Below are 72,089 nucleotides of genomic sequence, written 5' to 3'. Positions count from 1 at the left end.
CACTCTTATTATATGGCTTGAGACATCCTAGGAATATGAGTTGGTTCTCAGTACCTTATTTATATTCTTTTTAAATATAATACTATCATCACTTCTTTGATTGTGGAATGCAAAGATGCTTTCTTTCATGGTATAATTCCAATAAATCAAAGTTGTGACTTATATAATTATTACTGATCATTTTTAAAATCCTCCTCTAGGATAAACACTTTGGATAACCCCCCACAAGGTATAGAAGAGTTATGATTTAGAAATTGGCTTCTTGAGGACTGGGTTTGTGGCTCAGTGGCAGAGTACTTGCCTCACACATGTGAGGCACTGGGTTCGATCCTCAGCACCACATAAAAATGAGTAAACAAAATAAAGATATTGCATTCATCTATAGCTAAAAATATTTTTTTAAAAAATTGGCTTCTTGAATTAAACACTTTGGAAAAGAGTTTGAGTTCACCTGCTTATAGTATGTGTAATCTTAAGAAAGGGTTTTAAACTCTCTTAGCTGAAATTACTTCACCTCTCCAGGAGGGATTGAAAATGTTCACTAAGTAGTGTGGTTGAAGAAGAAAATTCAGTAAGATAAGGATTATCATTTTTCTGCTACAGTTCCTGGGGCATACAGAAAGCATTTTATAAATGTGAGATTTCACAGTTTACTTCATGATAAATGTGTCATCGATATCCCTCTTAACCTGTGGCAGCCCTCAATCCCAGACTTGTGATTACTATCAACACAGTAAGTAGGTCTCTTACCTCTTTTGGCCTCCACAGAGAATCTTTAGTTATGAAGATCCTGTGGCTCCTTCCTTCAGACAAAGATGCCTCCATGATGGATTCTTCCAAGAAGAGGAAAAACACAGGGACTACACAGATGAGTGGAGAGAACATAGGCACCTGCCACTGAAATCGCATGCAAGGAGTGTGTGATTGTGTGTGCCCGTGTGCCCACCTGGTGAGTGGTATGCATTATGTCAAAATTGATGTTAACTGTCAAAACATATTTGATGACCTACATTTCAATGATTCAAGATTGTTCTATACAAACCATCTAAAATCTTAAAGACATATGTAAGTCTTGAAAATGATAACATTTTTATGATTAAAAAAACAATCATCAGAATATTTTATTAAAGACAAAAACATCACAAAGAACCAATTTTTTATGGGAAGTGACTATAAGAACCTTCTTTCAAATAGGAATGTGTGGGCTGGAGAGGAAGTAAGGAGAAGAAGACAGTCTAGGCCAAGAGAGCAGAGTGTGCAGCTGCCCATCAGCTGGTGGGCTGGGTGGGAGGGATTGGAGGCTGTTGTGATGGAGAGCAGGAGTGAGGGGCAGTGGGGAGGGGTGCTAGGTCTAATGTACCTTTACCCTGGTAATTTCATGTTCATTTGTGGCCCTGAAGTTGTGACAGCTTTTTCTCACCATTTGCCTTCCCAAGGACTGCATGACTGCCACAGTGCAGGTGTTGTACAGATACAAATGTTGGATGCACAGTAAACACAAGACCAAACTCTCAACCTTGTCACAAAGGACTTTCCCAAACTTCACATTTCTGAGCATAAATTCAAAAACAAGAGTATGAAAATTAAATAGGGTGCATTCCTATTTTTTTAAGTATTGGGGATATGGTTCAATGGGAGGGCAGCATGTTGCTAGCATGTTCAAAGCCCCGGGCTCAATCCCCAGCATTACCACAAAATAAAACAAAACAATATGATAAACAACATGATAAACAATTCATAGCAGTTCTGGGAATCAAAGTCAGTTTTCCATAATGATGTTTGTAAATATAACCGTTCACAAAAATAGGTGAGTGGAGATAAATTATAACCATAATCACCATACAGAAGGCTATTAGAGAAAATTTAACAGTAATTACTGCTGCTAATAGAACCAGAAAATGTGGATAAACCAAGAAAACAAAGACAATTTCCAATAAAAAAGGATCATTTTCAAACCAGCCAAAAGGAGATGTTACTTGAAAGCCCTAGAGTGTTTGTATTAAATTCTTGCAAATGCCAAGGAAGTCTGCTCCAACATCATTTGATACTTTCCTGAATATTTTAAGGGACTGGTCATATAAGAAAGGCAATTGGACTGAGTGTTGAATATCATAAATGATTATATCTTTCACAGGAGAATGGATGTATTGGAGAGCAGCGTGTTAAGCAAAATAAGCCTGACTCAGAAACCCAAGGGTCATATGTTTTCTCTCATGTGTGGAAGCCAGAGAGAAAAATGGGAAAAGATCTCATGAAAACAGAAGTGAGAACAGTCAGGTAAATGAAGCAGACAAGGAAGGAGGAAGAGGAGCGGAAAAGGCAGAAATGGAACTGATCAAATTATGTTCTGTGCGTGTGTGGAGATGTCGCAACAAGTCCTCCTGTTATGTAGAATTTTTCTGCACCAAAAAAATTTTTAAGAAGAAAAAAATGTATTTTTCATCACATTATTGACACATGCCATTGGGGACACTAAAGTGAGATGATTCCTAAAAAAAAAAAAATAAATAAACAAAAAACTATTGACCTAATAAGAGCTTTCAGTAAGTCAAGTTTTCATTAAAAGTAAACAGGGTATAAAATAAAAAAAATAAAATGAATTTTGGAACAAAATCAACACTATTTCAGGTGTAACCGACCTTTGGAGTGTACTTATTGAATAAACAATTGCATGTAGGAAATGTAACAAGAGCCGACCACTTATAGGAACCAGTGGGGGAAAGCTGGAGACTCTCCAGTAAGTAACTGTTATTGGAGAGAGGCTCTAGACTCCAAAGGGTGAGAAAAGGAGACAGAACAGGGCTGGGAAATCCAGGTCTCAGTGGGCTCTGAGTTTCATCAAAGAACAGGGATTCCCCTTCACAGACTGAAGACATGGGACCTTCCCAGTACCCATATTCTAGAGGCAAAGGCCAGTACCCATGTTCTTTCCTCTTCCTCTTCTGGCTCCACCAGCCTCTTGAGGACACGCTGACTCTCTCTGATGGCCCCTACAGAAGCTTTCTCTTCTCCAGAATCTGTTCCCAGGAAGTCGGCTTGGGTTTCATGGAGGCTGGATCAGAGAAATACAGGTGAGTTCCACAGGGGCATGTTTACAGTTCCTTGCATCTCAAGGGTCAAATACTCAGAGGAGCTCATTAAATAAATTGTTTGCTATTCTGTCCATTCTATGGGTAATCCATCTTCCTTGAGAGAGAAAGCATATAGCATTATGGAAATTCACAGTCCATTTTGTGTCTATGTTGGTAGGCCTTGATGAATTTAGTTCCTCAAGGAGAAATACTTTTTTTCTTTGACTTGATTTAAAAGTCGTAATGTGTCCCCTGAGGAAAGATTAATTTCAGCAAGGATCACGTCCTAGGAGCATCTCTCTGTGATGTGTCTCCATGAAGACTCTTCACAGATTTCATGATCTCTTGGGGTCCACAGTGTTATGGAGGAAAGGAGCCATTTATTTTAAAGTTTTATGCTTATTTTTCAAGTTCATTTGTAAAAATTGTCAAATAAAATTGTGTGTATTACAACATGTTTCAGAAGCACATATACAAAGCAGAATGCCTAGATCTAACCAATTATCATCTTTGTTGTGAGAACACTTACATCCAGTCTTTCACAAATACAACATATCATCACTAACTACAATCACCAGACTGTAATTATGTTTCTCTGATGACTTCCACCTAATTAATTGCAATCTTCTCTCCTTTAATAAACATTTCCCAACACCACCCTCAACCACCCCAGATGTTTAACCACCAATCTGATCTTTGTTTTTGTGAGATCAACATTTTTAGATTCCACATACATGTGAAATCCTGTATTATTGATTTTCTGTGCCTGACTCATTTCACTTAATCTCACATCCTCCAGGTTCATCTGGGTTGTGCAAAATGACAGGATTTCCTTTTTCATTCCTGGATAGTATTCCGTGTGTGTGTGTGTGTGTGTGTGTATGTGTGTGTGTGTGTGTGTGTGCATCACATTTTTGTTATCGATCCATTGATATGTGCTCAGATTGTCAACAAATATTGGCTCCTGTGAATAGTGTGTCAGTAAACAAGGGGGTGCAGGGGTCTTCCACATGCAGATGTCATTTCCTTTGGATACACACCTAGTCCTGGGATTGCAGGATATTGTGGAGTTCTATTTTTACTTTTTGAATGTGCCTCCATATGGGTTTCCATACCAGCCTCACTGACATTCTCAGGGCTGCACTAACACACACCCCCAGGAGCAGTTTTCGGGGGCTCCCTTTCCTCCATGTCCTTGCCAACACTCCCCTTTATCCATTTTTATAACAGCCATTGTGACTGGAGGGACATGAGAGCTCAAGGTAGTCTTGATGATCATTTCCCTAATATTTACTGATGTTGAGCAACCCTTTTTGGACCATGTGCATCTGTAGATCTTGTAAGAAATGTCTATGCAGGGTTTTTCCCAGTTTTTAATCAGATGATCTGTTTTCTTACTGTTGAGTTGTTAAACTTCCTCGAGTATTTGGTGTATTAACCTTCATTGGATGTACAATTTGCCAATATTTTATTCTATTCTGTAGTTTTCTCTTCACTGTTTGGAGTGTTTCCTTCATAGATTACAAATATTTTAGCTCCATGTAATCCACTTCTGCTCTTGCTACCAATGCTTTTGGCGTCATACCCCAAAATCTCTGCACCAATGAAAACCATAACATGGTTAAAAAACGATAAATTTGCTACACATATTTTACCAAAATAAGACAAATGGAGAGGTAAGTTTGAGATTCCACTGGAGTCTGGAGCTTGGGAGAGAAGTCTGTGGTGGAGACAGAAATTGAAGAGAGTAGGGCACCAACATTTGGGATAAACTAAGTTCAGTTGAGAACCAGCAAGGCAGAACAATTCCAAGGGCAACAGATTAACGGTATTACTTTCCAAGATATGGCCATAATTTAAAAAGCAATATCTTAGGGAAGACAAAATAATCATGTTTAATTTTGTAACAATGAAGTCGAGGACCTTGAAGAACCCCCCAAAGGTGATATGACCTTGGAGGTCAAATATATTGATTGGGTCTTTATTGGTCTGCATTGATGGGAGAAAATAATTGATTAATTGTACATAGAATAATAAAGTTCCTACTTAGAAAGATGGGAGTTAGAAAGACAAGAAGTTGAAACCTACCCATAAACTTGTTCTTCTCATCTATAGGACCCATAAAGCTCCCTGACTTTGTGGATCTTGAGGAAAGCCCAAAACTCTCCATGGATTCTGAGCCCACCCAACACAACAGCAAGCACCATTTCAATTCAATAACCATGTGTAATTATTTTGTAGCGATTACCTCTCAAAAATCTTTTCCTGAGCTTTTAACACCACCTCTTCTTGGAATGGTTTTGAAATGTCAAAATTAAGATAACCAAGTAGACGAATATTATAGGATTCTACTCCAATGAGTACATGGAATACTCAAATTCATGGAGATAGAAGTGGAATAGGAGTTACCAGAGGTGGGGAAAATGAAAGAAGGGTTGCCTTTAATACATGTAGAGTTTTAGTTGAGATGATGAAAAAGTTTGGTAAATTGATGGTTATAAAATGGAGTGACTGTGCTTAAGGCCATAGAACTTACTCAAAAAATATTGGTGGATAGCCAGGCACGCTGGTGCACACCTACTCAGGAGGCTGAGGTAGGAGAATTACTTGAAGCCTAGAGTTTCAAAGCAGCTTGGGCAACATAGTGAGAGACCATTTCAATAAAAATGGTTAAAATTGATCTTTGCATGGTTCAATAAGCAAACTGAGATGATGGTTTGATATCCCAGTGGAGCCTGGAGCTTTGGATAGCAGTTTGTGCTGAAGACAGAGACAAATGGAGGACACAGAGACATAGGGCAAAGTCCATGGGTGACGAAGCTACTTATGTTAACTGGAAGGTACAGCTATGAGAGCAAAAGAAATATCAGGGAGGATGTTAGAGCATCAGGTTGATCCTGGAACACTTGATTAGAGGTGCTTACAGAGCACTTCTTAAAAGTCAAATGTACGGATTTGGTCTTCATGGGTCTCCACTAGTGGTAGTAAACATTTATTAATTGTTTACAGAGAAAGAGAATTTTCCTGGTGGAGAGTTGGGTGTTGGAAAGGCAGGAGTATCCCAGCCTAAATCCTACCCTGCTGTTCTCATTCTCAGGACCCCCTCATACTCTCTGATTTACATGACTCCCAAAGAAAGTCCCCAAAGACCACATTAGTCTCCATTCACATCAACACTGGGGTGAGCGCCACTTAAATTATTATTGTGTAATTATTCAGTTAGTGATGGCCTCTTACAAATACCCTCCTGGGCTTTCCATCCCATCCCTTTGGTTAGTGCTTCATATATTGAGAGGTTTCTGTCTACTTGATAATCCCCTTTCCCTGTGCTCACTCTCTCCTCACCTAACTCACAGGAAGTCTTCATTTCTGACACAGTAGTTTGCCCTGAGGTCTACAGGGACCATGTGTATCCCTACCATGATGAAGGGCATTTCTAGTCTTCTGACTCTGGAATGTGCAGTGGCAAAGTCACGAGTGATGACTTCATGTCACTCCAGCAGGACTCTCAGAGGCAAGCCTAGGGGAGTCCCTGTGACACTAACACAGCCCCCAGGGATAAAATCCTGTCTGTGAAGTTAAACTCTGTGAAGGGAAGAGCACAGTCAGAGCAGCAGCTTAATGGGCCCTGGGAGATGGTTTTGGAGACAGATAAAGAACTCTCTTTAAGTCTCCAGGAGAAGGAGCTTACTGACTGCAAGCGGTTGAGCAGACCCGAGAAAGGAGAAAAACAACTGGAGAACCAAATGTGCCTCCAACAGCTGTCTTTAGAGAGAAGCAAGATGCAGAAAGCTTCCCTTTCTACCCTGTGGGAGCAGAACTGTGTAAAGACCAGGAAGCTGTTAGAACAGTTAATTGAATGAGGTGCTCTGAGGATTTTGTAAGGTCCTGAAAAGTTTAAGTCAGCTTCCAGAGTCCCAGGGCTCAGCGTCTTTGAACCTAACAATAGAAGCTGAATGGAAGGTCTCCCTGCGTCTTCTGGGAAAACCCTTGTGGAAGAGCCAGGGCAGCAGGGGCTTCCATGGGGCCATCTGAAAGAGCACCACACCCAACAGGACTGGGATTAGGGGACCAGCATAAGTCATCAGTGCAGGACAACTTTAACTAGACTCAAGCTCTAGGGACACAGAGAACAATGGATCTCAACTCATTGTCACCAGAGGAGCAGGGTCAGAATCACCTGGGAGCTTGTTAGAGTGCATATTCTTGGTCTCCACCCCAATCTATGCAATCAGAAATTCCAGGGTCAGGAAGCTCTTTGTGTCTAGTAAGCCCTCCAGGTAAATCTTATTTCTCCAGAGTGAAAGTTCAGAACAACTACTGTAGGATTTGCTAAAATGGATGGTGAGCTGGGCACAGTGGTGCATGCTTGTAATCCCAGTCTCTCGGAAGCTGAGGCAAGAGGCAAGTTCAAAGTCAGCCTCAGCAAGGCCTGAGCTACTTAGTGAAACTCTGCCTCAAAATAAAAATAGAAAGGGCTGTGGATGTGGCTCAGTGGTTAAGCATCCCTTCATTAAATCCCCATTACCAAAAAAAAGTGGGGTGATGAAGGACCCACACAGTTTTGAGAACGGCAAGGGTCCAAATTCAAATAACAACCTATGCTGGCAAGGATGTGGGGGAAAAGGGAGTACTTGCTCACTGTTGGTAGAACTGGAAATTAGTACAGACATTCCTCAAAAAGTTAAAACAATAGATCTACCATATGATCCAGTTATGCAGTTCCTTGGTATTTATCTAGAGGAAATGAAGTCAGCATATTTCAGAGTTACGTTCATGTTCATGTTTATTGTAGTACAATTGACAATAGCCAAGTTATGGGATCAGCCATCTAGGATCTGTCAATACATGAATGGATAAAGAAAATGGGATACACACACACACACACACCACATACACACACAAACACACACACACACACACACACACACACACACACACACAATGAGATCTTATTTAGCCATAAATAAAATTTGAATTGTCATTTACAGGAAAATTTGATGGAAATAGAGACCAGAATTTTGAGTAAAATAAGTCAGTCTCAGAAAAGTATTGTATGTTTTCTTTAATCCATGAAAGCTAGGAGGAAAATAACATAAATAAATAAATGGAATTTTTTAAATTAAAAGAGATAATGGAGAGGGTAGAGGAAGGAGGGGAGAGGGGAGAGGGTGGGGGAACAAAAGTGATCAACTTATGTTTTTCTGTATGCACAAACATGCCACCACAAAACCCACCATTTTGGATTATTGATATTCACCAATAAAAATTTTAACTCTAAAAACAAAATAGATGGCTAGCCGATGTTTGCTGACCCTTATACCAAAATGTCTAAGTAAAAAGTATTCTTTATTTTTAAATAAGAAATAAAAATCATATATACTTACGGTGGAAACAAACTGCTGAGAAAATGTGAAGTGTCCTCCCCACAGAAAATAACTGTGTGAGGTAATGCTTATATTAGGTTTCTAGATTCCACCATTTCAAAATATAAAATACTTCTAACCATTATGCCATACGTGATAGACACATACAATTTTATCTGACAATTTGAAAAATTTAAAAATTGAGAAGAATATTAACAGAAAAAAACTTTTTTTTTTTCCATTCATAACATTATAAACACCAAATGATCCTTTGAGTCCCTAAATAGATAGAGCACAGACAGACTGTTCCTGGGATTAGTTCCTTATAGAAAACTAACCTTGCTTAAAGAAAACCTGGTGACTGTAAAATCAAACCAAAGTTAAAACAGTTTCTCTTCAAAGGAAATAAATTCATTTTACCTTATGTTACCTCGATAGACACAAAATTGGCTGAAAAATTGCCACTCTGCCTTCTTGGTTTACAAAGGTACCACAAGGGAGCTGAATTTTTTGGAGGATGGGAAGACAATGCAATGATTAATGAGGAGCTCTGAGAATTTAAACTTTGAGACTTCGGAAACTATAAACGTGCCCAGTTGCTCCTCAAGTGTAATTCTGTGATCTCAGCCTCGGTGCAAACCTCTGTGGGCTTCCTGGGGACAGATCATGAAAGAGAGAAAGCCTCAGTGATGGTCATTGGAGAGAACCATTGTGTCCCACTGAGGCTGATGAGTCAGAAGGAGAACAGGAGAGAACCTAGGTACTGGGCTTTGCCTCTAGCACAATGATACTCATCTATATTATTCACTCTATTCTTTTCTTTGAAGGATCATTTACTTTCTATTTCCATTGTTATTACTATACAGCTTAAAGTTCAAAAAATTACATTTTCACTGTTGTCAAGTTGACAGTTCAGTGGTATTAATTACTTCCACATTGTTCTGCAATTATCACCGCCATCCATCTCCAGAAATTTTTCATGTTCCCAAGCTGAATATTTGTATCCCTCTTAACCACTCCCATATCTCCCTCCCCAATGCTCAGATACCATTATGCCACCCTGAAACAAGACGAAAAATTAAAGGCATTAAACTACACAAATTAGGTTACTAAGGAAACAAGATTGATCAGACTACGTGTTTAATTTTGCTGCATTTTTCAACATACGCTACAGTTAGATGCCACAGATCCTGTGATCACACCAAGCTACTGCACAGCCTCCTCAGGGAGCATTTTAAGTCTTTATTCCATAAGCTGTAGATGAAGGGGTTCAGGATGGGTGTGATCACTGTGTATATCACTGAGGCCACTGCACCCTTTCTGGGAGAACATGACACAGCTGAGCCAAGGTACACTCCAAGGGAAGTTCCATAAAATACACAGACAACAGTCAGGTGAGACCCACAGGTGGAGAAGGCTTTGTACTTCCCACTGGAGGATGAGATCCTCAGAATAGAGAAAATAATTTTATAATAAGAGAAAAAGATCCCTGAGATGGGAATAAAACCAAATATGGCAAAAACAAAGCATTTGACCATGGTACTAGAGGAAGTTTCAGGACAGGTAAGATTAAGGACTTGAGAAGGGTCACAGAAGAAATTGGAAATTTATACATCCTTGAAGTAGGAAAAGTTTAAGACACTCAAGTTTTGCAGCTGGGAGTCAAAAAGGCTAATTAAAAGAGATAGCAAAACTAGGAAGCCACAGAGGCGAGAGTTCATAATGACTGAGTAGTTCAAAGGGTGGCAGATGGCCACAAAGCGGTCATAGGCCATAACAGTCAGAAGCAGATCATCCATGCATCCAAAAATGATAAAAACAGACATCTGTGTCAGGCAACCCACATAGGAGATGGTTCTGTTGTGAGTTAGGAGGTTCACAAGCATCTTTGGGACTGTGGTGGAGATGCTACAGATGTCAGCCAAGGACAGGTTGGAGAGGAAGAAGTACATGGGGGTGTGGAGGTGGGAATCAGAGCTGACGGCCAGGATGATGAGCAGGGTCCCCAGGATGGTGACCAGGTACATGGAAAGGAACAGTACAAAGAGGATGGGCTGCAGGTCTGGGTCCTCTGAGAGGCTCAGGAGTTGGAATTCCGAGACACGTGTTAGATTTTGTGGCTCTATATTGCTAGGACACCTTTTGAAAAATAAGAAAGGATGGAAAGGATAGGAGAAATGAAATACATAAATGGGCACCTACATTCTATATACTTCAAATTCAAGTGTTCATATCTAAAGTAGTTACATTTGAGGTCCACAGACCATCAGCACTACTTCTTGGTTGTGAAAAATACAATATTTGTAGACTTTTTTATTATTGATTTCTGTGTTATTTACCTATTTCAATCCACACCAACTTTCAAAATATTCAACTGGCCTTGTTAGAAAATGAGAAGCACTAAAGAGAACATTCTAGGATCACAATAAAATATAGCCAACTCCCTTAAGAAAAATTAGTAAATAGCCTCTTTATCATAAAAAATTATTCTCAAAAAGGATATGAAGAAGCAGTGCAAACTGAGTGTGATGGTGCATGCCTGTAATCCCAGCAGCTCAGGAGGCTGAGGCAGGAGAATTGTGAGTTCAAACCCAGCCTCAGCAATTTAGTGAGATCCTAAGAAACTCAGAGAGACTGTCTCAAAAAAAAATAGGATGTGGCTCAGTAATTGAGTGTCCCTAAGTTGAATTACCGGTACTTTCCCCCAAAAAAGAAAATACAAACAGTATAGTATGCCTCATTTTGTCTGAAGTCCTTAATGCAAAATCCTTTGACTTACAAGATTTAAAATACTGTGCAAGAACTGTATTATCTGATAAATAAACTGAGGTCAGTGGTTCACAATCAGAAAACATTGTGGGCTCCTTATCTTTTATGAGTTTCATTATTCTTTGACCATCTCACTTCTGTCCTTCATGGATTTAACTTTGTCCTTTAAAAATCATGTAATATAAAACAAATACCCTTGTATTTGCTGGGCTTAAATTTTGATAAATCAACTTGATTTAATGTATATCATTAATGGTGTCACTGACAACAAATTTGACATTAGAACACAAATCACCTCTCAATTATTTTTTTTTAAAAAGTAATTGATAATAAATGTCTTCAAAGAGTTTAATCAGGGCTGGGGCTATAGCTTAATGGTAAAGCCATTGCCTCACACATGTGAGGCACTGGGTTGGATCCTCAGCATCACATAAAAATAAAGAAGAAAGAAAGAAATATAGATAGATATTGTGTCCTTCTACAATTTAAAAAAATAAAGTTTAACTTTGTACAGGTTTGTCTGTAAAAATTTCAAACAGTATCAGTAAAAAAAAATAATAATAAAGGTATATAAAGTAGCCCTCCGCCCTTTTTCTTTTTCTTGATTCTTTACTCCATCCAGCTTGCTAGTGTTGCTTCATTATTTTTCTGATTGTAATCTTTCACATGCGTAGAGTAGGAACCAAGGAAAGATCCAAAGCTCACAATTGTGTCCCCACCTTCTTAATTCTACTTAATAGACTTTCACATCAATCTCTCCTGATGCATGAATTGCAATCCCCTTCCTTCAGCTACATGAAGAAAACTTGGGTTCATTACATTGTCAGATCTAAGATTTAAATGGGAAAATGCAAAAGATAAGAGAACAGGAAGGAAAGAAATCACAACAGGCTGAATCATCATCTGCAAAATGGGGGTAATAATTACCTACCTCCTATGGTTGTTGTAAGAGAGTTTTTAAAAATAATATCCTAAATAAAGTAACTAGTGACTCTTAGTATTGGTAATTAATATATTCACCTATGTATATTCCAATAATTTGATCTCAGGTTTATCAGCATCTGCAGTTGAAGATATTGCTGGTATTTTCTTATATCAAAAATACTTAGAATACTTCTTGGCACTTAAAATATGATCCATGAATGTTAACTATTCTTATTGTCAATAATATTCACCACATATATTAAAATATAAATATCTGATGATCTTGGCATCAGAACTAACATTTCATAGAAACCTTAATTCCTGCCTATGGTATTTTTGTTATTGGTGTCTCTGCAGGATTCAATTCTCCTGCATACCTGTGCCCCAGACACAGCTACTCTCATGAATTTGGTGAGCATAATTTCCTTTCAGTGGTCCATGTCATTGTTGATTTATGTATCCTTTATAAATTTTCCTAAGAATCTTTGGAACTCACCTAAAGGTCATCTATGTAGTTTGTGACAAAATGCCTAGTGTTTCCAAGATGTGCTACTTTACACCAACAAGTGGTTGTAAGCCTATGTGAATTACATACATCTTCTTGAATGTCTTCATCTGATGTACTGAAGGATGGACATCATTTAATTTTATATCTATTATTATGAGAATTCTTTCAAAATTCTTGGGCCTCTCTCCATTTCACACAAGTGAAAATTTCTCTATAGTATGTTGATAGGGTTATTGTTTGACTTCCACAATCATGCATGTTCCATATTATTACTATGAGTCACCTACATTTGTGTTCCAATAAGAAAATAGGTTATTAAACTTGCATCTTCTTAGTATTAAAATATACCATCAAAATGGCCCTGCAGTCTGTATAGTAATATTATCTCCTTGATATCTCCCAATGAAATTTTATCTTGTATAGGAATAACATTTTCTGTTTTCTCCAGTAGAAGATGGTACCCTGAGATGGAAGTCAGGAAATCAACACTCTTAGTCTCTTACCACTGTCCTGCTGCTGTCTGCAGAATGTGTGTAAATCTCTCCCCTTCTCTGTACTCATACTGCTTAAATGGAAATAGGGAGAACAACACCCTTCTCTGCAACAGGTGTGGAACCTAACGGATGCCTGGAATTCAAAAAACACTTGGTCCTTGTGTTTCTATTAATAAATTAAGAATCCCACCATTATAGAAGAGTTGACATCATTGATGAATGCAACTGTGAAATGCCAACTTGGAAGGTTGTGAAACTGAAATGTGTCTCACTCCAAACAGCAAAGCAACCCTAACCCTTCAGCTTAACTCTCTTTTCCCAGTTTCCTACTCATGAAAATTTCTGCCATAGTCATTTTAAAATTTGGATGAGCTAGATCATATTCCATGAAAAGAAAGAATCCATATGTCCATTACATGGATACAGCAAGATGTTATTTTAAATTTTCTCTACTTTTATGAGACCTTCCTGAAAAGTATAAAAGTACAGACAGGAGAGCCCCATATGTGTAAAAAAAAACTTTAGATATTTTGTGAATGAAGGATTGGACAATTCAATGGCTAAGAGATTTTTGATGCCTCCTCTGTACCAGGCAAAGCATAGCCCTGAGTAATCAGAATTGAGTCTTTTTTCCTCCAGATACACAACATATACTTGTAGAGGGACAAAAATAAAATGACCCATCATGAAACTGAAAAATGACAACTTCAGGTCAAAGGATAAGTTAGTTGAATGGTATGAAAGTATCATTATAAAGAAGAATAACTACAATTTGTCATTATAAATAATGATGTCTAAATTTCATTTTTCCCTTTTTTATACATTCCTCATGAATTAATTTTATAAAAAGCACCTATTTTCTGTTCAATCAATACTCAACATAGTTACATCAACTAAAATTCTATCAGATGACAATGCTTTGTCTCAGGACACAACTTACCTATGTCACAAGAGTAAGGAGGGATGATTTTAAAATGACAAACAACCCTGAAGGAGAATGTGGTCAGCTATTTGGAAACTCTGTAAGAGGAGGCAAGAGAGCAATCTGTGCTGAAGTACTGTGTTCCTGCACCTGCTGTAATCATTTCATGGGAGCCTAGCTATTCTTTATATAATGGATGCCGGCCACTGCTCTTCCCTGAGATCCACCAGAAACTCCCAAAAGGAAGAGGACAGTGAGAAAGTGGTCTCCTCCTAGAATGACAGGAAGTGAAATGAATGACTGATGGGATTGCCAAGGGGACACCCTGCTAGGATTCTCCCAGTTTTGAAGCCCATGTCTGTAATCAAGCAGCCCATTTCACAGATTCATTCCTTTCTACCTAACAAATGAATACATTTTATATAAATGTAATACAATCTTTCATTGTCTGTAAAAAATAACTGTAAAGTGGACAAGTGAAAGGATGCCCTGTAATGAAACATGCCACAAGAGCACAATCTCAGTGCCCATCCTGGCTAGTGCCATCCGTTTTAATTTATCACTACCACAGTCATTTTGGAGTGTTGTGGGGTAAAGTATAGAAGGGCTGGTTTTCTAGAATAGTGGGTGAGATTTCTATGGGAAGTAGAACCAGTGTGGGTGCAAAGCAAGTTTTGAATAAGATTTCTGATCCCCACACCATAACTATAAAGGCAATCCTTCACAGTCACCACAGCTGAAACTTGGCATATTACTGTCCTCCCATCTGCTACCAAACTGTCATTTCTGTCATTGTAATGAGGGATTCATAGTTCCAAGGTCTGTCCTTCTTCCAGGGGCTCTCTCTCCACTTACTGGGCCATGCTGCTTCTCTTGTGGGTAGTGACCGAAAAGTGCTGATCTGAAGAGCCTTCCATTCTGCTGCCCAGGGAAAGTCAGGGCTCTGTCCTCAGGATTTCCATGGACACAGTGTGCTGCAGGAGCTTCCTGGTACAGGCAGTCATACAAGGAGAAAGAATCATGGAGCTCCCTGAACCAGAACCATCAAATCCAAGGGCTGCAGGCTCAGGCTATTTATTGACTCCTGTTTGACCTTGGAAGCTCAATATACAGAGCCCATCATTAGCCAAATTGGTCCATGGCCTCCCAATCTCTAAGAACTGCCTAACATTCACAGAGAAGGAAGAAGTGAAAATGAATATCCACAGACATTTTGGAGCCTCCCTTTACTTAGGAGATACTTGTAGGTCATACAATGTTCATGTCTATTTTTTTAAAAAAAATTATTTACTTTTCTATGTTCATTTTTTATTTAGGTAAAACATACAGAACAACACACCTACCAGTTTAACCATATCCAGTGCATGCCTTGATGACATTAACTACCTTCACATTATTGTGCACAGAGCTCATAATTAGCCAACCTAATCCATGTTATCACAAACTCTAAGGACTTCACAATATGAATGGAGGAAGAGGAAAAGAAAACACAGATGTTTTTCACTCATCCTCTACTGAAGAGGAAATGTGTGCATAATTTCTGACTTTCATTTCTTTTGATATTCATTTGATTTTTATTCCTATTTTTCTTGCAAAATTATATATATATATATATATATATATATATATATATATATATATATATATATATATATTATTGTCAAGTACATAGTTCAGTGGCATTAACTACGTTCATGTGGTCCTACAACCATCACCACCATCCATCTCCAGGATAATTTCCCAGACTGAAACTATATCCATTTAAAAGCCCCTCATTCCTCCAAACCCACAACAAATGCCTCTTACCCTGAGATGTGCTGGTTTACATCAATATGTAGATTTAACTCTGTCTATAAAGTACATTTCTCTATACTAAATGCTTTAAGTGATGCACAGTATCTAAATTGATGGAGGGACATGATTTAAATTTTCAGTGTAGTATTACAACAACCCTTTAGAACTTCTAATGTCTCTCTCCATATCACACAAATGAAATTTCCATTTATATGTAAGTGGAGGATATTTATTTGACTTCCAATAATTGATGCATATTTAATTTTACTACTAAGAATATATTTGTTGTCCAAATTTAAAAAAAAAAAACAGCTTTATCAACTATTTCCTCTTATTCTGAAGTTATACAATTGACATATCTCTGCAGTCTTTAGTAATCATCCTTCCATGATAAATCAACAAGAAATTTCATCTTGAGCAATATTTCTACTTGGCTCCTGAAGACGTAGCCCTTTGGGAAGTGAACATTTTACTCTCATACCATTGACCCACTGGAAGTGTTAAATCTCCCCACCACTCTGTGCTCATATGTTTAATGAAAATGGGGAGAGCACTGCCCATCTCTATACCAGGCATGGCACCCAATGTAAGTCTGGAACTTGATAAATATTGGATCATTTTGGTATTTTCAAATAAAGAATCCCCAAAAGCACTGGAGTTTAGAGTTATGTGAATTCTAAAAGGTGCCTTAGTCCTATTCATGAATACACCTTTATCTTTGTGCCACATTTTCATTATATGCCCATAAATATCTCTGCCATGATCTTTGAACAAATGAATTTCAGGGGCTATGAAGCAGAATTATAGAGCCCAGGTGTCCAGTTTAACTTACTTTAGTTCTATGGAAAAGGGATGGAAATGCAAATTCAAGGCACCAAGTTTTTTGAAGACGCAGTGATTATGGTCAATGCCATGTGAAGAAATAGTGCTTCTGACGTCTCCATCATCCCCTTCAGCATTGACTCAGTTCCATTGCATTTCTCCTGGTTCATGATCAAGGACTGCAGATCTGAAGTCCCTCCCCTGCCAAGTTCCAACGTCAGCTCAGGCAATGTTCACAACTGATATGAGTATAAATTGAGACAGGATCTTCCTCATGGGAGAAGAAATAGGTATGAAATCCACAGAATTAGAAACATCCAACTGAAATTTGGAGGCACAGGCTGATTATTTACTGATACATAACTGCATACTCAATGAACAGAGTTCAAAACTATGCAAATTGGAACAAGCCAGTCTAATTTTTAAGGACTTCCTAACATTAGTAGAGAAAGAAAAAGAAAAATGAACATCCACAAAAGGTTTTGGAGTTTTTCTCTACTTGGGAGCACACTGGTGCCTAATAGTCACTGGTTTTCTTCCTTTTTAAAAAAATTTAAGATCCATTATGTTCACATTTGCAATTATGGCAAAATATACACATGAAAATTACAATTTTGACCATTCACAGTGACATCAATTACACTCATATTATTGTAAAAATATCACCATGCAATGTCACCAGAACTCTTTTTAAAATCAGGCGAGGCAGGCAGTGACCAAAGGAGGCAGATTTAAATAGGCCACAGAAGAGGCTTTATTTGAGACTCACTCCCGGGTGGAACTTGATTAAACCCACAGAGGGGACAGGAGAAGGATCTGTGGAGAAACCACGTGGAAGCTCGACTGGACTGGACTTTTATGGGGCTTACAGCAGGAAGGGAAGGGCGTGGGACAGGAAAAGGTGTTTTTAGGGTCCCTTGTCCCATTGGAGTTGGTCAGGGGAGGTGGATGAACTCCAGGATTGTCCAGGGGGTCCTGCTGATTGACAGGCATTAGTCCGGAGATCCCACTGATTGACAGGCATTACTGTGGGCACCTGACTGATGTTTCTTTCCTGTGCGGCTGCTTTGTTCTAAGTACCACCACTGACCTAACACCCTTCATCTTCCCAAACTGACACTTCATAAGCATTTTCAAAACTCCTCATCAACAATATACCCCAACACTGATGACCACCATTCCAGTATGAAACATAAAAAATTAAATATATTACAAAACATAATCTGACCCAAAAAGCAGGATTTATAGGTCTAGATGCTATGTATTTGCTTTGCCAAACTACATGTCAAATGGATTTCAGTGACCATGAGGTTAGAATATGCTATTACAAAGCCTTTTCAGGGTGTTATTAATATCTCTGTTCCTCAGAATGTAGATACAGGGGTTGAGCATGTGAGTGACATCTGTGTACATCACTGAGGCCACTGCACCCTTTCTAGAAGAATGAGACACAGCAGTGCCCAGGTACACTCCAAGGCCTGTTCCATAAAATAAGAAAACAATGGATAGGTGAGACCCACAGGTGGAGAAAGCTTTATATTTCCCACCCCGAGATGGGAAGTTCAAAATAGAGGTAACAATTTTATAGTATAAGAAAAAGATCCCTGAGATGGGAACAAAGCCAAATATGGCACCAACGAAGTACATGACTATGTTATTTGTGGAGGTGACAGAACAGGAAAGACTGAGGACCTGAGAGGGATCACAGTAAAAATTTGCAATTTCCACACCTTTCAAGCAGGTAATCTGTAATGCAATCAAATTGTGCAGTTGGGATTCAAAGAGGCTAATCAGAAAAGACACCAAAATTAGAAAGCCACAGAGGCAAGGACTCATGATGACTGAGTAGTGCAAGGGGTGACAGATGGCCACAAAGAGGTCATAGGCCATCACAGTCAGAAGCATGTCATCCATACAGACAAAAATGGCAAAAAGGGACATCTGCATCAGGCAGCCCATGTAGGAGATGGCTCTGCTGTGAGTTTGGATGTTCACCAGCATCTTTGGGACCGTGGTGGAGATGAAACCAATGTCAGCCAAAGACAGGTTGGAGAGGAAGAAGTACATGGGGGTGTGGAGGTGGGGGTCAGAGCTGACAACCAGGATGATGAGCAGGTTCCCAAGCACTGTGACCAGGTACATGGAGGGGAATAGTCCAAAGAGGACAGACTGCAGGTCTGGATCATTTGAGAGTCCCATGAGCTGGAATTATGAGACACATGTGAGATTGTGTTGCTCTTTATTGGTCAGATACCTTTGAAATGGAAAGAAAGTAGGAGAAAAAGGAAATAAAGTATCAGGCTCCATTACTGTGTTTATTTTTAATTCAAATATTTATGATTGAATTTTTCAGACTTGATTCATCAATATCTAACATTTGTGAGAAACCTAATATTCTTGCAACATTTATTATTGTTTTCTGTATTGTTCAATTCCTTCTGTATACATGTACTTATTTTCTAAGTACTAAGAGATACCCAAGGCCTCTTCAATGGTAGGCAATTCTCTAACCTGAAGTGTATGCCCAGCACTTTGTTTTATTGTAAAACAAGGTATCAATAAGATACTCAGGCTGATCTCCAAGTTTCTATCCTCCTGCCTCAGCGGAGATGGGAATCACAAGATTGTTCCAGTGCACCCTGCCAACCCACCTACTTTAGAGACATTCAAGTGAACAATATTAGAAGACCAGGACACAAGACATTACAAGACTACAAGCACAGCAACATGCAGTCTCTTCTATAGAAAGAAAAAGCATAAGAAATATTTTTCTGTCTTTCAAGAAGAAAAAAATATTTTAATTAAAGGGAATTAAAAAGCACATATCTTATTATATTCTAAGATAGTGGTGCAAATTCCTTTGATGCAGAATATAGTAGAATATGCATATATTACAACAAAACCAGAGAGCTGCATAATCTAACGACTAAATTAAGTTGTTTCTTCACAACCAGGACAGATTCTTATGGGTTAATTTTCTCCAAAGGTCCTAACCTGCATGATTTCCCACCTTCATGGGTGGAAGTATTCAGTCATGCATTGTTTATCTTTTAAAAGTCATCCAATATATTACTTCTATTCTTGGCTTAGAAAGAGTCAAATTTAAATAAATATGATTTATTGAACTGCACATTATCACTTACATCATGGACTAGATACATGGTATAGGTGTACACCACACTTGTCAATGATAATAGTGATATGTTAGAAGTACTTTGGAAAAGTAATACTGAATAAGAAGAGTGATGCTGGGGGAATCACAATACAAGACCTCAAATTAAACTACAGATCTGTAGTAACAAAACAGCATGTTATTAGCATCAAAACAGGCACAAAGTCCATTGGAATAGAATAGAATACCCAGAAACAAACTGACAAAGTTACAATCATCTGATGCTCAATATGTCCTTTAAAAGTTGCCAAAAACATACATTGAAGAAAAGATAAGCTTTTAACACATGATACTGGGAAATCTGGATATCCATATGTAGGATAATGAAGATAGAGCTCTATCTCTCATGCACAAAAGTTAACTCAAAGAAGAGCAAAGACCTAGGAATTAGACCAGAAATACCAAGAGTGCTAGAAGTAAGCATGGGGTCAACACTTCAAAACATTGATGCAGGCACCAGTTTCCTTAAGAAAATGCCTACATTTCAAGAAACAAAACCAAGAATCAATAAGTAGGATGATTGCACATTTAAAAAAAAAATCTTCCCAGCCAAGTAAATAATTAAAAGAGTAAAGGGAGAACCTACGGAATTGTACAGAATGTTTGCCAGTCACTGCTCTGACTGGAGATTGAAATCCAGAATATATAAAGAACTCAAAAAACTCAATACCAAAAAATAAAAATTCAACTAATAAATAGGCCAATGAAAGAAAAAACATTACTCAAAAGAAGAAATACAAATTGCCAACAAATATATGAAAAAAAATATTCAACATCTCTAGCGATCATAGATCATAGAAATGTAAGTCAAAACTACATTGAGATTTCATCTCACTCAAGTTGGAACAGCTATCATCAAGAATCCAAATAACAACAAAAAGAATACAAATAACAACAACTTCTGGTGAGGATGTGGGGGAAAGGTGCATTCATACATTTCTGGTGGGACTGCAACTTAGTAGAACCATTCTGGAAAGCAGTGTGGAAGTTACTCAAAAACTAGGAATGGAACTACCATATGACCCCACTATCCCACGCCTATTTATGTAAAAGAACTAAAATCATCACACTATAGTGACACAGGCACAATAATGTTTATAGCAGTGCAACTCACAATAGCCAAGTTATGGAACCAGCCCTAGTTCCACAGATGAATGGATAAAGAAAATGTGGTATATGTACATGGTGGAGTTTTACTCAGTCCTGAAGAACAAAGGAACCACAGGATTTGCTGGTCAGTGAATGCAACTAGGGAACATCATTCTAAACAAAATAAACCAGGCACAAAAAGTCAAAGGCTGAATGTGTTCTCTCAATGCAGAAGCTAGACCAAAAAAAAGTAAAAAAAAATAAAATAAAATAGAACCCCAGGAAAATGAAAGGGAGATCAGTGGAGTAGAGGAAGAGTATTGAGGGAAGGGAGGAGGGATGGGAAAGAGAGGTACTGCAGAAACTGACCAAATTATGCTAGGTACATATATGAATGTACCACAGTGAATTCCAATTTATGTATATCTAAGAAGGGACAATTTAAAAATAAATAAATAGAAGAAGGAACAATAGAGTAAGGGGTTCAAGGAAGGTTGGCAGAAGGGAAGGGATACTACTTGAGATTGAAATGGAGAAAAATATAAGTATTCATGAACATGTCAAATGAACCCACAATTACATAAAACTATAATGCACTGGGGTTGGGGATATATCTCAGTTGGTAGAGTGCCTGCCTTGCATGCACAAGGTCCTGGGTTCAATCCCCAGCAACACACACACACACACACACACACACACACACACACACACTATATATATTTTCATATATATTTTTTCATTTATCTATATTCATACATATTTTCATATATGCATGTTCATATATATATTCATATATGTATGTTCATATATATACATTCATATATATATATATATATATATATATATATATATATATATATATATTCATATTTTATAATAGTTTTAATTTTTTTTTTAATTTTAGATAGTTTTGTTGTTAGTAACCCAATAAATATCTGGTGAATAAAATAACTCTGCATTGTTGATTGATATGATAATATTTAGTGACCTCTACTGTGCTTCACTGTTTTTCTGATCATAAGCCCTCTCATTTAAATTGAGAAATTTAGCACCAAAGTTGTTCCCCAAAGCCCAGGTTTCAATCCCAACCATTTTTTTAACAACAAAGATCTTCACATCTATCTCTTTGACACATAGATCAAAATTTTTTCTTTCACCTACATGAAGGAAACTCATGTTCATTTTTTGTCAGGTTTCATGATGTTTTAGTTGGGATAAAAGGCAAAAATACAGAAACTGTTATAAATACACATTGGCCAATATGTCATATGGAAAATAGGAATAGCAATTATCTAGCTCATAGAGTTGGTGTAATAATTTTTTTAATTATTAAATTTCTTAATTCATGTTTCTCCATCTCATGTATTGGTATATTTACCTGTGTGAATTTTGAAATACTTAAATATCCTGGCATCAAACCAAAACCAATTTCATCAGAATCTCTCCCTGTGAAGTTCTTGGTGGGCATTTCTTAAATCAGCATTGAGAACTGCTGTATTAGAACATATCCTGGCTTATAGAAATTGTGCAATGACATCACCTGTTGTTTCTGTGAATAAAACTATCAATTTGAAAATATAAATACTTAGTCATATTATTTATACTACTAAAAGTTCATCAAGATTTGAACTATCACCTGTGAAATTTGCCCTGTTGGTGTCTCTGCATGATTCCACTCTCCCGCCAGCTCTCACCCAAAGGCAGCTAGGGTCATGAATGGAGCAGTGGATGGTTTTATGCATGTTCCCATGTCAGAATAGATTTGTTAAAAATCTATAAATGGTTTTCTTAACATACCTCAAAAGTACCTAAAGTTCATGTACCTGGTGCAGAATACAATACCTCTTGCCTCTGGAAGTGTACTACTTGACATCAGGTTGTATCTTTAAGTCTCTCTGTGAAGTACATATTTCCATTTCCAATGCTTTACCTGATGCACAGCATGACCTGAAGGAAGGTCACAGTAGGTTTATTAGTATAAAATCCAAAAATTCTTGTACCTGTCTACATTATACACAGTGAGAATTGCAATAGAATATATGGGTGGGGGATAATTCTTTGGCTTCCACAACTGATGCCTGTTCAATATATTACTGTAACTCAGGTACATGTATCGCCCCAACAAAAAATCAGTCATTGTAGTATGCATCTGCCGCAGTCTGGCTGGGCACAATTCAGGAGCCACTTGTCAAAAGAAACTAACATTATTTTTAGAACCACATACGCCAAACAAAACAGCTCCTCAGGAAAACCTTCGGAGCCCGACTGCCACCACCAGCTTCCCACAAGCCTCTCAACCTCCCCCACTCCTCCTGCTCTTGAGGCTGATTGGCTGGGTCACGTGGGCAGAGCCAAAAAAAAGTCCCCCATTGAGCAGCTCTGTGGTCTGAAAGGGTGGGGAAACAGCCCAATGAGCATCACCGCAGAGGAGCTAATCAGTTGGCAGCTAGAAGTTTGCTGGGCCGCTGTGAGCCAATCATCAGCTGGCAGCTGGAAGTTTGCTGGGGCCCCTTCGGCTGTGGCTCTCAAAATGCATCTACTCAGTGTTAATGTAGAACATCAAAAATATCCCTGAGGTGCATCTAGTAATAATCCTTCCCAGATACCTAATGAAGAAATTTGATATTGGATTGGGGTTATTATTTCCATTTTATTCCAATAAAACAATGTGGCACTGATGCCTCTACAAAGATCATGCAGATGAATTCCAACAATCTACATGGAAAACCAAACTATGCAGTCAGCATCAGGAAGCTCTGCATAATCCTTCATAGTGTTACAGTTACCAGGTTCCTCATGTCCACCTTCTGCATCACTTTCATAAGCATTTTGAGGTACTTAGGAAATTGTTTTAAGGGATGCATTTCCTGCTATCATGGATGAGAGTTTATGGGAAGAAAAAACAATAGGGGAGGACATCAAAACTTTGAGTGAGGTTTCCAGGACCCTCCTCACAGTCCTCATAGCTGAAATTTACACGTTGGTATCCTCCCATCTGGCAACCCAAACTTGTGTTTGTCCTGATGAGAAGACAAGGTTCTCATGGGCCTTTCTCCATTCAGGTCTATCTTAGCACTTACTGGTTTATGCTTCATCTCTGCTGCGTGATGGCCAATTAGTGCACATCTAATGTCTCCCCAATGCCTGGTGCTCAGTGAGCACCAGCTCCATCCCCAGGATTGATATTAAGGGAGTCTTAGATAGGAGCAGACAGCCATGGGAGGAGGAGACACTGGTATGGAGCCCACTGGATTTGAAGCATCACTGAATGGGCTGGAGGCACTGGCTGATTATTGATTATATGACCATGGAGACTCAATGCACAGAGCTCATAATTAGTGAAATTTCTAAGGTTTTAAATCCCTAAGGAGTTCATGATATTAATGGAAGAAGCAGAGAAGGGCAAAACAAATGTCCACAAATGTATTTCAGCTTGTCTTCTATTGAAGAGGAAGTTCGTGTGTATAATTAATATCTTTCATTTATTTTTTTTCTAAAGATTTTTTTTTCTTTTTTTCTTAGTTGTTCAAAACATTACAAAGCTCATGATATATCATCTTTCATACATTTGACTCAATTGGGTTATGAACTCCCATTTTTACCCCATATACGAATTGCAGAATCACATCGGTTACACATTCACATTTTTACATAATGGCATATTAGTGACTGTTGTATTCTGCTACCTTTCCTATCCCCTACTATCCCCCCTCCACTCCCCTCATTATCATGAATATTAAATTTCAAACAGTTTACATTTTTACCATTGTCAAGTGCAGAGCTCAGTATTACTAATTACTTTCACCCCATCCTCCAACTTTCTCCATCATCCCTCTCCTGAAATTTAGCATCTTCCCAAAATGAAATATTTTACATTTTTTAAAAAACTCCCATTCCTCTTTCCCCAACACTGGCTACCACCATTCTACCATGAACCTAATGAGAAATGTGATAACCCAGCCTAATTCCATCTTAAGATTGGGAGTCATCTCATCACAAAGTCATGAAAGTTAATTTCTGTTTTACTATGAATTACTATGATTTTTATACTTGTTTTGAATTCCTGCCTGCACTCTGAATTCACGTATGCTTGGTTTTTCCTGACCAGACAACAACCCTCTCTAAAACCTCAGTAGCACCTCATAAATTCTGATGTTGGGATCTAAATTTATTCCCTACCTTAAAATGTTAAGCCATGTAGATCATTAACCTACTATCAGCCTTTGTATTATGCTTGTCAAAATCCTGTTATCTGTAAGTTGTCAAGACAACCCCCTTTGCAACTTTTTGTTCTATAAAACCTTGTTCCTGGAAAGCTGGGGTGCTGGTCTCTAGCCCATGTTAGGGGAGAGAGTTGCTGATTAGCTCTCTTTGTGTATACAAATACAAGCTTGCTTTAATTTGATTTAAAATTGGAGTTGGTAATCTTTTCTTAACATCAGGGTTCAACAAATTAAAGACATTAAACTAGAAAAATAATGTTATGAAGAGGCAGGACTAGAAAAACTTCATGTTTAACTTTGTTCCATTTTCAAACATACCTTAAAGTTCAATGCCACCAATACTGCGACTTGACTGAACCTGTTGGGGAGCATGTAACTTCTTTCTTTCTCAGGCTGTAGATGAAGGGATTCAGCATTGGGGTGACTAGGTGCCTATGACCAAAGCTCCCAAATACTTTCTAGAGAAATATGATAGAGCTGAATCAAAGGACAGGCCAATGCTAGTTCCACCAAATCAACAACTGACAGAGGAGTCTTCTTACTTCCCACCTGAGGTCAGGCTCTGTGATAGGGTAATGAATTCATTGTAAGAGAAAGGATCTGCAATGGAAAATGAAACCAATTACTGATGTGAGGAATACTTGACATTTTATTAGCGATGTTTTAAAGACAAGTAAGATTAAAGAGTCAAGAAGGGTCACAGAAGTAATTGCTGATTTCCACAATTTTGCAGTAGGTAAAGTGTAAAGATATCAAATCATGCCTCTGGAATTCCAAGTGGATAAGCATAAGAGACACAGAAACTAACAAAGACAAGAGCTCAAAATGACCTGGTACTGCAGGAGGTGATAGATGGTCACAAACTGGTCATAGGCTTCACAGTCAGAAGCAGATCATCCATTTATCCCAAAATGATATGATTCATAATCAGAAAACCTTGTTTATATATATGATTACTCAGTCTCATTAATATAGTCACCTGTGCATGTTTTAAAATATCTAGATTTCCTGGCTTGAAACCAAGATATATTTAATCAGAATCGTCATTTAAAGGTTTCAGTGGTCCTTTTTCATGTCAGGGTTGAGACCCAATGCTCTTGAATGTTTCCTTGCACTTACAAGGTGCTCCATGAATAGTAATTGCTACTGTCGATAATAATTTTAGTATACCACATTTACTAAAATATAACATTTATCTTATTGTGTCTAAAACAATATTTCTCTACTGAAACTATTCATAGAAACATCTACAAGAACTATTAGTGCAGCTGGGCATAGTGCTACATACCCCTGACCCCAGCAACTTGGGAGGCAGAGACAGGAGGATTGTGAGTTGGGCACCAGCCTCAGTAAATTAGCAAGACCCTGTCTCAAAATAAAAAATAAAAGGGGGGAGTGACTGGGGATATGGCTTAGTGATTAAGCACCCCTGGGGTCAATCATTAGTGAAAAAAAAAACTAATACTACCTATTTGAAATACATGGAAATACATGAAATTAAAGTTGGAATTTCATAATCAGAATATATTGTTATATGCTCATTTCCTTCCAACAGGTTTTCATCATTCTTGGGTTGTCATATCCCTTCTTTATGCAAGTAAGTGCTCGCTCAAATATTCTTTGTCTTTTAAGAAAGACATTTTGATTTATTTATTTATTTTTGTCTTCTAAGAAAGACATTTTGATTTGTGGGGCGGAGGGATGTTGAGCAAAGGACACAAAATTCCAATTAGATTTGAGGAATGAGTTCAAGAGATAAACTGTAGAGGTTGGTAACTATAGCTAATGATGGTATCATGTATCTTGAAAAACACTGAGTACACATTAGACTTTGCATAAGAGAGTTTCAATAACTTTTCCAAGGACACAAACATGATTTATATGTGCACCCAAATTCTACTGCAGAAATCTGACTAAAAAAGGCAATTTTAAATCTCAGTTCTATGCTATGCTTTGGTAGAAATTATATTAAAGGATACTAGTAATAATGATGATAACAATAACAACAACAATAATAATAATAATTTGTTGGGTCTCTTAAAGTTAACAGAGGCAATTTTAAATAAAGCAAAAACTATATTTTCAAAGAGGAAAAAATAAATATTGACAGATAACTGTCACATCACTATGAAGTATCTGGTCATAGAAAAAAATGTTGCTTATATTACATATCTAATTAATCTTTATTTTAGAGGTTTTACAATGAACAGTTTGGAGACAATCAAGAAAAATTGGTGGCATATCTTTATTATAGAATAATAATATCAAATAAAAATTAGTTTATATCAATAAAATTAAATCTGAGAATTAAAACAAGTGAATCAATGATACAAAAAAAGAAAAAATGTGCTATGTTTAAGGAATTGTGGATAATTATATACATTTAAAAGTGAAATGGACTACCACATGGCTGAGGGAAATAGTCATTTTCAGGATTCAATAGAAGTGAAGGATGTTCATCCAAGATGATGCTGTAAGGGGTGCCTGGTGGCTATTTTTTGGACATGTTTTGCTTCCTTTCCCAGCAGATACATCAGCTGTATGGAAGCAGATAACTGCACAATACTAACACAGTCTTCCTCCTGGGCATTTCAGAGGATCCAGACCTGCAGCCCCTCCTCTTTGGCCTGTTCCTGTCCATGTGCCTGGTCACAGTGCTTGGGAACCTGCTCATCATCCTGGCTGTCATCTCTGGCTCCCACCTCCACACCCCAATGTACTTCTTCCTCTCCAGCCTGTCCTTGGCTGACATCTGTTTCACATCTACCATAATCCCACAGATGCTGGTGAACATTCACACAAAAAGCAAAGAGATTTCCTACTTAGAATTCCTCACTCAAGTATATTTTTTTATGATTTTTGTTGGAATGGATAATATACTACTGACCGTCATGGCCTATGACTGCTTTGTGGCCATCTGCCACCCACTGAAATACACAGTCATCATGAACCCTTGGCTCTGTGTCCTCTTGGTTCTGATGTCTTGGAACATCATGTTCTGGTTCTCCCTGTTTCATATTCTACTGTTGAAGCAATTGACCTTCTCCATGGGCACTGAAATTCCTCCTTTCTTCTGTGAAGTGCCTCAGCCTTTCAAGGTGGCCAACTCTGATGCCCTCATTGGTATCATCATTATGTACGTTTCAACTGCCCTGATGGTTGTATTTCCTGTTGCTGGGATCCTCTATTCCTACTCTCAGATTGTCTCCTCCTTATTGAGGATGTCCTCCTCTGTGAGCAAGTCTAAAGCCTTCTCCACCTGTGGATCTCACCTCTGTGTGGTCTCCTTGTTTTATGAAACAGGGCTTATGGAATACCTCAATTCTTCTGGGACCCATTCTTCCCAAAGAACCATGATCGCCTCAGTGATGTACACTGTGGTTACCCACATGCTGAACCCCTTCATCTACAGCCTGAGAAACAAGGATGTGAAGGGGCCCCTGGGGAGACTCCTCAGCAGAGCAGCCTGTTTTCCTTGATGGATCACTGACCTCAGAACTCAGGAGATATTTTAGGCCCTGAGGCAAACTCACTGAATTTCAATTTCTAGCTCTTTTCCTCCTCTAAATAATATGCTTAATTTCTTATACTCCCCAAACAATTATAAGCTCATGAAAAAAAAAATACTCAACACTATTAGTGAGGAAGATGTAAATCAAAGCCGAAATGAGATGCAACTTCACACCCAATTAAAAAAACAAAAAGACAATAAAAATTGTTGGCAAGGACACAGAGAATTGGAACTTTCAGACCAATCCAGTGGGAATGTAAAATGGTGTCGCCATTTTGGGAACAGAATTTTCAGTCCCTCAAATAGTTCATCACATGGTTATAATATGAGTCAGTAATTTAAATCCTTGATATATACCCAGGAAAACTGAAAACATTCACACATAAATATCCACACAAATGTTTATTGTATCATTTTTTGTAACTTCCCAGATCTAGGAAAGCCAAAATATCCATCAACTGATGAGTGGATAACTTAAGGTGATATATCCATACATCCATGAATGTGATTCAGCCATGAAAACAAATGTCATATTTATATATGCCAAAAAATAGATGAGTCTTAAAAACATTATGTTAAATGATAGAAGGCAGACAAATAAAGACCACGTATTACATGATTCCATTTTTTGAGTTTATAAAAATATTCTGGAATTAGGTAGTGGTGATGGCTGCACAACCATGTTAATATGTTCAAAAGTACTTCATTTTATACTTTACAAGAGAAAATTTGGGTTGTGTGAATTCTAGTTCAAAAATAATTCAAAAATTAAAGTAATATGGTTGTTAAAAGAAAAAATTGTTTCATAGAATCATAGTCACTACTCTTCTGCTTCTGAATTCATAGTCAATGAAATAAATTTGTTCCTATCTAAAGAAAAAAATAACCGAATGTCTGTTTTTATGTTTGTAAATTTGCCAGGTGTGATGGCACATGCCTATAATCCCAGCGACTCAGGAGGCTGAGGCAGGAGGATCATGAGTTCAAAGCCAGCCTCACCAAAAGCGAGGTGCTAAGCAACTCAATGAGACCATCTCAAAATAAAATACAAAATAGGGCTGAGGATGTGGCTCAGTGGTTGAATGCCCCTGAGTTCAAGCCCTGGAACCCCCCAAAAATATAAATTTGTAAATTCATTTAATGAATCAGGTAAATAGGGATTGTATTACAATGATACTATTCTCATATTTGCAATTCAGATTTATGTCTCTAACGAGAACTTCCTGTTTTTATTTCCGTGCTCCTTTCTTGTGATTTGGGATTTTATGTGTTGATAATTTAAGAGTCTTTTTTTTTAATATAGATAAGAATTCAATTCCGGTGTCTTGTCAAAGTGATATATGTTGGTATAGTGTAAAATACTGATCTCCACATAGTTGTTGGTAACTTTCAACTCCTTCGAATATTCCAAAGTTTTCAACAAACATAGAGTCAAGGGGTTGCTAAGGTTGCAGTCATCTCATGGCTATAAATCCCACACTTTTTCTATTATCTGCATTCCCTATCCTAATCAAACCAACTTTTTGGTCATGGGGAGGATTTAAGTCCTTCCTGATGGCAAGAGGCCTCCCTCAATTCCTCACCATGAGGGGCCCTGGGGACAGCTCACAAAATGGCAGGTGGCTTCTGTTGATGTAAGCAAATAGGTGACAGAGCAGCAAAGGGCCAGGCCTACCCAACTATCAAGACATTGGTCTCAAAGCTGCAGGATGTCCCCACAACCTCCCAATAAGCTGAAGTTGTTTTGTTCCCAAATATAGCAAGTGCACCAGGGGCTTCTGATTTCAGCTCAAAAAGAAAATATTTCTCTCACTCCAGAATATATTGCAAAGCTTTGTGTAAGTCTGTGTTGTCACCTAGTGAAGTCATTAACTAAATGTACTTTTGTCCAGTCATTTTTGAAGTTGATAACACCAGTTGTTCAAAAATTATGATCCTTGGAAAATATCCACACCCCATCTATGAGAGCCTTGTGGCTCAGAGAGACAAATTTAGACATTGATTCATAATTAATTGGTATAATAAACCTGAATATGTGTGTGGATAAATGTAGAAGTAAATTTGGCAAGACCATGTAACCAAACAACAAGCATATAAAGCAGAACTAGATAGAGAGATGCTTGGTAATGTTAACTTTTAATACATGTGGGTGGTAGCAAATTTTTAATATTACACTGCAGTTATTTCATAGTGAGTTGACGGGATCAGACATTAGGATCCCTACCATAGTGTTGTGTAAAGGAAATGCTGAATAAATCCTAAAAGACCTATGTTTGTGCAGTTAACGAATCCTTTCATCTCTGCTTTTTCTAATTTTCCAACACATAATGAATGTCCTTAATGAAAACAAAAAGACCCTAACATTTGACCTTTTCTAGATGTGCATGATAAATTTCTATCCTCACTTTTTTACCCTTTATTATTTATACAATTATTCAAATCCCACCATTGTTCTATGATTCTTTATCTTGCAAATACTATTTAAGAAATCTAGGTCTTTTATATAGTCCTTATAAAACATAAACTTTACATTTAATTTCTAAGAAATGTTTAGAGATCTCTTTAAAAAGTTATTCCCTCCAGTGAAGGAAGAGGCTACTGGATGTGTGAATGTCAAATTGTCTTTGCTTTGACTTATGGGACAGTGAATATTTTCTCCAATGCACATGAAAGTTACAACCTGTGCAAAAGGCAAGTAGTACTCTTTTCTTTCCAAAGCCTTGAAGTCTAGCAAAGCAATGGCAGAGATAAGGTGCATTTCTATGTTGCAAATTGTTAAATGTACCATTCACCATCTGCATCATTCAAGTTTCTCATGATAAAAAGAATCAATGGGATAATCATTTGAGTAACTGGATAGATGGAGAGATTAAGAGAAAGGTGATAGAAGATAGATATACAAACTGTATGTGGGATAATCTTTGCACTGACTATGGTAGATTTTGAGTGTATAAGTAAATTATGTTTATTATCTGTCTTGATCTGGTCAAGAGATCATTGTGTAAACATGTGATGGTCTCTCAGCCCTTAGGATGAAGTGCTAACTGAAATTCAAATAAATTTAAATGCATTAACACTAAGTAGATGATAATGATGATTATCATTATCTATTTAATAGATTCCTAAAAGGTATGTATTATCTGTTTCATCCTAGAGTTGCTTCAGCAAAGTACCATTAAAATGAAGATTTTGAGGCCAGGAGAGCACAAACATGTGTCCCAGTCCACTCATCTAGTACTTTTCAATTGTGCTAAACACAGTGGTAAACACCTGTCATCCCAGCAACTCAGGAAACTGAGGCAGGTGGATCACAAGTTCAAAGTCAGCCTCAGCAACTTAGCAAGATCTTGTTTCAAATAAAACAAAAAGAGAACTTAAAAGGGCTAAGGGTGTAGCTCAGTGGTAGAGAGCCCCTAGATTCATTCCCAGTACCACAAAAATAATTATTTTTCAGGTGAATTTTCTACCTCCCCCAATTGATAAGATTATTGTGTCAGATAAGAGTTCCTTTATATTGTGAATCACAAGAAGGGGAGAAACAGCAATGAATGAATGTTCAAGAAATGATTTAGGATCTTCCTCTATTCAGGAGCAAGTTCACGTGTATTCACTACATTCAACATTTCCTTTAAAAAAGAAATCCATCTTTTTTTTTTAAATTTCCATGTTCATTGTGGTAAAAAACAATAATTTTTTTTAAAAAATGTGCCATTTGAACTGGAGAATATCATATTAAATGAAATAAACCACTTTAACCATTTCTAAGCATGCAGATTGGCAGCATTAGTTACACTGGCATTTTTGTACAACCACCACTATCTCCATATCCAGAAGATTTTCCCCTCCCCAAATAAAACTTTGCACTCATTTGAAAAACTGTCATCCTCCTCACCAACCATCAACCATGATTTTACCTTGAAACATCATAAGGACTCAGAGCCGTTAAACTTCAAGTGTTAACAAGAGGGTACCATTTATAAGCTATGTGTTCAGTTTTGCTACTTTTTCCAATTCACATTCCAAAGGATGCCACAGGTACTGAGCTTAGACCATCGTTCTCTGAGTCTCTTCTAGGCACTAGCAATGTCCCTGTTTCTACGGCTGTGGATGAAGAGAGTTAGCATAGGGGTGGTCATAGTGTCTACCGATGAGAACCCCTCACTGGGAGAATGGAGCACAGCTGATCCAAGGCACTGTCCAAGGCCTGTTTGATAAAATAAGCAAATAACTGACAGTTGAGATCAAAAGGTAGAAAACACTTCAGACTTCCCACCTGATGAATTTCCAAATGATGGTAATGTTTTTTTAGTAAGAGGAAAGGACTCCCAGGATAAGGAAAAAGCAAACATGGCACCAATGAGCCCCAGGACTATGCTATTGTTAGTAGTATGAGAACAGGAATGAAGAACACAGTGAGGAGGGTGACAGAAGAAATCACCAATTTCCACCTCTAGGAAGCAGACAAGTTGCAAGGCCAGCAAATTGTTTAGCTGAATCCTAGAGTCTAACAAAGATGATGCCCAACTAAGAGACCACAGAGGCAGGGTCCATGATACTGGTTATTACAGTGGTCTCTTTTGACTCTTAATGGCAGCTTCCCACATCATGACCAAGAAAGGTCCTAAGAGGACACACTGCAGTTCCTGGATCATCTGAGAGTTCCATGAGGTGGAATTCTACATGCATGTTAGTTTTCTGCTTCTGTGTTTATAGGACACCTTTGAGTATAAAAGAAGGTAGGATAAAGGAAATGGTAAGCAAGCACTCAGGACTGTATACGTGTTTACTCTAAGCATTCACAGTTGAGTATCCAGACCTGAGGCCCACACACATTCAACAACATCTCACAGTTGTGACAAACTTCATCTTCTTGGAAATCTTCCATTATTGATTTCTATATTTCTGTACATTTTTTTAGAAACTAAGTATTGAATCCAGGATCTTCTACATACTAGGCAAGCACTCTAACACTGAAGTACATACACAGCCCTTTTAATATTAAGTACATCCACAGTGTCTCAATAAGTTGCAAAGTCTAGGCTTGAATTTGTGATCCTCCTGCTTTAAACTCCTTACTCATTAGGATTCCTGACATGTGCCATTCTGTCCAACCTACTTTAGGGACTCTAAACAAAAGAGCATTGGAAGACCAAGAACACTAGATATAACAGGATCATGATCACAGTAATGTGCAGCCTACCCCAGGGGTGTGGGAAATGAAATCACAGCATAAGAAATAGCTTTCTAAGTTTTAGAAATAGAATCCATTTTAATTAAAGAAAAGCAATAAGCAATTTAGAGTGCTGTATTATTTTCTAAGATAATGGTCTGGATTCTTTCAATGAAGGCTATATATCAACATTGTATAAGAGCCAGCACTGCATAATCTGATGATGACATTACAGATGAATATTCATTATCAGAACACATTTTTCAGTGCCAGTGTTCTTCCAGGAGTTCCAAAACTCTGAGGTTATTGATCTGCCTGTAAGGATAGAAGTAGTCAGCCAAATGCTGTTTGTCTTTTAATAGTCATTAAATCATGCACATACACAAGAATGGGGTCCTAATTAGAACAAAATACACTCCCTGCTTGTATAGTTATATCAAAGTGGATTCTACTGTCATGTGTAACTAAAAAGAAACAACAATATAAAGGAATGAATAAATAAATAAAATCATTCAAAATTCTGTTTTCTTCCTTGCCTTAGTTAGACTTCAAATGTTGGGAAGTGTGGTTTAGTTTATAGCACATAATGAACGGCATCACCGACCAGATATGTATTAGTGTAAACTGGGCCTGTCCATGATTAAATAATAATGAAGTGCTTAAAACCAATTTTTGAGTCTTTTTTTTAAATCCAGTTTCTGTGATAAAACCCCTACAAATACCTGGTGAGGAAAAGAGCTCTTTGCATTTTTTTTTGCTGTGGTAATCTACAGTGCTCTGCCAGAGGGCTCCAGTGTTTCTATGTGACAGTTGAGAAATTTAGCACCATAGATGCCCTCAGAGACCAACGTTTTTATGCTATTGCATAGATTTTCACATCAATTTCTAAACTGATGAATGGATTGTAATTCTCTGATTTCAGTTATGTGGAGGAAACTCAGGTAGTTACTCTGTCAGATTTCACAATGCTACAGTTGGGATAAAATATGAAAGACAACAGTACAGAAACTACTGCAAATACAGGAAAATGGTGATAATAATTATCTAACTTACAAGGCTGTGATAAGAATTTTTTTAACTTTTAAATTTCTTCTTTTAAAATTAAAATGTGGATGCCTATTTATTCTGATATATTTATATATTTGAATATGTAAATTTAAAAATATTTAGATTCCCTGGCATCAAACCAAAACCAATTTAATCAGATTATCTGCCTATGAAATTCTTGGTGGTGGCTTGTGTTTTGGTTTTTTGTTTTATATATATATATATATATATATATATATATATATATATATATATATCAGGGTTTGAACCCATGGTGTTAAACCAGTGAACCACATCACTTGCCCTGTCTCAAAATAAAAAATGAAAAAGGGCTAGTGATGTGGTTCACTGGTTTAACACCGTGGGTTCAAACCCTGATATAGTTACTAAGGACCATGCTAAGCTGTTCAGGCTGGCTTTGAACTTGAGATTCTCCTACCTTGGACTAAGGAGCCACCGGAATTACAGGTGTGCACCTAAACACCAAGCTGGGTGGTCTTTTCTTATATCAGGGTTGGGAATCTTGGCATTAGAATATATCCTGCCATTCAGAAATCATAAAATAACATTACCTGTTACTACTATGAATAAAACTAACAATTTGAAAATTTAAAATTTAGTAACATCATTTACTAATATTTCCTTCATAACTACAACTGAATCTAGGTTGAAATATTCACATTGAACTTTGACTTCTTGATAACTCTGCATAATTCCATTCTCCTGCAGAGCTCTCACCGAAACCAACTAGTGGCATGAATTTTGCGGGTAGATTTTGCTCTCTACATTGGCATAACCATATTGACTTATACATGCATAAACACTTTTCTCAAGAAATTACAAAAAAGAACCTAAACCTCATCTAAGTCATCATGAACACAAAACTTACTACCTTGAAATGTAGTAATTGACAGCAACAAGTGTTTTTCAGCGTATCTGTGAAAGACAAACATTCATTTCTAATGTTTTAACAGATCCATAGAAGTACCTAGAAAGATGTCATTAAACTTTTAAGTTCATTATTATGGCAATATATTCAAAATTCTTATGCCTCTCTCCATTTTGCACAACCGAGAATTACTATATAATATATGGGTGTAGGTTTGTTGATTGACTTCCACAATTCAAGAATTTTCACTATTGCTATTACACTCCTATATTTATTGTTGCAAAAGCAATAAATTGAGGTTTTAAAAAGTTATAATTTTCACCATTCTGAAGTATGTAGATCAGCAGTCTTAATCACATGGATGTGGCTATGACACAATCACTTTCCCTTAACTTTAAAATTTTCCATTTTTCTAAGCTGATACTTTGTTCCAAATGTGAGAAATTTCCAAACATACATTCCCAACACTAACCAGAGTCATTCCACTAAAATGTGAGAAACTAAAGCCATTAATATTCCTAAAGAGGCAGATTAACAGAACTTGATATTTCATTTTAATGTCTTTTCCTATGTACATTGCAACTGGACCTCACAGGGGCTGAGATTAGACCGTCGTGCTGTGCAGCCTCCTCAGGGCACCTTTAATGTCCCTGTTCCTCAGGCTGTAGATGAAGGGGTTCAGCATGGGGGTGACCACAGTGTACACCACGGAGGCCACTGCACCCTTCCTGGGAGAATGTGATGCAGCTGACTCAAGGTACACTCCAAAGCCTGTCCCTAAAAATAAGCCAACAACTGCCAGGTGAGAGCCACAGGTGGAGAGGCTTTGTACCTCCCCCCTGAGGATGGGATCCTAAGAATGGAGGAAACAATTTTATAGTAAGAGAAAAAGATCCCTGAGATGGGGAAAAGGCCATAAAATGCTACCAGAATATACTGGACAATGTTATTAGAGAAGTTGTCAGAACAGGAGAGATTCAGAAGTTGAGAAGGGTCACAGAAGAAACTGGAAATTTCCACACTCTTGAAGTTAGTAATTTTTAAGATCATCAAAATAACTAGCTGGGAGTCCAAAAGGCTGAACAAGAATGACACCAAAATTAAGAAGCCACAGAGACGAGGGTTCATCATGACCAAATAGTGCAGGGGGTGACAGATGGCTACAAACCGGTCATAGGCCATCACAGTCAGAATCATGTAATCCATACAGACAAAAATGGTAAAAGTAGACATCTGTGTCAGGCAGCCCACATAGGAGATGGCTCTGCTGTGAGTCTGAATGTTCATGAGCATCTTTGGGACCGTGGTGGAGATTGAACAGATATCAGACCAGGATAGGTTGGAGAGGAAGAAGTACATGGGGGAGTGCAGGTGGGAGTCAGAGCTGACGGCCAGGATGATGAGTAGGTTCCCAAGCACTGTGACCAAGTACATGCACAGGAACAGTCCAAAGAGGACTGGCTGCAGGTCTGGATCTTCTGAGAGTCCCATGAGATAGAACCCTGAAACGTGTGTTAAGTTTTGTGCTTCTGTGCTGCTTGGACACCTTTTGAAAAAGCAACAAGTATAAGAAAAAAAGAAACCCATCAGCAGGCGCCCCTCACTCTGTGTGCATTCAAATTCAGGTATTCACTAGGAAGCTGCTCACAATGGAGATCCACATGCTCTCAATAGTTCTCAGGAGTGCAATACCCAGTCCTGCTCAATCTTTCACTGCTGCTCTCTCCATCATTCACCCCACTTTCCACACCCTCTTTGGAGACATTAAACTGAGAAAACTTAGAAACCCAGGAGCAGAGGAAAGAAGAAGTTCATGATCACAATAAAATATAGCCTACTGTTTAAGATAAAACTCAGGAAAAATAATAACTTTTCTACTAAGAAAAAGCAATCGTCATGAAAGCACAGTTATGAATCTTGAACAGCATGCTTTTTTACCAATGCCCTTGCCCATGCCCTTGCCCATGTCTTTGGCCTATGCCCTTGGCCCATGCCCTTGCCCTTGCTCCAAGCTTTGGCCCATGCCCTTGGCCCATACCCTGGGCTCAGGCCCCTGTAATTTGGGGAAAATAAACAAGTGCAGGGAAAAGTGGTGCAAAATTGTGAAGCTCCACCCTGGCTCATCTCCTGTCCAGGACCTGATACAGCCCTTCTATAAACATTGGACACCCTTCCCAAAACAGGGCTGCCTCTCACCCTCAAGACAGGCCACATTAACCCTTGATGTGTACCTGCCTTTGTAAATAAACCTCTGTCCATGCCTCTGTCCAGCTCCTGCTGAAATCCTTCTCCATCACATATGACAAGAACCCCACTGGTCTGGAGTTGAGCTCCCCTCTGCCCTGGGAACTCCTTGGACTCATCTCCAGAAATATCTTTTCTCCTATGACATTAGTATCTTTGCCTGATCCCAATCTTCTGCAAACCTGTCTCCCAAACAACCTACTTCATGAAATGGGGAGGTGTGATTTTCTGTTGATGTTTCTATGTCAATATTAATTTATGTTCCCATAAATTTTTCCATTAAAAATTACCTAAAGAACATCTAAATTTCATCTAATTAGTGCACAACAATGCCTATTGCCCCAGAAATGCACCATTTACATTAACTGGAGGTGCTAATTCCATTTGTGAAGAACATTCCTCTATTTCAAAGACTTCATCCTACACAAAGCATTTCCTGAAGAAAGGACATCTTTGATCCAGTAAGATTTTTAATATGACAATCATTTCAAAAATTCTGTTCCTGTATCCATATCACACAAGTAAGAAATTCTCTATAACCTATAGGAACATTGAATGTCCAAGTTTACTACATCAAAGCTACATATATTTAACAAATTTAGAAAATCATAATTATAGTTACACTCACTAGTTGGGTTCATTTTTTTCCATATCATTATTGTATTATAGTTGTACATAATGGTGAGATTTATTGTTTCATATTCATACATGCACACAATGTAAGGATTTAATTTGTCCAGTATCATTCCCTAGTATTTCTTCTTTCCCTCCCATGCCCCTCTCCACCAGTCCCTTTTCTCTGCCATATTGATCTACCTTTGATTTTTAAGAGCATTATATTTATACATAGTAGTTGTGTTTATCCCAATATAATCATATGCCCATGGAACTTGATTTATTCCATTTCAATCCCCATTCTCTCCCCTAATCCCCCCTTCCTGACTCCCCCACTCTCCTCCCCCTCCTGTACTGATCTTCCTTTGGCTTATTTATTTGTTATGATTTATTGGTGCTTTCTATGTATACATCACATGGAAGTCACTGTGGTATAGTCATATACCAGAAGTAAGAAGTCCATTAATCCAAATTAATTTTGTTCGGTTTGGGGAAGAAAGATGAGGTGAATTCAATGTTGAAGAGATCTATTTTTTATGCCTCCCTGTTCCAAGACAAAAATGGACCCCAGTGAGCAAGACAGAGGGAGACATTCAGCCAAATACACAGTGAATACATATGGAGATTCAAAATAAAATATCCCATCCAGAAATAGAAAAATGTAAACTTTGAGTAGGGGATAATTATTTGAGTGGCATGAAGATTAACATAATCATTACTAACAGCAGCAATATCTAGATCTTATTTTGCCTACAACTTATTCAAATGTCCCATATTATTCCCTAAGACCAAGTATCTATCTAATCCTTAGTCACTGCAATTGTAGCAGAAAAATCAACTCAGATAACAAGGCTGAATCCAGACATTAGTGACTTGTTCTAATTCACAGAGACAAGAAGTGGGACTGACAGGCTCTGAAATCCATCCACTACATGTTTTTATTCTCTCCCACCCCATATAAAGATTCTTGCCTAGATCCTGAGGTCTTAAGTACAGCTAAATATCAGGTGTACATTTGAACTCTTTCCAGTTTTATGAGTAAGAATAAAATCAAGACCCAATATTAGATTTGCTGTGAGATAGAGAGGGCTGTTTTCAAGCATGGAGGAGCATGTGGTGAGCTCCAAGGAGGTTCTGGAGGGGGCCCAGGAGTGAATGATCATTACTCTGCTGAATGATCATCAGTCTCCCCTACTGTGACCTCTCCTGTGACCTGTGGCTGTTCTTCCATAGTGTATTCAGCAAGCGCCCCCCACTGCTCTGCCCTGTGATTCCCCAGGAATCTCACAGGAAGAGCACCATGGGCAAGGCTCTCTTTCTGCAGGAAAGGGACGAGGAATGGCTAGTGGGCTTGCTGATGGGACAGCCTGCCAGGATTCTCCCATGATGTCCTGCATCCATGGTCTGACAGCCCAATGCAACCAGGCTGCTGTCTCCTAGCAAACAAGAACAAGTTGCATACATATAAAGTTCTCTTTTACTGTAAGATAATAATAAATGAGGTGTGCATGATCAGAGTAGGACACACAAGAAGTGAGACAGATAACACAAAATCTGTTCCTCAACCTCTGAGCATGGGAAGCCCTGAAAGTCAGTTCATGATGCTCTGGCTTCTGACATCGCCTCATCATCCTTATCAAGACCACCACAGTTCTTTCCTAGAGCTTAGGAAATGTAGTTGAAGGACCAATTTTGCTGTCATAGGTGATATTTTTATAGGAAATAAAAACAGAATGGGTGGAGAGCACATTTTAAATAAGATATATGACAGCACAGAAAAGTATTTTTTAAAAAATCACAAATACCATACATGAAACTTGACCTCCTGAAATCCCCTCCACGTGGAAACTCCAACTTTGATGTTTGTTCTTCTGATGCAGAAGCAATACTTGTAATTCTAAGGGTCCCAGTGCAGTCACAGGGTTATGCTGCTTCTCTGCTGGGTAATGATAAGGAGTGCACATGCCAAGACCCACCCATACCTGATGCCCAACAAACGCTCAGACTCTGTGCCCAGCATTCCCATGAATATGCTGTCAGCTGGGAGCTTCATGATGCAGAACCACAGCATGGAGACAGAGTCACGCAGCTCACTGAACAAGAACTATCAGCAAAAGGGCTGCAGCACAGGCTGATTGTGGACTAGCATATGACCTTGGAAGCTCTATGCACAGAGCTCATAATTAGACTAATTGGTCCATGCAATTCCCATCTCTAAGGACTTCCCAACATTAATGCAGAATGATGAATAAGAAAAACTGAAGATCCACTTAAGATTTGGACCCTAGCTGTAATTAGGAAGAAACTTGCATAATCAATTACTTCTTTCATTCTATGTTTTTAAAATACTTCTGTTTTTTTCTTTTTTTTAATTTGTTCTAACTAGTTATACATGAAAGCAGAATGCATTTCAATTAATTCATTGTACACAAACAGAGGACAACTTCTAATTTCTCTAGCTGTACATGATGCAGAATCACACAACTCATGCAATCATACATGTACATAGGGTAATAATGTCCATCTCATTCCTTCATTCTTCCCACCCTCCTCCCATTACTGCACTATGCCTAGTCCAAAGTTATTCCATTTTCCCCTACCCACTACCCACTATGGATTAGCTTCTGCATATCAGAGAAAGCATTTGGCCTTTGGGTTTTTTTGAGATTGGATTATTTCATTAGCATAATATTCTCCAGCTCTCCATTAGGCTAAGTAATATTTCACTGTGTATATGCCACATTTTCTTTATCCACTCATCTGTTGAAGGGCATCTAGGTTGGTTCATAGTTTAGCTATTGTGAATTGAGCTGCTATAAACATTGATGTGGCTGTGTCTCTGTAGTATGCTGATTTCAGGTCCTTTGGGTATAGACCAGGGAGTGGGACAGGTGGGTCAAATGGTGGTTCCATACCATAAACTTAACACCAAAAAACAAATAACCCAATCAACAAATGGTCTAAGGAACTGAACATACACTTCACAGAATATATACAATTGATCAACAAATATATGAAAAAAATATTCAACATTTCTAGCAATTAGAGAAATGCAAATCAAAAGTACTCTAAGAATGGCAATTATCAAGAGCCATGTGCCTCAAATCCACACAGCATTTCAAATATGGCTTCAGTTATTCAATATGAATAACTAGCCCAAGCTACATGAACTTTCTCATTTCTGTTATCTAAAATGAAATTATGTGATACTTATGCCGTGGAAAGACTTTGCACATGAATTCAAAGAATCTACAAATAGAGGATGTGGGGGGGGGGAAGGATCACTCATACATTGCTGATGGGACTGCAAATTGGTGCCACCACTCTGGAAAGCAGTATGGAGATTTCTTAGAAAACTTGGAATGGAACCACTTCTCTGTTTTGTTTTGTTTTCTAAGTTCCATTTTTATTAGGTTAAAATATAAATAAGAAAATTTACTATTGAACCATAATAAGTATACACTTGAGTGACATTTATTTGGTCATTAAGTTTTCTTTAAATTAAACATTCAGTTTTTTGAAAAACAGAGGGTCTACTGTCCAGAAGGATTGTCAAAGGACTCTGCAACATTGAAATGATGTGAAACTCTGAAGTGTGTCTCAGACCAAGCTCTAAGGTTCCTTCACTTCCCTCTGTTCCTGCTTTGTGTTTCCTAGGTTCATGAACGTCTCTGCCATTGATGTTGAGTAATTGAATGTTGCAGATGCTGTTGAGAGGAAGTATGGGGCTTCTGTGTCCAAGCCACAGACACAAACCTGAGGTGCTCAATATCATCTCCTGCTCGTAGGGACATTTTTTAGTAGATTGAAGGTACAAAAAGGAGAGCACCACTGTGTAGAAACCCCGCTTGAGCATGTCCAGGACCTGTGAATGTAGCAAAGGTCTATTCAATGTTTAACAACATAGTTTTCATTTTTATCTCTCTGTGCCTAACATGGTAGAGGCTCTGGGAAATCAGAAATGAGAAAGAGAAGGTTTTTCACCCCACATACAGTATATACATATGAAAGGGGAATAAGAAACTGTACCATTACAGAAATATGAAAACAATAATAGGTCACAGGATAATTGATTTGAATAATAAAGATTGTCATTTCTATATTTATAATAACTAATTTTATTTTGGCCATATATTACAACTTTGTCACATATCAATCACACAGGAAGAAACAATTTCTGTTTAATCTGGGTTCAATGATGTTGTATCAACTAGAAATCATCTTGGAGGACATTGCTGAGTATCGTAGACACTAGCACCTGCACTTTGTTCAAGGTAGGATGAGTCCAGCCAACAGCAGCCAAAATTAAATTGTGAGTCTCTGGGTCTGAGGCAATCATCTTTTTCAATTTTTTTCAACAATTAGAAAGTTTTCAGCAGAATAAAGAGGTCTTAGTTAGAGAAGCATCTCTGGTACATTCTTAACCCTTTAAAGTCCCTGAGTAGTAATGAAATCCAGATCTACTTTGCCCCTATTTGATGAAGAGGGTTAATTATAATATACAGGTGGATGTGGCAGCTGCAGGTATGTCCTGGAGTTGGAGACACAGGGGGATGCTCTGGATTACTTGTGCCGACTTGACCTTAGATTTTGTCTCAGCTCATACTTTTGTGCAGAAATGATTCAACTGATACCCCTGACTGCTTTGTCCTGGAATCTACCAGAAATCCCAAAGGAAGTGCACAAGAAAATTGGTCCTATCTTGGAGTGACAGGAAACGGAAACACATGATTTTTTTGTGGAGGGGAAAACCTGTCAGCAATGGCTTCCCCAAATGCCATGTGCCTCAAATACACACAGCATTTCAAACATGACTTCAGTAATTCAATCTGAATACCTATCCCAAGTTACATAAACACCTAAGCTCATTTCTGTTCTCTAAAATAAAATTGGGTGATACTTATGCTGTGGGAAGACATTGCACTTGAATTCAAACAATCTAAATATAGTACATAGCTTAGCACCTGGCATTCAGAATCCCCAACAAAAGATCATCCTCATCTTCATTCACATCCTCATCATCACCTTCACAGACCATATGGAGTGTTGAGGACACAGTTTAAAGGGATGCATTTTCTCCACTTGTGGATGACAGTGTGTGGCAGGAAGAGTCAGGAGGCAGTTAAAGAGGACTTTCCATGAGCTTTCTGTTGCACTCAACACAACAAAGCATATGAACTCACAGTTTCATCCCTGACAATGTGTACCTCGTTCTCCCATCTGGGTAGACAAAGTGCATGCTCCTCCTGATGAGGAAGAAATAATGCTATGCAATGCCCTTCCTCCACCCTTCCCTTCCACAGCAGCTCCTGATTCACACTGGGGCTCTGCTGACTTAGAACTAAGGAGGGCAGGTCCAAAGCCCCCACCTCCCTGGTGCCCAGTGTCCTGACTTCAGCCTCCAGGTATCAACACACACTCAATTAGGTTCTTCCTGATACAGACAACCACAGCAGGAAGAGATGCATAATGGCACCCACTTCACTGGTGTCCTCAAGCTGAAGGGCTGGAGGCACAGGCTGGTTGTTGACTACTGTGTGACTTTGGTGTCTCAGTGCATAAGGCTCCTAGTTTACCAAGTAGCAAAAGCATATCAGAAACTCTTAAGAGCTTCCTAATATTAATGATGGAGAAGAGGAGCAGAAAATGAACATCTATCAATGTTTATCAGTTTATCTCTATTAAAGAAGAGGCTCTTCTCTACTATAAATTTTTCATTTCTTTAAAAAAACTTTTTAGCTTTATATTACTATTGTTGCAGTAAATTGAAGTTAAAAAACTTTCCTTCTAACCATTCTCAAGTATCATGATAAGCATCATTGATCACATAGATTTTTTTTTAAATATTCATCATCACCATCTCAAAAATCTTTCATTATTTCAAAGTGATACTTTGTTCCAAATATTAAGAACTCCCAAATATTCCTCCTCATCACTGGCTGCAGGCATTACACTTACATCATGTGTGGTATTAAACCCATCAATGTTCCTGAAGTGGCAGATTAACCCAACTTGATAATTAGTTATAATGAATTTTCCAACACACATCATAACTGGACACCACAGGGTCTGAGATTTAGGCCATCCTGCTGGGCAAACTCCTCAGGGCACCTTTAATGTCCCTGTTCCTCAGGCTGTAGATGAATGGGTTCAGCATGGGGGTGACCACAGTGTACATCACGGAGGCCATTGTACCCTTCCTAGGAGAAGGCAATGCAGCTGACCCAAGGTACACTCCAAAGCCTGTCCCTATAAATAAGCCAACAACTGCCAGGTGAGAGCCATAGGTGGAGAAGGCTTTGTACTTCCCACCTGAGGATGGAATCCTCAGAATGGAGGAAATAATTTTATAGTAAGAGAAAAAGATCCCTGAGATGGGGAAAAGGCCATAAAATGCTCCCAGATAATATTTGACAATGTTATTAGAAAAGGTGTCAGAACAGGAGAGATTCAGAAGTTGAGAAGGGTCACAAAAGAAACTGGAAATTTCCACACTCTTGAAGTTGGTTATTTTTAAGATCATCGAATTGTGCAACTGTGATTCCAAAAGGCTTAATAAAAAGGATACCAAAATTAAGAAGCCACATAGGTGAGGGTTCATAATGACCAGGTAATGCAGGGGGTAACAGATGGCTACAAAACGATCATAGGCCATCACACTCAGAAGCATATAATCCATACATGCAAAAATGCCAAAAATAGACATCTGTGTCAGGCAGCCCACATAGGAGATGACTCTGTTGTGAGTTTGGATGTTCACAATCATCTTTGGGACCATGGTGGAGATGAAACCAATGTCAGCCAAGGACAGGTTGGAGAGGAAGAAGTACATGGGTGTGTGGAGGTGGGAGTCAGCTGACAGCCAGGATGATGAGCAGGTTCCCAATCACCGTGACCAGGTACATGGACAGGAACAGTCCAAAGAGGATGGGCTGCAGGTTTGGATCCTCTGAAAGTTGCATCAGATAGAATTCTGATATGTGAGTTAAATTTTATGCTTTTGTGTTGCTTGGACACCTTTTGAAAAGCAAAGAGTGTAAGAAAAAAAAAAGAAACCCATCAGCAGGCTCCACTCACTCTGCATGCATTTGGATTCAGGTTTTCACTAGGAAGCTGCTCACACTGGAGATCCACAGGCCCTCAACATAGGTCTCAGTCCTGAGACACCCAGACTTGCACACTCTTTCACTGTTGCTACCTATATCATTCACCCCTCTCTCCACACCCTATTTCAGACATTTAACTGATCAATATTAAAATCCCAGGAGCAGAAAGAAGAAGTTCATGATTGCAGGAAAGTATAGCCTACCATTTAAGGGGAAATTCAGGGAAAGTAATAAGTTTTTTATTAATAAAAAATAATATTCATGAAAGTTTTTAAGAACCACTTAAATTTACTATGCTTTTTTCTACAACTTGAGGGGTATGTCTCCCAGTCAGAAAGAATGGTTATGAGCTGCTTATCTTCAAAGTGTTTCATCATTTTTTTTAATTTTCTCATTGCCCTACTCTGCAGATTAAAGCTTTCTCTTTAAAGGTATGTAATATAATGCAAATATCCTTGTCTTTGGCACATTTCAAATTTAGATAAATATAATTGAGCCAAATGCACAAAATCAATAGTAACCCTGATCACAAATGTGGCTGAAAGAGATGATATTAAAAACATAAATGATAATAAACACTTTGAATAGTTTGATTTTATACTGGTTTATTTGTATGAGCCTATACAACATCAGCAGAATAGCTGGCATATAGAAGAGCTCTTCACTGTTTTTCTTTCCTTGATTCTGTCCTCCAGCTGACCTGTTAAAACTGCTCCATGGTTTTGTGATCTTAGTCCATCAAGTTTGCAGTTTAAGATTTCATCACCAAAAAAAGGCCCAAAGCTCAGCTCTTATTTCCAACATACTTATTTCTACTTTGTGGACTCTGGTCAGGCATTCCTGATATGCAGATTGTAATCCTCTCACTTATGCTATGTGTGTGTAACATGGGTTCATTATTTGTCTCTTCTCGCTGTGATTTAATTTGTCTAAATTTGGGGTAATGATTACCTATCTTGGGTTCTGGTTATAAGAAATTATTTTAAATATCTTTCCAATTGCCTAACTAGTGGTTTTGTCTCAGTTAAGGTTAATATTCATCTTTGGATATTTTAGATTATCCACATACTGTGAAATCAGACCAACATCAGTTTAATCAGGATATCTGCATGTGAAATCCTAGGTGTTTTTTTTCTTACACCAGAGTTGGAAACCACTGTCTGACAATATCCTGGCACTTAGAAAAAGCTCCATGAATATTACCTTCTCATATTTTAATAACACCCACTACCTATGTTAAAATATAGGTATTTGACAATACTTGTCTCAGGACTAACTCTGTATAGAGATACTTGAACAATTACCTCAGAAATTTGAGCTCTTAATGAGCTCAGGGTTTAGGATAAAGAGAGAGAAATATTGAATCTGAAAGAAAACATTCAACATTCACTGTGAGATATAGAAAGTACAGTTATAAATCTTGAACAACATGCTCTTGGCCCATGCCCTTGGCTCATGCCCCTGTAATATGGGGGAAACTGGTGCAAAATTGTGCAGCACCACCCTGGCTCCACCTCCTGTCCAGGACCTGATACAGCCCTTTTATAAACATTGTACACCCTGCCCAAAACAGGGCTGCCTCTCACTCTCAAGACAGCCCACATAATCCCTTGCATGTGTACCTGCCTTCATAAATAAACCTCTGTCCACGCCTCTGTCCAGCTCCTGCTGAAATCCTTCTCCATCACATATGACAAGAACCCCACTTTGTGGACTCTCTGGTCAGGCATTCAGGTATTCACTAGGAAGCTGGAACTTCACTAGGTCAGAGCTGAGCTCCTCACCTGCCCTGGGGACTCCTTGGACCCATCTCCAGAAGTATCTCTTCCCCTGTGACGTTACTATCTCTGCCTGATTCCACTCTCCCGCAAACCTGTCTCCCAAACACACCTACTTCATGAAATGGGGAGGTGTGATTTTCTGTTGATGTTTCTATGTCAATATTAATTTATGTTCCCATAAAGGTTTCCATTAAAAATTACATAAAAAGCACCTAAATGTTATCTAAGTAGTGCACAATACAATACCTATTGCTCCAGAAATGCACTGTTTACATTAACTTGAGGTGCTAATTCCATTTGTGAAGATCATTCATCTACTTCAAAGACTTCATCCTACACAAAGTATTTCCTGAAGAAAGCATACCATTTAACCAGTAAGATATGGCAATTATTTCAAAATTGTTGTTCATCTCTCCATATAACACAAATAAGAATTTCTACTAAATATATCAGCAGAGGATGTGTGTATGGTTTCCAAAGAACAATGCATGTCCAAATTTACTTTTTAAGAGCTATGTTTACTTACCAATTTTAAAAAGTAATTATTATAGTTATACTTAATAGTTGGGTTTGGTTTTTTCCATGTTATTATGAGTGTATGATAGTTGTACATAATGGTGGCATTTATTGTTACATATGCATACATGAACTCAATATAATGTTATAATTTGAGATGTATCATTCCATAGTGCTTTCCTTTTCCTTGCATTCTCCCTCCCCCAGTCCCTTTCCTCCACCATATTGATCTCCCCTTGATTTTTAAAGAGCATTATAATTACATATATTAGTTGTTTTTATCCCAATATAATCATATGCCCATGAAGGGGAACAAGATGTGTAGAATCAAAAGGGTCTTGGTATGCATACTGGGCTGCTTATCAGATGGCCAAATGTGTCACAAGTTTACTGTGTTAAGTTTCCTTTTTCTCCAATAGACCAAAATATAGCAATCTTTAAGGATCAGAGAGAGAACATGGGAATTTCCCATAGGAAAAGTTTCCCTAGAAGCTGTTGGGACAGTCCCTCAGTCCTTTACTTTACTCACAGGCACAGCTCCTCTGCTTTGTCACAAGACAAAGCCACAAGGTCCTAGTTCTCCAGCAGGCATTTCTTAACAAGCTCACCAGCCCCCTGGCACACTTAGGATGGAAGGGGGGTTGCCTAGAGTGTCAGAGCTGCCCAAGAAGACTAGGGTGGGGGCAGCTGTGAGATCCCAGGTACGTTACCAATTTGTTTCCAAAGCTTCATCTTGTCCCAATACCAATTTAACATTACAAAGAGGGCTTTGAGAAAAGGGAAAAATAAGAATTATTGCTTTGTTAGCAAAGAAGAAACATGGAGGAATCTTGACATAGAGACTGTGATTCTCACCTACATCTTCATCTTAATATGTGTCATCAAAACACTGCTGACCATGACATATTCTCTGCATAATGACTCCTGAAGAAATCTTATCTGGTTTATAGGATATTTCCATGTTGCTCAGATAGAAGAGAAAGCGCTTGCACTTGAGTCATAAGAGCAACACTTGATGTCACAGCCCTGCCAGTGTGTGCACAGTGTGTGAGAATCACTCCACTTCTCCCGGCTCCAACTGCTTAAGGAGAGAGGGAGAGCAAAACCCTGCTCCAAAACATGTGCAGCACCAAAGGGGAATTCAGAACTTGATAACTGATTGGTCATTGTCACTTTAAATTAAAAGATGTATGATTAGGGAAATGCCAACAGTATTGAGGAAAGAAATTGAAAACTGACCCCAGAGACTCCACAGTGGGAAACTCTGATATGTGCCTCAGTAGAAGGCTTGGGTTTCAGGGAATCCCCAGGTACTACCACATTTTGCTATTTTTTTACTTTAGAAAATCTATGCCATGAGTGCTCAAATTTGACTAAGTTAGAGCGAATTAAATAAAAATGAAGGGTTCATATGTCCATGACAAGGACATAGAACGATCGTGATTAACTTGCCATGATTTTCATGGGGCATTGCTTCAAAGAATGAAAGTACAGACTGGATGCAAGAAGTCCATGAATCCAAATTAATTTGGACCATTTTGGGGAAGAAAGATCAGGTGAATTCAATGTGGAACACATCTGTTTTAGATGCCTCCCTGTGCCAAGACAAGCATGGGCCCCAGCAAGTCACAAATAGAAAGAGGGACACCTTCCCAAATACACAGCAGAGATGTGTGGAGCATCAAAATAAAAATATCCAATCCAGAAATAGAAACATTGTAACTTTGAGGGGATAAATTATTTGAGTTGCATGAGGATTGACCTAATCACTACTAACAGTAACAATAATATCTAGATCTTATTTTGCTCAAAAATTTTTTAAAAATTCCTCATTATTCCTGTAAGAGCACAACGTATCTATTTCATCCTTAGTCAATGCAGTTGTATCAAACAAAAACCAACTTAGATATCAATGCTGAATCCAGACACTAGTGACTTACTCCTTCACAGACACAATTAGTGGGACTGAAAGACTCTAAGACCCATCCGCTATGTGTTTTTGTTTTCTTCCACCCAACATAAAGTTCTCTACCTATGTCCTAAGATTTTAAATATCAGGTACACAGTTAAGTTCTTTCCAGTGACGTAAGAATAAAATAAAATAAAGACATATTAGGTTTGTTTTAAGATTAGAGGGATGTTTTCAAGCATGAAAGGTCATATGATAAGGTCCAAGGAAGTCATGGAAGGGGCCCAATAGCATGATCTGTGCTGAATGATCATCAGCCTCCCCTACTGTGACCTCTCCTGTGACCTTTGGTTGTTCTTCCACAGTGCATACAGCAGGCACCGCCCTGCTCTGCCTTCATCACCAGGAATCCAGCAAGGAACTGCACCATGGGCAAGGCTCTCTTTCTGCAGTGACAGGGAAGAGGAATGGGACAGGATTCTCCTGTGGTGCCCTGTGTCCATGGTCTGACAGCCCAGTGCAACCAGGCTGCAGTCTTTCCTATCTAACAACAAGAGCAAGTAGCATAATTATAAAGTTTCTTCTTTACTGTAAAATAATAATAAATGGGTCATGCATTTTCAGAGTGGGACAATGCACAAGAAATGAAACTGATGATAGGGAACATGTTGCTCACCCCCTGAGCCTGGGAAGCTCTGAGCGTCAGTCCATGGTGCTCTGGTTTCTTGTATTGTCCTCCTCATCCTTATCACCACCAGAGTCTTCATGGTGCTTAGGAAATCTTTTTTCTATTCATTCTTTCTGTTTTTTTTTTTTCTTTTTTGGTACCAGAAAATGAACTCAGGTGTGCCTAGCCACAGGACCATAGCCTTAGCTCTTTTCATTTTTTGAGACAGGACCTCCCTACATTAATTAGGGCCTTGCTAAGTTGCTGAGGCTGGCCTTGAACTTGCAAACCTCTGCCTCAGCCTCCCAACCCACCAGGATTACATGCACACACTGCTGCACCAGGCTAGTGAACACTTCTGAGGACACATTTTATACCCTATGGGAAACAGAACCAGTGTGAATGGAGAGCACATTTTAAATAAGATATCTAATACCCTAGTAAAAATAAAAAACCTAAACTTTTCAAACAAGATGCATGAAAATTTACATACTGAAAACTCCCATTTGGATACTCAAACTGTGATGTTTGTCCCTCTGATAGAGGAACAATACTTGCCATCTTTCTTCCAGGGTCCCAAGGCTCCATCTGCACCTACTGGGTTATACTGCTTCTCTGCTGACTCATGAAAAAGAAGTGCACATGTCAAGACCCACCCATACCTGGTGCCCAACAAAGACTCAGACTCTGTGCCCAGCATTCCCATGAATATACTGTCAGCTGGGAGCTTCCTGATGCAAAATCACAGCAGGAGACACAGCCACGCAGCTCACTGGACAGGAACCATGCACTGAAGGGCTGCAGGTACAGGCTGAATGTGCACTAATATAGGATATTGGAAGCTCACTGCACAGAGCTCATTATTGAATTAACTGGTCCATGCACTGTGATCTCTAAGGATTTCTCAACATTAATGCAGGAAGATAAAGAAAAGAAAATGAAGGTCCACTTAAGATTTGGACCCTAGCTCTAATTGGGAGGAACTTTATGTACTCAATTTACTGCTCTCACTTCTGTGTTTTAAAGATAATCAGATTTTAATGTCTATTCTCAGTAGAAATATGCAATATAAATATAAATCACAAAACATTGCTATTTGAACCTAATGAGCATATGCTTTAGTTACATTTATTTGGCCATTTTTTTAATGAAGCATTCAGTCATTTAAAAAATAGTGGTTCTCCTGCTCAGGACAATTGTCAAAGGACTCTGCAGGATTGGAATGATGAGAAACTCTAACGTGTGTCTCAGAACAAGCTCTAGGGTCTCTTCTCACTCCCCTCTGTTCCTACTTTACTTTTCCTAGGCTCATGGACATGTCTGCCATTGTTCTTGAGTAACTGAAGTTTGTAGATGCTGTTAAGGAGAAGTATAGGGCTTGTGTTTCAGTGACCAGACAAAAACAAGACCTGTTAGTCAGTGAAAACCAGCAAAGGGAGGATCTACATTAAAGGGACATTCAATCAAAGGAGAAACTAAGTCAAATTAAAAACCAGAAATAAATCAAAATGACAGGGAATACAAAACATATCACAATAATAACATTGGATGTCAACAGCCTAAACTCATCAACCAAAAAACATAGATTGGATTAAAAAGCAAGACTCAACAATATGTTCATGGGCAAAGACATTTTCAGGCTGAAGGTGAAAGGATGCGGGGAAAACTTATCACTCATATGGATTCTGTATACAAGCAGGGGTTTCCATTTTCATCTCAGATAAAGTAGAATTCAAACCAAAGTTATCAGAAGAAACAAAGAAGGACATTTCATACTTCTTAAGGGAAGTATATATAAGCAGGACATAACAATTATAAATAGTTGTGCCCCAAACAATGGAACATCTATGTACATTAAACAGACTCTTCTCAATTTCAAGAGTCAAATAGACTACAGATTGGAATGATGAGAAACTCTAAAGTGTGTCTCAGAACAAGCTTGAGGGTCTCCTCTCACTCCCCTCTGTTCCTACTTTACACACCTCTCTCACTGCTGGACAGATCTTCAAAACAAAAACTAAATAAGGAAACTATATAACTAAATAATACAATCAATAATTCAGACTTCACATACATAATCCATCAACAAATGTATATGCTTTCTTCTCAGAATCACAACTCTTTCTCTAAAATAGACCATATCTTATGCCACAAAGCAACTCTTAGTAAAAACAAAGAGAGAGAGAGAGAGAGAGAGAGAGAGAGAGAGAGAGAGAGAGAGAGAGAGAGAGAGAGAGAGAATACACTACATTCTATCAGATCACAATGGAATGAAATAAGAAATCAATGATAAAATAAAAAAATACAAGCTACTGTAACAAATGGAGACTAAATTATACACTATTGAATGATGAATGGATAGTAGAAGAAATCAAGGATGAAATAAAATTCTTACAAGTAAATGAGAACACTGACATATTATATCACAATCTCTGGGACATCATGAAGGCAGTAGTGAGAGGGAAGTTTATTGCATTGAGTGCATTCATTAAAAGAATAAAAAGTCAACAAATAAATGAATAAAACTATGTCTCAAAGCCCTAGGGGAAAAAAAGAAGAAGAAGAAATCAACACCAACAGCAGTAGAAGACAGGAAATAATTAAAATCAGAGCTGAAATCAATGAAATCAAAACAATTGAAAAACTGATAAAAAAGTTTGTTCTTTGAAAAAATAAATAAAATAAAAAAACCCCTGGTCATTCTGACAAAAAGAAAGAGAAAACTCAAATTGCTAAAATACAACATGAAGAATAAAATATCAAAACTGACATGTCTGAAATACAAAAGATAATTAGAAACTATTTTGAAAATTTATATTCCAAGAAAATAGAAAATATCAAAGACATTAAAATATTTCTAGACATATGATCCACCCAAGTTCAACTAATGAAATAAAAAATATCATCAAGAGCCTACCAACCAAGAAAAGCCAAGGACCAGATGGATTCTTTTTTTTAATGTTATAACAGTCACATTTGTAACATAGTTTTATTGCCTTGGTTAATTGTATTGTTAAACTACTATAGATGAAATTATTTAACATAGAACAGTGATTTCAAGTTTTCAACTTATTTTGAATATATATTTTTTGTTTTGGGTGGACACAATATCTTTTATTATTATTATTTTTATTTTTTATTGATAAAAAAATAAATGACAGCAGAATGCATTGCAATTCTTATTACACATATATAAAACAATTTTTCATAACACTGGTTGTATATAAAGTATATCGGCACCAATTCATGTCTTCATACATGTACTTTGGATAATGATGTCCATCACATTCCACCATCCTTGCTAATCCCCTGCCCCCTCCCTTTCCCTCCCACCTTTCTGCCCTATCTAGAATTCTAGATAGGATCAGATCTGCTTTGCAGACTCCTCAGTGCTCCATTAATGTCCCTGTTCCTCAGGCTGTAGATGAAGGGGTTCAGCATGGAGGTGACCACAGTGTACATCACTGAGGCCACTGCACCCTTTTTGAGAGAATGTGGCACAGCTGAACCAAATTATTCATCAATGCCTGTTCTATAAAATAAACAAACACAGCCAGATGAGAGCCAGAGATGGAGAAGTCTTAGTACTTCCCTCCTAAGGATGGGATCCTCAGAATGGAGGACATAAAATTAGTAAAAGAAAAGGATCCTGGAGATGGGGAAAGGCCATATGTGGCAACAAAAAAATATTTGAATATGTTATCAGAAAAGGTGTCAGAACAGTAAAGATTCAAAAGTTGAGAAGGATCACAGGGCTGGGAATGTGGCTCAAGCGGTAGCATGCTCACCTGGCATGCGTGGGGCCCAGGTTCGATCCTCAGCACCACATACAAACAAAGATGTTGTGTCCACCAAAAACTAAAGGAAATAAATATTTTTTTAAAAAAAGGATCACAGAAGAAACTAGAAATTTCCACATCCTTGAAACTGGTAATTTGTAAGATCATCAAATTGTGCATCTGGGAGTCCAAAAGACTCAGCAAAAAGACATCAAAATTGAGAAGCCACATAGGTGAGAGTTGATTATAGCTGGGTAATGCAGAGAGTGACAGATGGTCACAAACTGGTCATAGGCCATCAGAGTCAGAAGCATATAATTCATACATCCAAAAATGGCAAAAAGAGACATCTGTGTCAGGCAGCCCACATAAGAGACAACTTCCTTGTGAGTTTGAATGTTCACCAGCAAATTTGGGACAGTGATGGAGACGAAATCGACGTCAGTGAGGGACAGGCTGGAGAGCAAGAAGTACATGGGAGTGTGGAGGTGGGAGTCAGAGCTGATGGCCAGGATGATGAGTAGGTTCCCCAGCACTGTGACCAGGAAGTCTAGGTCTAGGTCAACTGAGAGACTTATGGGGTGGAATTCTGGGATGCATGTTAAATTTTGTACTTCTTTATGTCTCAGACATCTTTTCAGAAAGCAATGAGAGTGAGAAAAAGACTACATCAGCAGGCCTCCCTGATTCTGTGTGCATTTGAATTCAAGTATGCACCACAAAGCTGCTCACACTAGAGATCCACATACCCTCAACATAGTTCTCAGTAGTGCAATACCCAGTCTTGCACATTCTTTCACTATGGCTCTCTCCATCATTAACCCCTCTTTCCATTCCCTATTTGAAGACATTAAACTGAGCAAAGTTAGAAGCCCAGGAGCAGAAGGGAGAAGTTCAAGAAGATAATAAAATATAGCCTATGGTTTAAAGGAAAACAGAGATTAAAAAATGACCTTTCAAGTAAGAAAAAGCAATCTTCATGAAAGTTAATTAAGAACCAGGACAATTTACTTCATTTTTGTGTATGTAACAAAACAAACTTCTTTGAATTATTCTATTTAAGATACCATTGGGGCTCCATTCTCTAACAACTAAATTAAGGGTGATGGGTCACTGTCAGAAAGCAGGTTATGAGCCAGTTCTCTTGAAAGGGTTTCATCATTTGTTGATTTTTCTCACTTCTCTCCTCTGTGAGTTTAAGATTACTGTTCAAAAATTATGTAATATGAAACAAATATTCTTGTCTTTGGCACAATTCAAATGTCAATAAATATGATTGAATTAAATGCACTTAATCAATAGTAACACTGACTATTAATGTGGCAAAAGTAGATGATATTAAAATTACAAATGATAGGAAATACTTTTGAATAGTTTAATTTTACACAGGCTTTTTTTTCTATCCATACAATATCTGGAAAATATCTGATATACAAAATAACACTTTGTGCTTTTTCTCCCTCTGACCTGTTAAAACTGCTTCAGGGTTTGGTGTTCTCAGCTCATCAAGTTCAAAATATAAGATCTGAGCACCATGGGAAGCCCTAAAGCTCTCTCTTATTTCCAACCATCTTATTTCCACTTTATGGATATCTGGTCATTCCTTATGTGTGGATTTCAGCTCTCTGTCTTAAGCCACATGATGACAAATCTGGTTTGTTATATGTTAGTTCTCACTGTGCTTGAATTAGATAACAATTCATAAAAGGACAGTACAGGAACTAAGGTAAACACTTCTGGGGAATTTTCAAATTTTAAATATAGGAAAATAATTACCTATCTTGGTTCTCATAAGAAATTATGTTTTACCTTTCCAATTGTGTATCTAGTTGTTGTGTCTCATTTATTACTATATCCACTTGTGGATATTTTAGTATATCCATATAATGTGACATCAGATCAACACCAATTTAATCAACATATCTGCATTTGAAGGTCAGGGGTCCTTTTTCACTAGAGTTGGAAACCAATGTCTAACAACATCCTGACACATAGAACAGGCTCCATGAATATTACCTATTCTTATTGTCAATAATACCCTCTGCCTATATGAAAGCATAAGAATTTGATAATACTTGTCTCAGGACTAACCTTGGATAGAAATTGTACAATTATCTAAGAAACGTGAGACTTAGTATTTCTTCCTGATTCCATTCTCCTGCAAACCTGTCTCCCAAACATACTTATTATTATGAATTGAAAAGGTGTAATTTTCTGTCAATGTTTTCTATGTCAGTATTCATTTACACATCCATCTAGTTTTTCATTAAAATCCATCTAAAGAACCTGTTGTCTACAACACAATACCCATTGCCCCCCAAATCTACTAGTATAAATTAACATGAAGTCTTAATTCCATCTGTGAAGTACATTGGTAGACTTCAAAGTCTCTATTGGATGCAAAGTGTCACCTGAAGAATGGACATTGCTTAACTGGACAGTTTATTAGTATGGCAACCATTTCAAAACGCTTCTGCCTCTCTCCATGTCACTCAAATAAGAACTTCTGTATAAGATATTGACACAGTAGAGGTGTTTGATTTTCAATGGGAAAAAATGCATGTCCAAATATACTATTAATGGCTGCATTTATGTCACTATTAAAAATAACTGTTATCATGTTTACCTTAGTCTTACTATGTATCATCAAAACATTGAAACACTGCTGCACCCAGGCATATTCTCTACATGATAACACCTGAAAAAATCTTGTCTTCTATAAAGGATAATATTTCCACTTGGCTCCAGCAGAGGAGATGGTGCCCTGGGCTGGGTCAGAAAGGCCACAGCTCAGTCCCACCACAAGGACCTGCCAATGTGTGCACAGTGTGTGAATCCCTCCATCTCCCTCACTCACTGCTTAATGAAAATAGAGAAAATCACACCCATCTCCAAAACACGGGGCAACAAAGACAAGGAAGGAAGGTAATAAATTTGGTCATTGTGATTTTAATTTTAAGAATTCCATGATTAGGGAAATATCAAAGTTAGGGAGGAAAGCTATTTTCAGGTGACACTGGAACCTTGAAGGATGTGGAATCTGATCTGTGCCTCAGTTGAAGGCTCAAGCTTTAGGTGCCCCTTATGTTTCTGCTTAATTTCCTTTTTAAACTCATGAAGATCTGTGTCATGATCCCATACAAGTTGACTATTGTAAATGATATTACAAAATAATAAGGAGTACCTGTAACTGTGATAGGGACACAGACAGAAACTTTAAAGTTGTCATTGTTTCCACAGGGCATGGCTTAAAGAATGAACATACAGACAGGAATCAATAACCCCATTAATTCAAATTGATTTTGGCCAATTAAGGTAAGGAAAATGGGGGAGGGGCAGGTTTCAGTGCTCAACAGACTTGCTCTAGCTGCCTCCCTGGGCCAAGCAAAGCAGGGACACAGGAGTCAGAATAGAAGGAAGGAGATGTTCTCCTCCAGTACAGCGCACATGCATCTCCAGGGTCTATTTAATCCTTACTCACTGAAGGGGTGTCAACTAGAAATCAACCCAGATGACAATGGTGAATCCAGATACTAGTGACCTGCACAACTTCACAGACAGAGTAAGTGGGACTGGCAGACTCTGAGACCCATCCACTACATGTTTTTATTCTTTCCCACCTAACAGGAAGTTTTCAGATTATGTCCAGAGGTCTTAACCACTGGCAAACCTCAGGTACATTTTTTAAACCTTTCCAGTTTCATGAATGAAATAAAATCCTGACCATAGGTTTGCTTTGAGTGTGAAAGAACTTTTTACAAGCATGGGGGAGCATGTGGTGAGCTCCAAGAAGGTTCTGGAGGAGGCCAAAGAGTCTGATCAGTGCTGAATTATTATCAACCTCCCCTACTGTGACCTCTCCTGTGACCTGTGGCTGTTCTTACGTGATGCATGCAGTAGGCACCCCTCCACTGCTCTGCCCTGTGGTCCCCAGGAATCCCAACTGGAAGAGCACCACTCTATCTGCAGTGACAGGGAAGATAAATGTCAGGTTGGCCTTCTGATGGGACAGGCTACCATGGTTCTTCTGTGATGTCCTAGGTTCATGGTCAGACAGCCCAGTGCAAACAGGCTGCACCCTTTCCCACCTAACAATGGAGTACATGTTACAGAAGTAAAACACATTTTTTCCTTTTTCTATATACCAATAATAGTGTGGACACATATAACAAAATGAGATGGTGCACATGAAATAAGACCAAACACTCTGCTCAGCACCTGAGCCCGGGAAACCCGGCACACCAGTTCATGATCTAGTCTCCTGTCATCCCCTTCATCATCCTTATCATCACTACCTAGTCCTTTCCTAGAGCTTAGGAAACACTTCTGAAGGACTCATTTTGTGTGGTTGTGGGTGAGATTTCTGTGTGAATTAGAACCAGTGTGGGTGGAAAGCACAGTTTGAATAAGATTTCTCATCTCCCCACCTGAAATAAAATCTTGAACCCCACAACCCCAAGTTGAAGCTGCATGTGGTGTCCTCCCTTCTGGATACTCAGTGGTTAGTGTCCTCATGCTGAGGTAAAACTACTTCCCCTATCCTTCCTACATCCAAGGCCCCCTCTGCACTTACTGGGTCACGCTGCTTCCCTGCAGGGTCATGACCAAGAAGTGCTGATCCTGAGACCCTACCAAGTGTGGAGCCCAGCAAAGGAGCAACTGTGTCCAGAGGAACAGATTGTGTGCTCAGGAGCTTCCTGATGCAGATACCCCAGGAGGAGGTACAGCCATGCAGCTCACTGGACAAGAACTATCAATGGAAGGGCAGCAGGCACAGACTGTTATGAACTATGATATAACCTTGGAAGATCAGTACACAGAGCTCATAATTAAACTAATTGGTCCATGAAATCTCCATCTCCAAGGAGTTCCCATCACTAATGGAGAATACAAAGAAAATGTATGTCCACATGAGTTTTGGACTCTAAAACTAATGAGGAGCTAAGCTGTATGTTCAATTTACTTCTTTCACTTCTACATGTTTAAAGATACATATTTAACATCCATTCTTATTAGGATAAAATATAAATAACAAAAATTTGCTCTGGAACCTGAATAAGTCTACCCTTAAATGGCATTTATTTAGTCATTATGGTTTTTATGTTTTGTGGTTTTTTTAATTAACCATTCAGTCTTCAGTTATATAGTGGGTCTAATGATCAACAAAACTGTCAAAGGACATTGTAGTCTTAGAACAATGTGAAACTCTCTAGAGCATCTCAGGCCAAGTTTTAAGAGTCTCCTGTCACTTCTGTTTGTTCTTACTTTGGTTTTCCTAGGCTCATAGACACCTCTGCCATTGTTGAAGGTTGTAGATGTTCACAAAGGGAGGTATGGGCCCTGTTTAAGGGAAACACAAACAGGAGCTGCTCAATCTTGTCTATGACTCTGGAGGACATTCCTGAATAGAAGGAAGATACAGACAGGAGAGCACTCATGTGTTGAACGACCACTGAGCAAAGCAAAACTGTTTGTAGAGAAATGGCCTATTGAATACTTAATACATTTTCTAATATATATAATTAAAATATATAATATGATATATAATAGAAGATATATATATATATATATCTTCTGTGCCTAAAATGGTGTAAGTTCTTGGGTATCAGAAAAGAAAGACAGATGGTCATTCCACCCCAGATATACAGCATATACTTATATAAGGGGAGTATGAAAATATAACATTATAAAAATATCAAAACAATAAATTCATGTCAAAAACATTTCACTTGAATACTATGAAGTTTAGCCTTTCCATATGAATAATAACTATCTAACATTTTGTCCATATTTTGCACCTTCATCAAATATCAGTCACATAGGTAATACACATTTTCAGTTTAATGTGGATTCAGTGATATTCTATCACCTATAAATCACCTTGGATGACATTGCTGAGTATCATAGACACTAACAACCTGCCAGGTATTCAAGAAAGAACCAGCTGATACAACAGAAGCCAAAATTGAATTTTAACTCTCTGGTTCTGATGCACTAATCTCTTCACTGTTTTCCAAAAATCAGAGATTTATCAACAGAATCCAGAGTTTTTAGCTGCAGGTACGTATCGAATACAGTCTTATTCCTTTCCAAGTAGTAATGAAATCCTGACCTGCTTTTGGTCTCCTATTTAAATTGAGTGAGCTGATTATCAGCACACAGGAGGATGTGGCAGCTGCAAGGGTGTCCCAGAGAGGGGGACACAATGAGGTCTGTCTTGCATTATCTGTGCCCACTTGACCTTAGATCTTTGTCTTATATCAGCCATTCTTCCATAGCTGGTGCAACTGATGCCATTGGCTTCTCTGTCCTGGAATCCACCAGAATTCCCACAGGGAAGTACACAGAAAAATAGGGTCCTCTCCTGGACTGACAAGAATGTAAAACACAAATGGATTGTGGAGGGGACAACCTGCCAGCACTGTCCTGCCAAGATGCCATGTGCCTCAAACCCACAGTGCATTTCAATCATAGCCTCAGTTAGTTGATCTAAACAGTTTGCACAAGTTACTAAAAACTCTGATCCTCTCAATTCTGTGAAATAAAATATCATGGTCATGGCACTTATACCTTGTGAAGATTTTCAGACAAATTTAAACAATCTGCAAATAGCTCACACTTCAGGCACTCAGGGAACTCTCATTGAAGGAACATATGTTGGTGTGCTGTCCTCATCCAGGTCCACCTCCTCCTCCTGACCTACATAGACATCTCTCAGTGCTGAGGACAGTGTGAAGAGCACATTCCCTCCAAGAGGATGACAGTGTGTGGTAAGAAGGATCAGTTTGGGAGGAAAAGAAAACTGTAGTGACATTGCTGCCATGCTCACCACCACCGTGGATGTCACACACATGCCTCCATGCTCAATCCCCATGACTGACACTGTGCAGTGCTCTCCCCTCTGGGCAGCCACACTGCATGTTGGTCCTTCCTCCATCCTCACCTCCCTCAGCAGTTACCTATTTACACGGGCTCAGGTGGTCGTGACTAAGGAGAGTGGATTCCTCATGGCTGGTACCCAGGGGCCTCCCACCTCATCTTTAGGGCTGACATCTGTGCACACTCAGGTAGGGCCTCCTAATAGACATAACCAGGGTGAAAAGAAACACAGGATGGGGCCCACCTGACTGGAGCCATCAAGCTGAAATGCTGGTGGCACAGGCTGCCCATTGACTATGGTGTGACCTTGGAGGCTCAAAGCATAGCACTCCTGGCTGGCCAATAGGTGAGCACATCACAAACTAAGGACTTCCTAACAGCAATGGTGGAAGAATAAGGGTAGAAAATGAACATCAACTGGTTATTTTCAGTAATTCTTTGTGAAAAAAGTCCATTTTCACTCTTGGATTCTTTAATTAATTTTTAAACATAGTAGCTTCCCAAGACATTTTCATTATGGCATTTTAAAATTATAAATATTTGCCATTATAGTCATCATCAATAGCATACTTTAATGGCATTAAATATAGACTTTGTTGTGATACAATAACCATCATCCTTCCCCAACATTCTTCATATTACCAATATTAATCCTTGTTCCCAGTAGGAAAACTTTCCAAATTTGCCACCCAACATAGTGTGCGCCATTCTACTATGGAACTCGATGGGAAATTAACACATAAGAAGCATATTGACAGGGCCAGTTATTTAGCTTTACTACATTTTCCCACACATATTGCAACCAGACCCCACAGGGACAAAGATCAGACTGTCCACCTCTGCAGCCTCCTCAAGGCCCTTTTAATATCCTTGTTGCTCAGGCTGGAGATGAAGGGGTTCAGCATGGGGGTGACCACAGTGTACATCACAGAATCCACCGCATCCTTCCTGGGAGAGTGTGATGCAGCTGAACCAAGGTACACTGCAATACCTGTTCCTAAAAATAAGCAAACACCTGCCAGGTGAGAGCCACAGGTGCAGAAGGCTTTGTACTTCCCACCTAAAGAGGGGATTCTCAGAAGAGAGCACATAATTTTATAGTAAGAGAAAACGATTCCTGAGATGGGAAGAAGGCCATATACAGTAGCAATAAAATACTTGCCAATGTTATTAGAGTAGGTGTCAGTGCAGGAAAGATTCAGAAGTACAGAAGGGTCACAGAAGAAACTGGAAATTTCAACATTCTTGAAGTTGGTAATTTGTAAGAATCATCAAATTGTGCAGCTGAGAGTCCAAAAGACTCAGCAAAAAAATGACACCAAAATTAAGAAGCCACAGAAGCGAGAGTTCATAATGACTGCATAATGCAGGGGGTGACAGATGGCCACAAACTGGTCATAGGCCATCACAGTCAGAAGCATATAATCAATACAGACAAGAATGGTAAAAAGAGACATCTGTTTCAAGCATCCTACATACGAGATGATATCATTGTGAATTTGAATGTTTACAATCATGTTTGGAACCCTGGTAGAAATGAAACCAATGTTAGCCAAGGACAGGTTGGAGAGGAAGAAGTACATGGGAGTGTGGAGGTGGGAGTCAAAGCAGACAGCCAGGATGATGAGCAGGTTTCCCAGGATGGTGACCAGGTACATGCACAGGAATAGTACAAAGAGGATGGGCTGCAGGTCTGGATCCTCTGAGAAGCTCATGAGTAGGAATTCAGAGACACGGGTTAAATTTTGTGCTTGTATGTTTCTTGGACACCTTTTAAAAAGTAAAGAAAGTGTTTAAAAATACATAAAACAGGCACCCCTCATTCTGGAAACATTGAAATCAAGTTTGCTCAGGAAGGTGCTCAAGATTTAGGTCCACACACCTTCAACAATAATTCTCAATAGTGAAAAACCCCATCTCCATCATCCACCCCTCTTTCCATACTCACTTGAGAGACATTGAACTGAGCAATGTTAGAAGTCCAGAAGCAAAGGAGGGAATAAATTCATGATCACAATGAAATATTGCTTATCTTTAAGAAAAAGGGAAATTAAGAAGCAGTTTGATATACCTCCTTTGGTTCTAAGGCCTTTCAACAAAGTCCTTTGACAAGATATTTGAGACTGCATAAGGACTGCTTTTCCTGACAACTAGATCAAGGTTAATGGATCATAACAAGAAAGCAGTATGGACCCATTTTTTTGCAAAGGGTTCTCATCATTCTCATTAGCCTCCTTTGTTCATTAAAGTTTTCTAATTAAAAATTAAGTAACATAAATAAAAATCCTATCCTTGGTGAACTTTAAATTTGGATAAACATGATTATATGAATAAAATTGCTGAACACAATGTGGCATTAGTGTGCACTGTAAATGTCAATGATTTTAAAATCATAGACTGTAAGAATCTCCTTTGAATAGTTTTATTTTATGCAGGTTTATTTTTTCAACCCATATAATATCAGCAAAATATCTGTTATATAAAATGCCCCTTGATTTTTTTTTTCATTTTCTTGATTCTGTACTCCATCTGGCTTGATAAAACTGGATCACAGTTTTTTGATCTCAAACCATTAAGTACATTGTTGATGATCTAAACACTAAGTAAAGACTCAAAATTCCAAGTTTTATTTCCAATCTACTTATTTCTTCTTCATAGATTTTCTGGTCAGTCATTCCTGACACATTGATTTCAATTCTCCTATTTAGGCTACATGAAGTACACTTAGGTTCATTATTTATCATTTCTCACTATGACTGAATTAGATACAGTATGAAATAGAGTACAACAAGAAATAATGTAACAACTTCTTGGAAACCTCCTCATTTGTAAAAAGTGGGGTAGTAATTACCCACTTTGTATGGCTGTCATCAGAAAAATTTTTTAACAAATCTTTCAAGTGGCATAACTTGTACTTCTACTTGTGCATATTTTAGGATATCTAACATAGTGATGTCATTACAACACTAATTGTATCAGCATATCCACATCTGAAGGTCTCAGTGGTTCTTTTTTATACCACAGCTGAAATCGACTATCTAACAATATCCTAGTGTGTAGAACATGCTCTGTGAATATTGCTTATTCTTATGATCCATAACACCATCACCTATATTAAAACATATGAATCTGACAATACTTCTTCCAGGACAAACATTGGCTAGAGATCTGAATTATTACATAGGAAATTTGAGTCTTAGTATCTCTGCCTTTTTCCATTCTCCTGCAAACCTGTCTCCCAGACACAGATATTGTCTTGAAGTGGGGATGTGTAAATTTTCTCTTGGTGTTTTCATGTCAGAATCATCTACTATGCAATTTTCCTTTACCATGTTACCTTAAAAGTACTTAAAAATACTCATCTAAGTATTCTGCAAAACAATACCTATTGCCCATGAAATATGCAAGTTTACATTAACCTGAGAATATACTCTGTGAAGTACATTCACCTTCTGCAAAGTCTTTATCTGATGCAAAGTGTTATCTGTTGAAAGGACACAGTCTTTTAATTGGATAGTTTATTAATTAGATAATCATTTCAAAACCCTCTGCCAATTTCCATGTCACTCAAATAAGAATATCCAACTCCAATAAATGTGTTGGTTGGGGCTAGGTGATTGATTTCCAATAGAAAAATGCATGTTCAAATTTGCTACTAATAACCTACATTTATGCCCTTCAAGAACAGCCAGTATCACCCATATCTTCTAAATCCTAATATGTATCAGGAAAATGAAGTGTCACCCCATGTCGTAATAATCTCTCCTTGATGAATCCTTAAGAAAATTTGTCAAATTCAGGAAATACTCTTTCCCTTGGATCCAGCAGAAGAGATCATGCTGGAGTCAGGAAGGTAGCATTTCAGACCCACATCCCAACTGCCAGTGTGTGCACAGTGTGCGAATCTCTCCTCCTCTCCCTGCTCACTGCTTAAGGGAAACACAGAAAATAACACTACCTCCAAAGGGATATTTGAAACTCAACAAATGTTTGGTCATTGTGATTTAATAAAAAAATTCCATGATTTGGGAAATATCAGCATTATGGAGGAAAGCCATGGTCAAGGGCACTGGAGGCTGGAATGAGGTGAAATTCTGATCTGTGCCTCAGTGGAAGGCTTCAGTGTTAAGTGCCCTTCAACTTCTGCCTCCTTGCCTTTCTTCAAACCCATGAAAATCTCTGCCATGATTTCTGAAACTTTTTCTGCTGTGGATGACATTAAATGAAAATAAAGAGTCTCTACGTCCAAAACATGGACACAGAGAGACAGTTTTAACTTGTGTCTATACCCATGGACACTGCTGAAAGGAAAGAAAGTATAGACAGGAGGCCACAATTTGCTAATCCAAATTCATTTTGGTCAATTTAGAAAAGAAATGGTGCTGGGGGTTCAATGCTGAACAGACTTATTCTGGATGCCTCCCTGTGCCAAGCAGAGCATAGGCCTCAGGGAGTCAGAAATAGAAAAAAAAAAGGAGACATTCTTCCCAAATATCCAGCACATATATCTGTAAGGTCAAAATTAAAATGCCCATCCAGAGATAGGAAAATGGTCATTTGGGGTCACTGGATATATTTGTTGAGTGGCATGAAGATTAACCTAGTCAGGACTAACACTATCAATAATATCCAGATTTTACTAATGAATCATAATAAATATATACCTCAGTGACATTCATTTGGTCATAAGTTATTTTTTAACTAAGCATTCAGTAATTAAAGAAATAGTGTATCTACTTCTTAATATGATTGTCAAAGAACTCTATAGCATTAAAATGATGTGAAATTCAAAACTTTGTCTCAGGCCAGGCTCTAAGGGTCAACTGTCACTTCCCTTTGTGCCTACTTGGCTTTTCCAAAGCTAGTGGACATCTCTGCCATTGTTTGGAGGTAACTCTATCTAATTTGGTTTTTCCCATATTTTATTCTATGATCACATATTAACTACATAGATAGCACAGGTTTTCTGTTTAATCTGGATTCATTGTCATTGTATCAACAAGAAGTCACCTTGGATGACATTATTGAGTCTCAGAGATGCTAACAACCTGCCCTTTGTTGAAGAAAGAATGAACCAAGCCAACAGCAGAAAAAATTAAATTGTAAATCTGTGGTTGTGTTGCATTAAACTTTTTGACTTTTTTCCAAAATCAGAATATTTTAACTGGGACCCAGGGGTCTTAGCTTGAGGTACATACATATCTGGTACATTCTTAACCTTTTTCAAATTCCTGAGTAGTAATGCAGTCTAGACCTGCTTTGCTCTTCATCTGATGGAGATGGCTTATTACCAGAATGCAGGAGGATGTGGCAGCTGCAAAGGTATCCTGGAGTGGGGGACACAGGGAGATCTTTGCTGGAATATTTGTGCCCATTTGATCTTAGATGTTTGTGCTCATCTCAGCCATTCTTCCTGAATTGGTGCTGATACAGCCACAAAGAGATCCCTCACCATAATTGTAACATATAAGCTTATTTGGGGCCAACATCATAATTAAGCTTTTTGACAGCAAGATTTTGCAAAGAGTATCAACAGGATTTCACAGGAGTTCTGCAGAGAGCATATTCTTGTTTGAAGCTTCCTCTTTCTAAATACAAGGTTTGCTGACAAAGGCTGTAATAGACTCTGTCTCAACAGACATTTGTATAAAAGGTAATATTTTGTTTTCTTTGGTAAAACTTGTGAAACCTCTGTCAAGACTAAGACTATGGGACAAAGAGTACCTGCCATGTAACCAACCACTATTATGAATCTCTGTCCCCAACTGTGTATAAATCTCAAATAATTTTCAGATCCAGAGTCTAGAGATTTTTAGTCATTAGACTCTTGGGACCACTGCAATTTAAATAAACCTGCTTCCTAAAAATACCTTGGGTGTCCAGCCTGATCTGTCCTACATCAGTGCAACTGATGCCACAGACTGCTCTGTCCTGGGATCTACCAGAAATCCCAAAGGGAAGTGCACAGGAAAGGGATTGCATCCTACACAGACAGCAAGGTGAAACACAGGGTTGCTTGTGGAGGGAACAACCTGTCAGCACTGTCCTGCCAAGATGCCATATGCCTCAAAGCCACAGTGCACTTCAAACATGGCTTCAGCTATTTGACATGAACACCCAGCACAAGATACTAAAATCTCTGATCTTTTCCAATATGTCAAATATAATAATGTGGCAATTATACCTTGATAAAAATTAGGCAGACAAATGTAAACACCCTACACATACCACACACTTCAGCACCTGCCACCCAGCACCCTCTCAATAAAGGATCATATGTTTGTGTGCTGTCCTCATCCAGGTCCACCTCCTCCTCCTCACCCTCATAGACATCTCTCAGTGCTGAGGACAGTGTGAAGAGCACATTCCTCCATGTGGATGACAGTGTGTGGTAAGAAGGACCAGTGTGGGAGGAAAGGAAAACTGTAGTGACATTGCCGCCATGCTCACTACCACCGTGGATGTCACACGCATGCCTCGACACTCAGTCCCCATGACTGACACTGTGCAGTGCTCTCCCCTCTGGGCAGCCACACTGCATGTTGGTCCTTCCTCCATCCTCACCTCCCTCAGCAGTTACCTATTTACACGGGCTCAGGTGGTCATGACTAAGGAGAGTGGATTCCTCATGGCTGGTACCCAGGGGCCTCCCACCTCATTTTTAGGGCTGACATCTGTGCATGCTCAGTTAGGGGCTTCCTAAGACACAACCAGGGTGAGAAGAAACACAGGATACAGCCCACCTGACTGGAGCCATCAAGCTGAAAGGCTGGAGGCACAGGCTGCTCATTGACTATGGTGTGACCTTGGAGGCTCAATGCAAAGAACTCCTGACTGGCCAATAGGTGAGCATATTACAGACTCTACAAACTTGCTAATATTAATGGTGGAAGAAAAATGTTAGAAAATTAACATTAATTAAGGTTTTGCACCAACTTTTAGCAAAAAGGAAGTTTATCTATACTACTGATTTTTAATTGGTTTTTTAAATAATAGTTTCTTAAGTCCACTTTCATTATAGTAAATTTAAATTACAAAAAAATTGACATTATTACCATTGTCAATTGCATATCTTAGTGGCATCAAATATAGACATAGTTGTTCAACAATCACTATCATGTACTCCAGCATTCTTTATCTAACCAAAGTGAAACCATGTCCCCAATGTGAAAAGAACCAAACATCCCTTCTCAACATGAGTTCCAACCACTTTACTATAAAACTTGGTGAGAAATTAGCATAAGGGGCATATTGACAGGACCAGGTATTTAGCTTTGCTGCATGTTTAAGCATGCGTTGCAACCAGTCACCATGAGTGCTGAGATTTGCTGTGCAGTCTCCTCAGGGCACTCTTAATATCCCTGTTCCTCAGGCTGTAGATGAAGGGATTCAGCATGGGAGTGACCACAGTGTACATCAGAGAGGCCACCGCACCCTTTCTAGGAGAATGTGATACAGATGATCCAAAGTACACTCCAAAGGCTGTTCCTAAAAATAAGCAAACAACTGCCAGGTGAGACCCACAGGTGGAGAAGGCTTTGAACTTCCCACATGAGGAAGGGATCCTCAGAATGGAGGAAATAATTTTGTAGTAAGAGAAAAAGATCCCTGCAATGGGGAAAAGGCCATAGATGACAATAAGAATGTATTTGACAATGATATTAGAGTAGATGTCCAAACAGGAAAGATTCAGAAGTTGAGAAGGATCACAAAAGAAACTAGAAATTTCCACATTCTTGAAGCTGGTAATTTTTAAGATCATCAAATTGTGCAACTGGAAGTCCAAAAGACTCAGCAAAAATGACACCAAAACTAAGAAGCCACAGAGGCGAGGATTCATAATGACTGGATAATGTAGGGGGTGACAGATGGCCACAAACTGGTCATAGGCCATCACAGAAGCATATAATCCATACAGACAAAAATGGCAAAAAAGGACATCTGTGTCAGACAGCCTGCATAGGAGATGACATCATTGTGAGTCTGAATATTTACAATCATGTTAGGGACTGTGGTGGAGATGAAACCAATGTCAGCCAAGGACAGGTTGGAGAGGAAGAAGTACATGGGGGTGTGGAGGTGGGAGTCAGAGCTGACAACCAGAATGATGAGCAGGTTCCCAAGCACTGTGACCAGGTACATGGACAGGAACAGTCCAAAGAGGATGGGTTGCAGGTCTGCATCCTCTTAGAAGCTCATGAATAGGAATGCAGAGACACAGGTTAAATTTTGTGCTTGTATATTGCTTGGACATCTTTTGGAAAGCAAAGAGGATGTTAAAAAAAAAGAAAAAGAAATACATTAAACAGGAATCCCTAATCTGGAAACATTTGAATCCAACTATGCACAAGGAAGATGCTCACACATGAGGTCCACATACCTTCAACAATAATTCTCAATAGTGAATCGCCTGGTCTCTGCATACACTTTCATTATTACTTTCTCCATCATTCACCCATCTTTCCATACATACTTTTGAGACATTAAACTGAGCAATGTTAGAAGTCCAGGAGAATATGAGAGAAGGAGTTCATGATCACAATAAAATTCAGCTTACTCTTTAAAGAAAATTAGGGAATAAATAATGACCTTCCTATAAAGGAAATTAAGACGCGCTTTGATACGCCTCATTTTTCTCTCAGGACTTTAGTCAAAGTCTGTTGACAAGATATTTAAGACTGTAAGAACAGCATGTCCAGACAACTAGATCAATGATGATGGATCAAAACCAGAAAGGTGTATGTGCCCATTTTCTGTAAGGGTTCTCATCATTCTTTGATCTTTTCATTTGCCACTTGTATGGATTTAAGTTTTCTCTTTAAAAATTATGTAACATAAAATAAAAATCCTTGTTTTGGTAAACTTCAAATTTTGATAAGTATGATTGGGTCAGTGCACATAATCAATCATAGCATTGACCACAAATGTGGCATTAGTGTGTACTGTACCTGTCAATGATTTTAAATCATAGACTTTAAAAATCTCCTTTGAATCACTTTATTATGTGCAGGTTTATTGCATCAACACATATAATAAAAGCTAAATGTCTATTATAGGAAATAGCCCTTAACTCTTTCTTTTCTTGATTCTGAATGCCATCTGGCCTGATAAAACTGCTTCATGGTTTTGTGATCTCAACCCATCAAGTTCATATTTTATGATCTAAGCACCAAGGAAAGTCCTGAAGCTCTGGTTTAATTTCCATACTTTTTCTTCTTTATGGATTTTCTGGTCAGTCATTGGTAACACATTCATTTCAATTATATTATTCATATAATAGTAAAATAACACTTGTGTTCATTATTTATCATTACTCTTTGTGATTGAACTGTATATAGTACAAAGCACAGCATAGCAAGAAATAATGTAACAACTTCTTGGAAATTTTATCATTTGTAAAATGAGGTAATAATTACCTACCTTGTATGGTTATCATCAGGATTTTTTAACAAATCTTTGACATTGCATAACTTGTACTTCTCTCCCATTATTTAATTTATTTGTGCATATTTTAGAATATCCATACTCAGTGATGTCAGACCAACACCAATTTTATCAGCATATCCACACGTAAAGTTCTTCTCTTATACCACACCTGAAATCCAATGTCTAATAATATCCTGGCATGTGGACATGCTCCATGAATATTACCTACTCTTATTGTCCATAATACCCATTACCTGTATTGAAACTTGAATCTGATAATACTTGTGGGAGAACTAACATTGGAGAGACGTCTGAATCATTACCTTAGAAATTTGAGTCTTAGAATCTCTGCCTTTTTCCATTATCTTGCATACCTGTCTCCCAGACACACCTACTATCTTGAAGTAGTAAGCTATAATTTTCTGTTGGTGTTTTCATGTCATAATCATCTACCATACAGTTTTCCTTTACGAAACTGCCTCATGACTGCTTTGAGATTGAGAAGGCTGTTTTCAAGCATGGGGGACCATGTAGTGAGCTCATGGAGGTTCTGGAGGGGGCCCAAGAGCATGATCTGTGCTGAATGATCATCAGCAAATGCTCAGGGAAGGGGCATTTCCATGACTGGATTTAATTATGTTATATTTTCCATCCTGCGTTACCATCGGGTGACTCAGATCCTGAGAATGCTAGCAGCCTCCTCAATGGTGGAGTAATGACTCTGTTCCTCTGGCTTAACTGAAGTATTCTGCATACAGGTGCCTACTGTACAACCATGGAGACCAGCACACCTTTTCTACACTCCAAAGGTGCTTGAATTTGCCCTATTTTATACTTCCAAGTCATGGTAATGGGGAACAAACATTTTCTGTTTAATTTGTATTCAATGCAACTGTATGAGTAGAATCCACCTCAGTTGCTGGTTCTCAGTGACACTAACAACCTGCCCTATGTTCAAGAAATGATAGGTAGATCTAGCAGCACTGATGCTAAATTGTGAATCTCTGGCCTGATTAATGAATCTTTTTAATGGTTTCCTAATATTAGGAATATTCTAAGCAGAGCTCCAGAGGCCTCAACTGCAGACACATCTCAGGTACACTCTGACCACTCGTCAGTTTCCTGAATCATAATAAAATCCAAGCATGACTCTGGGTCTTCTTTTCATGTTGAGTGGGCTCATTGTAAGAATGCAGAGGATGTGGGGAGCTCCAGGGATACCCTGTGGGGGAGGTCTGTGCCCAGCTATTATTACCTACTTTTTCACTGATTTTTTCCTCTTTGAACCATTCACCCATGTGCCCTGTGTCTCAACTCCACAGTGCAATTCAAATGTGGCTGCAGTAATTCAACCTAAAAACCTAGTGTGAGTTACAAAAAAAACCTGTGCCCCATT

General features: G+C 38.4%; 2 protein-coding genes and 3 pseudogenes across 2 annotated transcripts; 1 reads left to right on the top strand and 4 right to left on the bottom strand.

The window, feature by feature from the left end:
• Positions 1 to 17,981: 17,981 nt before the first annotated feature.
• Positions 17,982 to 18,869, bottom strand: LOC114107670 (olfactory receptor 7E178-like). Its single transcript, XM_027955054.2, has one exon. The coding sequence runs from the start codon at positions 18,867 to 18,869 to the stop codon at positions 17,982 to 17,984; it is 888 nt and encodes a 295-aa protein (XP_027810855.2).
• An 8,826-nt stretch (positions 18,870 to 27,695) lies between these two features.
• Positions 27,696 to 28,633, top strand: LOC114107889 (olfactory receptor 7D4-like; annotated as a pseudogene).
• A 7,742-nt stretch (positions 28,634 to 36,375) lies between these two features.
• Positions 36,376 to 40,683, bottom strand: LOC114084467 (olfactory receptor 7E178-like; annotated as a pseudogene).
• A 4,023-nt stretch (positions 40,684 to 44,706) lies between these two features.
• LOC114107672 (olfactory receptor 7E178-like) lies at positions 44,707 to 62,982 on the bottom strand. Its single transcript, XM_071600780.1, is given in 6 exon segments — positions 44,707 to 45,484; positions 45,486 to 45,647; positions 54,674 to 55,021; positions 58,273 to 58,476; positions 59,654 to 59,728; positions 62,747 to 62,982. Coding segments are annotated over 6 exon segments (1,803 nt in total).
• Positions 62,983 to 68,573: 5,591 nt separating this feature from the next.
• On the bottom strand, positions 68,574 to 70,755 carry LOC114107908 (olfactory receptor 7E24-like; annotated as a pseudogene).
• Positions 70,756 to 72,089: the final 1,334 nt, after the last annotated feature.

Source organism: Marmota flaviventris, chromosome 1 (assembly GCF_047511675.1).
Source record: "Marmota flaviventris isolate mMarFla1 chromosome 1, mMarFla1.hap1, whole genome shotgun sequence".
NCBI classification, from domain to species: Eukaryota; Metazoa; Chordata; class Mammalia; order Rodentia; family Sciuridae; genus Marmota; species Marmota flaviventris.
This window is presented reverse-complemented; position numbering and strand designations above follow the sequence as displayed.

Excerpts from the sequence above, each read along its gene's own strand:
- LOC114107670 (XM_027955054.2), bottom strand. The coding sequence starts at position 18,869 with ATGGGACTCTCAAATGATCCAGACCTGCAGTCTGTCCTCTTTGGACTA.